Source organism: Vulpes lagopus, chromosome 5 (genome assembly GCF_018345385.1).
Source record: "Vulpes lagopus strain Blue_001 chromosome 5, ASM1834538v1, whole genome shotgun sequence".
NCBI lineage: Eukaryota > Metazoa > Chordata > Mammalia > Carnivora > Canidae > Vulpes > Vulpes lagopus.
Window position 1 is genome coordinate 58982155 of NC_054828.1, and position 72089 is coordinate 59054243.

At 40.3% G+C, this 72089-nt stretch overlaps 1 protein-coding gene and 1 non-coding gene across 6 annotated transcripts; one reads left to right on the plus strand and one right to left on the minus strand.

Annotated features, from left to right (window-relative positions):
* Positions 1 to 19706: 19706 nt before the first annotated feature.
* MDM1 (Mdm1 nuclear protein) lies at positions 19707 to 49642 on the plus strand. 5 transcript variants are annotated; one of them, XM_041757240.1, is made up of 15 exons: positions 19707 to 19860; positions 20812 to 20926; positions 24561 to 24928; positions 26053 to 26187; positions 30586 to 30753; positions 31615 to 31718; positions 31800 to 31899; positions 36679 to 36708; positions 37042 to 37217; positions 38227 to 38535; positions 39316 to 39428; positions 39723 to 39832; positions 45288 to 45543; positions 47268 to 47327; positions 48802 to 49641. In XM_041757240.1, exons 1-15 carry the CDS (start codon positions 19843 to 19845, stop codon positions 48912 to 48914), a joined length of 2175 nt encoding a protein of 724 aa, XP_041613174.1. In that variant the 5' UTR covers positions 19707 to 19842; the 3' UTR covers positions 48915 to 49641. The 5 variants fall into 5 exon arrangements, with proteins under 5 accessions (XP_041613174.1, XP_041613177.1, XP_041613176.1 ...); XM_041757243.1 differs by having other exon boundaries at positions 47268 to 47359; positions 48802 to 48940; XM_041757242.1 differs by lacking the exon at positions 47268 to 47327 and having other exon boundaries at positions 48802 to 49642.
* Positions 49643 to 59642: 10000 nt separating this feature from the next.
* Positions 59643 to 59749, minus strand: LOC121492340. Its single transcript, XR_005988218.1, has one exon. It is a non-coding gene; the product is annotated as a U6 spliceosomal RNA (small nuclear RNA).
* Between the last annotated feature and the right edge of the window lie 12340 nt (positions 59750 to 72089).

The following is a 72089-nucleotide window of genomic DNA, read 5'->3' on the forward strand; positions in this document are numbered from 1 at the left end:
GATGGGGGCTACTTTTCTGTCTTTGATACCAAACAGGATTGTAGAGGACGAAAAAGTTTTTCTCGGCTCTCTCAGAGTCCCTGGCTGAGTCTGGAAATTAAACTGACAAAGACAGATTAACAGGAAAGAAGCACACAAATGTAATGAATGTAAGTTTTATGTGGTACGGAAGCCTTCATAAGGAAAGGAAGACCTGAAGAAACAGATCTATATATCTTTCTCTTGGGTTTGATGAAAAGTGGGCAGTTGTAGAGATATATGATAAGTTAAAGAGTATGAGGTAAGTGTATTAAACTAGGGGAAACTAGCAAGGCCTGCTCATTAGGACTCTTCTGGGCACCCTACATTTTTGGAGATAAGAATGCTCCTTTCCTCTGGGTAGAGGGAGGGCACTCTCACATTAAGGATTTTATGACCCATTTCAGGGGAAAGGAGTTGGGAGCAGGCGAGCTCAGAGTGACTGACCTTCCTGCTGTTGCCCTTTTCTCAAACTCCTCCAGGTTAAAATATTTAATATGCCAAGGTGCCATATTTTGGGGTAGCATGTTCTGAACTCCATTAGGGTCTGTCTTCCTTCTCTTTATTGCTACTTGAATATAAAGGAGCTACAAAAATCTCTTCCAATTACTCTGCAATATCAGGTTTAATTTAAGCACACCCTAACAGGTTGATAGGTATTAACTTGTAAAGAAGCTGTGTGGTCTGATATGTTGGCTTCAATCAGGGAAGATGGTTTCTTTACTGCAGCGCTTCCTTCTACTTTTAATATGCTAATATGCATACTGGAGATGTCCTAAAGGAGTTCATAAGTATTTCATCAATTCTAAGCAGTACTTTCCTCCCATATTTTATCATCTCTGAAGCTAGTATACTTCTTGGACAGTGGCATCTTACAGGAGCTGTTGGGAGGCAGCAGTTGAGACCTGCTCAGCTGAGGTCACTGCTGGGCACATGTGAACTTGGTCACAGCTGTTCCTATTGTCATCACATTAATTGAGTTAGATATCTTCTTAGAATGTATATGATGTTTAATTGCTCTTCAAAATGTCTTCAGAAAGATCACACCATAATCTGGCACTGAAATGAGAAGTTACTGTATATGCCAAGAGGTATGGAAACACAGCAATGGGGTGTATGTGCGATGTTAGAGTGGCAAAACTTCAGTACTGCAGGGTTTACAATCCCATATTTTCTTGCAAAGCAATAACCAAGTGCCTGATAGAACTTAAGATAGGAAGATACGCTGTAGTTGGTGTATTTTGTTACGACATAGATGCAAAAGGATTACCTGCCACATGCCAAGAAAGTAATAAAATTGAAATCTGAACTGCCAAGTCCCAGGAGAGCCTTGTTTCCTGCTTTTCCTTTCTTACTGGTACCTAATTGATAAGCTTTATAGATTTCATGAAACATATTACTGTGAAGTATTTCCAATCTTATTTGACCACAGATTCTTGTTTCCCCAGGAACATCTCTTGGAACTAGTGTTTGGTGGAATGTAATCAAAATAATATGTAGCACTTATGATCAGCTATTTACTATTTAAATATTTCATCTCTATTAACCAAATGAATCCTCACTACCATCTCATGATGGAGGTACTATTATTGTCTCTAGGCCACCATTAGCTGTATAGTAGAGTCAAGATTCAAATCCAGGTGGCTACAGAGCATGCATTCTTGACCACTAGGGCACCAAGTGTGGGAAACTACATTCTAGCCCCAGACTAGGGGGTTGAAGGGGTGCTGCAAATCCGACCCATGGTTAAAAAATGAATAAATATCATAATTCCCACTGATTCTTAAAATATTTAGCAGGAATCCTTGCAAGGAAAAAATTTCCTGCTTTTTGTTTATATTATGAATGCATCATTACCTTTTGTATATGTCTAAATGATTTGTACTCCCTCCAGGTTATAAAGATTAGGAGAAAAAGTCACTTTCAGTGGAAGACCGGATCGCTGCAGGTTTAACCTGAATAAAATACCAGACACAACTGGAATAAGTATCAGCCCCAATGTAGGCCATATCTGAATGCTCTGAAAGGACCCATCACTTCACAGGTTGCTGCTCCAGTGAAAGAGAAGCCGGTGCTTTTCCCCACAGAGTTGTGTGTATGTGTAGTGGGGGAGAGGACTTAAAAAAATTAGACCACTTTGTGCCACTTTCTCATCTTTTGACCAGCTACTATTTGTGAGATAAATTTCAGTGAACCAGATGGACTTGCTGATAGATGAACAGTCTGCTAGCTCAGCCCCTAGGGAAGAGGCAGGTGATAGAATGATTCCGGCAATAAAGTGAACCTGAGCACAAAAGGTGGCGTTATTGCTTGGCATTGCAATGCTGTTCAGGTCCCATCAGCTCAAATTTCCCAGACAGGTGATTGTGAGGACGATTCCGCCTACTCCAGCTCCTTAAGAGGATTTGAACTCTGTAATAGGCTTTTTCCACATGTGGGTTGCTTCCTGAGATTAGTTAGGCCTTCCTGAGATATGTGTGGCCTTATAAAAGCTGCAAATGAATACAACAGCTAGTACCTTATGTTAATTTAAGGAAATTATACTCTTCAGGAGACAAAATACTGTTTAGTTGCTATTTATCTGTGCCAGTTGGGTAAGAAAGGGAGATGATTCATAGCCCGGTCCGGTGGGACCAGTGAAAGGCTTGATTACACCTTGGTTCCAGGCTGTCTTGTGGAGCAAGTGCCTTGGCATTCGTGGGTTCCAGAAAGACGGTAATGATTACTTGTAGTTTGAGATTTAACTTGGATTCTTATGAGCAAGAACACACAGGTGTTTAATCAGCTATGGACAGGATCTTTTCTGTTAATCACCCAGGGGGGATAAAAGATGTGGATTCCACTTTAATATGTGAATTATAGCTCCAAAGAAATCAGATAGAGATGGCTATCTTATGGCAGCTGGCTAAATGGCAACTATCTAAATACAAAGGAGACATTACAATTCCCAGGGCTAAGAGAAAGTTAACAAAGGGAAAGTTCTAGTGCATTGAAAGAAGTCATCCTTGTATTCAATAGCTGCTCCACACATATATTATGGTACAAACCAATTGGTAATGAAATTTTGACAGGGTTCATTACACTAAGTTTATAAATCAAGCTTCTGGGCTTAAGCAACAGAGACACTCTTTGTTCTGGGAGGCTGCAAACTAGAAGGTACTTGATAAGAAAGTGCTAGAAAGAGTCCAGCTGTTAGCTATTATCATGTTTCTTTTGAACATACTATTCAAGGCATGTATAGTTACAAAGAGAGTATATGAGGAGATTAAAAACCATGGTTACATTAACCGTACACCTATCTCTGGGGAACTGCCCTCACTTTTCTTTCAATGTATGCTTCCTGCAGCTTCTCTGCTTCATCTGGCAGGCTGCCTTTGGAATCTGTACTGCCTCAAGTCACTTTCAGCAGTGTCGGAGGATAGAAGTCATTAAGACAGAATAGATGCTAGGGGCACAACAGCTAATGATCCACTTGAATGCTAGTCAAGAATATGTGTGGCAGGTGAAACATCTCCTGGGTTGTGAGAGGGAAAGCATAAATATTTTGCTGGAGGTAGAATGATATATAGATAGCTACTGTTTCAAAGTGATATTAATTATATTTAGTAAAATTAAATCTGAAGTCTTCCACCCATATGGAAATCATCTGAGCTTAGAAAAATATATTTGAATACCAATGAGGTGGTATAGAGTATTATATTACAAGGTTTCTTAATTTTCATTTTATTTTTCTAAACACCACTGTAAACAAAGATAACTATTTCAAGAACTTTTCAGCCAGGTTTGCAAAATCCTGTGTGGTAACCAGCGTAGAGCCTCTAAAGGGCCAGCCTCTCATTGGGCAGCGTTTTCTGAGGTAACAAGCCACACTTCTTCCTTTTCTAACAAAAAGACAAGAGGTACAAATTCTTACTTATGCAACAGGAAAATGACTGATTTGTTTAAGTCTTCAAATCACCACGTTAGTCTTCACTGTGGTCAAGCTACAGTCTTTCCTTCACCCATGGGAGATACTGAGTGTGGATGGGACAGCCCAGCTCTGGGGGATTTGCTTTCTGTGTTGGACTGCAGCCTCCTGGGCCAGCCATGGAGGGATGGCTCCAGGCTCTTCTAAAGAGTGAACAGCTGGAGTTCAGGTAGGTGATGACAAGCTGCTATTTGTGGGGGGAATACTTGATCGATTTTCAGTCACAAGTTAATTCATACAGCACTTCTTTATTTGTGCATATCCAAAACTGTCCCATGTGCCAGGTATAGAAGAGAAGCACATGACTTTCAGAGAAGACCATGTAACATGTGTCTCCTCCTAGGACACAGCAGTTGCCAATTTACATGGATGCTTATTTAATGTTAGGGGCTGATGGTTGTAGTTGGGTGGCCTGATTTATAATGGGAATGGGGGAAATGAGGGTGGGGCTGGATGTTTTTTCCAGCCTCTTCTGTGATTCATTGAGAATCAAAGAAATAAAGAGATGACAAATTTTATCTTAAAAAAAATACTATCTCTATTTATTCTTTCCCTCTTACAACCCAGAAATATAGTTACTTTGTGTCAGTGAAGTAAGGGTGAGTCTTAGGATTTCTTTTTTTTTTGATTCTTCAATGGAGGTTCTACAATATTGTTTTCCTAGATTATATTTTGCATTCCTTCACTTATCTGCATGTGTGAAGATTACTCTGGGTCAGTAATCAATCATGGTCAAGGTACTTAACTTCTGTGCTTCAGTTTCCTTCAGCTGTAAAATAGACATAATAGTTCTACTTTATAGAATTATTGTGAAGATTAAATGATTAATATATGTAAAAAGCCATAGATGAGTACTTGGCATATAGCACAGTGTATGTTATTATTATTATTTTATTATTATCATCATCATCATTATTTTTATATTCTCATCAAGGCTTCCAGGGTCTTTACCACTTACAGCTCTCCTAGGCTTGGGGTAGGGAAGGGATGAAGCAGGAACAATGAAGTTTAGGAAAGATTGTAACCTTTTAAAATATAATCTAATACATCCAAAAATGACATATATTTGGCACTTTATGGAAGAATATGCTACAATATGTAAATAGCATCAAATGTTGATTTCAGGCATGGGAGTAATCAAATGAATGAGATTTCATGCACCTCAGGGAGAAGGCTGAGATAGAGTTGGGCTAAAGAACAGGAAGGACTAGAAAGGTGGAGAAAAGTGAGGGTGGCATTCCAGATGAGAACAATGTGCATGAAAGGAGGGAGGCCAGAAAGCGCATGAGATGGGCTTCAGGCAGTGGGGAGACAGAGCTGGTAAGCAGGTGAAATAAGATTGCATAGAATGGAGCTGTATTATGGAAGTTCTAAAAAGTACTATGTACTTAGAGGATTCTTCATCTGTTAGAAAAGGAACAGCAACTCAAAGTTTCTGATTGAAGGAGAGAATAGATGGGGACTTAGAGAATATTTCCATGGTTTTGGGGTCAGAGGCTGAGTCCATGGAGACTAATGAGGAGGTTGCTGCTCTGCTTGTGTTAGTATGAGGAGATGGGAAATAAGCTGGGGCATCGCAGAGTGATGAAAAAAAAAAAGAAAAAGACTGAAGTCACACTTCAAGAAAAAAATTAGTAGGAAAGTTAGGAAGACCTATTTGCCAACTGACTGGATTAACAAAATTGAAATAGTGGGTAAATCAAAGATTATTACAAATGTTAAATATGCGGGTCTGAGAACTAGAGATATCACAGAAAAACTTGAGAACCAATTAGAGATGGAGAGAGGCAAAGGAAGAATTGGGGTTCTATAAATTGAGTTTGCAGTGATCGTGTGATCTCCAATAACGATGGCTTTTATTATTTACATTTTATTATTACATTTATTATTTACAATGTGCCAGGGACTATGTTTTATACATAAAGCTCACATAATCCTCATGGAAACTGAGTTAGGTACTATTATTATTGCCATTTTATAAAGTATGAGAGGCTAAATATAACTCCAAGTTTATATAGTTAAACTTAACCCCAAGCCATCGATTCCAGCACTTATGCCAGACCACTGCTTTGCTTAGATACTCTTAGGAAGTCAAACTCTGATACAAAGCGAAGACTGACATGAACAGTTGGGAGTCATCCACGCAGGGATGTTCATTGTAGTTATGGGAATGATGAGCTTTCTGAGGGAAAATCATGCAAATAGGAGAGCAGATGGCCAAAAATGAATCCTGGGGGAGGCCCCCATGAGACGTCAACCACACGGAATGGTACAGAGCCCTAGCGGGGGTTCACAGATCAGAGAACAGGCTGTAGGCTTGGCCTCAAAAGGACTGGTTTAGGGTCAGGACTGGAGAGGGTAATCAGGGTTAAGAAGAGAAAGCTTCATCAGAGACCTGAGGGGGAAGTGACCAAGTTTAGTCAGGGAAATGAGGGAAATGAAAGAACAGGATGGTCAAATGGAGGGTTTGTATTTCTTTTCTTCTTTTTCCAAAATAAGAGGGACCTATGCCTCAGGAAGCTAGAGGAAAGAGGGAGAATGCAATGTGGAAAATGCAAGGAATGCATGTGCGGAAGGAAAGATCCTGTAGGAGTCATAGAAGAGGAGAACCAATAGCTTTTATTTCAGCTGTGAGGGGAGGACTATTGGATTGTCATGTCTCAGGGTTGGAAATGGGCTTTAAAATCTGGTCACTTGTCTGGCCCTTGAGATAGATGCATTATATTGAGGAGGACAAACTTGAATACGCATTTTCCCCCTAAATTTATTTATTTAGGAAAGAATATGACATGTGACATCTACACTTGTATGCCTTGTAGGCATCTCAAAATTATTAAATCCAGCACAACCCCTCATTTCACCCTTGCACTGGTACAATTTGCATTTAACAGTTTCCCCCTTCCATCCTTCTAATTGTTGAGGCTAAAAACTTGAGCTTCATCCTTAACTTTTCTGTTTCTCTCACATATGACATCCTATTAATTCATCAGCAAGTCTTGTGTAATCTGTCTTTGAGATTTATCAATAATCTGATAATTTCTCCCTGTCTCCACTCATACTACCCAACTCTAAGCCACTCCTAACGTTTGTCTGGACTAGTGTGTTGCCTCTGCTCCCAGCCTCACCTCCTTACGGTCTACCTTCCTCAAAGAAGCAAGGGTGGTTCTTTAACAATACAATTGTATCATGACACTCTGATGTCCAGAAACCTGCAATGGATTTTTGTCTATCTCGGAATAAAATCCAAAGTCCTTGCCATGGCCCACAAGGTCATCACTTACCATTCCTCTCTAAGCTTCCATTGCTCCAGGTATGCTGGCATTCTTGAAGGAACCACGGATGTTTTTGTGCCACAGCCTTTGCATATGCTTTTCCTTATGCTTTGATTTATTCATTCAACAAGTGTTTCTTGAGTGCCTACTGTCAGCCAGGCACTATTCTAGACAGTTGGGATACATTAGTGAACACGGCGGACAAAGAACCTTGCTTTTACTGTGCTTCTATTTCCAGCAGGTCTGTGTCTTTGCTCCCTCTGCTCAACTTTCATGTGATCAGAGAGGCCTTCCCTGACCATCTGGCCTAAAATAGCAATCCCTTCCCACCATCTAATTATCTCATATTCCTTTATTCTGGTTTATTTTTCTTAATGACATCTATCACCATATGACATATGTAATTATTTCTTTGTCTATTACCTGTTTCTTTGAGTAGGATGCAAGCTACTTAGCAGGGACTTACATCCTTGGTTTTAGTCTTTGCTATAGTTTTAGAATAGGGCCTAGCACATGAAAGGTGTTTTCAGATATTTGCTGAATGATTAATACATATGATTGGTGAGTACTTTTATTTTAGAAACTCATCTTTTCAATTCTGGGAAGATTTTTTGAAAAAAAAATTTAATTTCTTTCTCTACATTTTTTTTTCATGTTTTCCCTTTTACAAACTCCTATTACAATGTCAGATTTTGGACCTCCTCAGTGACTGTTGATTTTTATTGTATTTTATTTCTTTTTATGGATTTTTTCTCTTTTTGATCTAACTTCCAGGAGGTGGCTTCAACTTTATTTTCTAACTCTTACACGGCATTTTAAGATGCTGCTATAATATTTTTAGTTGCTAAGAATTCTCTCACGTTATTTCATTGTTCCTATTATATTGGTATAATCATTTTACTTACAAGCTGGACTGAATAGGGTCATTAGACATCAACTTCATTCTTTCCTCTCTCCCTCTGTTAGATCCCATTCCTGGGTACAGTCTTGGTACCCAAACTTTTTCAGTTAACTCATAGAGAGGGGGGAAAAATCCCATGGTTACTTTTAGTCATAAGAACAGCCTCCAGTTGGTGGTTTTAAAAGTCCTCATGTAGGATAAAACTCGATCTGGTTCCTTTTTCCTTTCTGGCTGTCCCCACTCCTCCTCTCAAACAAAAACAAAAACAAAAAACAAAAAACAAAAAACAAAACAAAACAAAAAAAAACTGGCCCAGTTGGAGAGAGACACATACTTGACTTCTCTACTTCTTCATTTTTACCTTGTCCATCTACTTTTCCCTGTTTTGTAGGTACTGCTTCTGACCTCTCCAGGGTCAGCCTCAGAAGGAGAAGGGATTAATGAAAAGGACTTTTTGTGGCTTGTGCAGCCTGTAATCTGATGATTTCCTCTGAGGTGGCAGGTGCACAATTGCTGGCTTTTCCCCTTGAGGGATGTTTACATGGAGGTGTGCCCACTGAGGACCTCTGACTGCAGCTTCCCTGGTATGGGTGGGGCTATACATCAATAGCCACCATGATCCCACCATTAGCACCTGGACTTGTAACAATCCACCTGTGGGTCACATTTCTCCTCCAGGCAATACTCTTGGGTAGGAGCGAACATGACCCCAGGTTGGCTCCCTCCCATCTGTTCAACTTGGCCCATAAGCAAATCCAGACATTTTTGCCCTACTGTGGGCAGAAGTGTAGTTTGTTTCTAATGTACTCACTTCTTGTTACTCTGCCATTAAACCAGCAATTCTAGTTGTCATCTTTCACCATTGTGAGTCCCCAGGCAGGAATTAGATAATAGCCTTTCTGTTTCGCAAAGTCCAAGGAACATTTGTCAAACTCTCCAAATATTCCCTGGAACTTCTTTCCACTCGGCTTGAGGTAATGGAAAGCATATTCTTTCCTCTCTCCCAAAAGGAGAGTTCAAGGTATCATTGTGTAGTCACAGCATGTAGAAAGGTTGGGAGAATTAAGGGGTATAGGCATTATTAATTTTTCTCCAGCCAGAGGATGAAATGAGACTTCCCAATGATGTAGCTCTGTAAGCTGCCAAACCCCTAATACCTCAGCAGAAATGTCCCAGCTCAGCCCCAATAAAGACTTGCATCCCTGACACATCACTTTAGTTCTGAAATCTGTATGTCTTAACCATAGTGTTCTAGAATAGTCGAAACATATGCCTCTGGTCTTCACAGACACAGAAAATAGTATTAAATATTTTGACAGATAGTCAGTATTTATAGATTTTGAAGAGCCATTAAGTAAGAGTTGTTAAAAGTATGACCATGGGTATTAGACAGGCCTGGGTTTGAGCTTTAGCTCTGCCACCTATTAGCATGTGACCTCAGGCAAGTCGTTAAACATCTCAGAATTTTAACTGACAAAAAATGCTAACAGTAACACTTGTTTCCTAGATACTAGAGTTGTCTGTGTGCTGCATTGCCTGATGGTAACTTATATCACTCCTATCTAAGGCTGGGAACTACCAGACATGGCTGGAACTTCCCAAAATCTCCTTTCCTTTGTGCTTCCAGGTTGGAGTTTGTGACCTGTACAAGACTTGGAAGGCAGAAGTGAAGGGAGACCATTGTTTCTGGGATAATAGTTACTTAGGCTCATCAGGGCTTCACCGGACATAGAGGCTCACAGACCTCTCCATGAGCTCTCACGGAACTCCATGCCCCATCAGCTGAGTCTCTCCATCCACACTCTGTGACTTCAGACTGAACACATCAGTGACTCTCCACTTCTCTGGCTGCCACCTTCTAGACCTTTCCTCCTCCAGCTCCTCTCATATCTATGTAAGCTGTCATTTCTATACGAAGCCCCTTATTTCTATACCATTTACAGTGGCTCTGTTTTCCTAATGAGCTCATTCTGATACAGAATATACAGTCCTAAGACATGTAATGAGCACTCAATAAATACTAGACATAACAAGAATAATAATTAGAAAAGGTATTGTTCACAATAAATTGGAGACTAATTAGTTATGTAAAACTGTGTGAGTTCCACTGTTAGGAAGAGCAAAGATGAGGAGTCACACAAAATGGTTCAAAAGGAGACTATTTTAAACACCTAATGCCAGGAGCTGCTCCCATTTCTACAATGTTTTCAAATTCATGAAGTGTTTGCACACATTTTCCTGCATTTGGCTGAGATGAAGCATGTATTGGAAATGGACCGTTGCTTTCCTAACAATAAAAGCCCATGATCAAGAGAACGTCACAATTCAAATAAGAATGCAGCTTATATTGTAAACAGAACACTTATTTGAAACATGATTTGTTCCACAGAGCATTCTCTCATCAGAAGGGAATGGAGTAGCCCTCTGGCTTGTGTGCCCTCCAGTGTGTCCAGTGTGATGGGGGGAGCCTTGGATCACAAGGCAGAAATAGCAAAGCCTAATGGCTGTCCATATACCGGAAAGTTTAGCTTTCCAATCAATTTACTGAACATACACTCTAGGACATGTATACTTGTTATCTTGCTATATGACAATCAGGTATAAATGGCAGCAGCCAGTTTATAAATGACTGTAACTGGAATTAAATTTGGGGAGTCAATATTTTTTTCTTTTCCTGGTTCACTAGTATTGACAATTTTTTAAAACGTGAGCTTTATATACCTATAGGTAAAAAGGCAAGTCCTAGGCCACCTCCTCAGGTCCAGTTTATTTTTCTTTTGCTCCTTAGATAGGGGGTTCCTGTGTTCTCCAGCTCCAATTCCCACCCTTTGCCTGTGAAATTCATAAGCAGAATGTCCTGCTGGCTCCTGCACCTGGCTTTCCTAACCGTTTGCATGGCACCAGCACCACCAGAGTCTCTGGATGTACAAGGCTGTGGATGGGCTGACGTAAGAGCAAAGCCAACTGCAGCATGGTAGGGTGGAGGAGACAGCCCAGGGGAGGGAAAGGGCACTGCGGGAGTCGGGTCCAGCATCTCGCCTCTGGGAGTTCTGAACCAGAACTAAGGGTCCCAGTGCTGGCTGGTACCCTCCTTCACTCTTGAAGGTTTGGGGACTCACACTCTCATAGCTACGCTGAGACCAGCTCCTGATGGGAACAGAGATAATTCTGCCTTTGGCTTCAAATACATGGGTTTTTGTTTACTTAGTAGGAACATACCTATGGTGACGCACTTGTCCCTGTCCCACTTGAGGGGAGGATAGTTGCTGCTGCTACTGCCTGTGACCTCTACTGTTACCTCCCCTGCAGGGAACCACCTTCCCCAAGGCCATGCTCTTCCTAAGGCCCAGCACAGGATAAGTCTGACAGGCCCTTGTAGTTCTGGACCCCCCATGGGGTTAACTGAAGGTTAAGTCAGGCCTGCCTCAAAGTCTGACTTCTTCTACCCAGTCCTGCTCCCTTCCCTCCCTTAGGGTGTTGATCCTAAGGACCCCTCACTAATAAACATTCAGCACACTCAACTTCATCTCGAGGTCTGCTTCCCACAGAGCCCAGCCTGCAACAAACTCTGTTTTCCACATCACCAATATTTGGTGACGTCTCTATTTTGCAGTTATCTCCTCTGCCATTCTCTCCGACCTCGTCAATTTATACCTGTTTCATTCGTTTATTGTCTTTTTAATGGCTTTTTAAGTGGCAATAGAGATAAATGCATATGTATAACTCACCACTGTATTGGTCAGAGTTAAATAGCAGAGAACATATTTTATTCAGTTATTTAAAGCAGAGAGGGGATTTTCAGGGTGTTCAGTGTTGAGACGGATGGGTTGTAATTAGCCCCACATTTTCCTTCCTCCTTTACAAAGACCAGGTCTTTATAACTCCTCCCACCAAGGGATTGAGTCTGTTTCCCTACCTCTTGAATCTGGGCTGGCCTTTTGGCCTGATTTGGCCAATGGAATGTGGCAGAAGTCATAGTGTGCAATTTCTAAACTTAATCCTCAAGAGACCTTGCACACTTTGCTCTCCTTCTTGGTACTTTCATCTCCCATGAGAATAATCCAGGCTGGCCTATTGAAAGGTAAGGAGCAGCGAGAGTTGTCCTAGCTGAGGTCATCTTGAGACCGGCCAGCTTCCAGCTTCCCCAAAAGCTAAGCACAAATACCTGAACAAGCTCAGTGAGGTCAGCCAAGCTCAACCTAGACTACTAACACTGGCCAGCTGACCCACAGATTCATGAGCAATAATGTGGTTATTATTTTAAGCCACTGCATTTGGAGGTGTTTGTTATACAGCATTATTGTGGTAATAGATGAGTGACACGAAGTGGCTTGGGAATCCTTGGGAAGGCAGAAGAAGTCAATTCTAGGACCACATCACAGAATAGACCTACTAACACCAGGAAGTTGTAGAACCAGGAGATTCCTTGCTAAGTTACTAAACCACTGCTGTAAGCTTTGGCTCCCAAACTCTGTTACTCCTGCAGTAATCAGGGAGATGCTGATGGAGCTGCCGCACTCTCAGAACCATGCTACTGCTGCTCCTGCCATGATTTACACCATCACAACAGGTGCCCGGGCTTTGCCTTTCTTCCATCTAACTCCGTTTATGCTAGTGCTTCTCATCAGCAAAAGGTAAGTTATGCCTGACTTTCAGCTGTGAAGGGTCTAGTGGCAAAGGGCCTTGCAGCTTTCTGATTTCTGCAGTACATGAGGAGGAGGTTGGAATGGATTCGCAGTGTCAGCCTCAGTATCTGCCACCGCTTTGATTAACTTAAGCAAGCATGATTCCTTTTTTTTTTTTTAATTTTTATTTATTTATGATAGTCACAGAGAGAGAGAGAGAGAGAGGCAGAGACACAGGCAGAGGGAGAAGCAGGCTCCATGCACTGGGAGCCTGACGTGGGATTCGATCCAGGGATCCACCCAGGGATCCCACAAGCATGATTCCTAAAATTTATTCTGCAAGTTGTGCTCAGTGATATTGAAACCATTTCTTTAAACTCATATGTGTGATATTTTACAATTGGGTCTATCACTCTGTATAGGATCGAACAGTATTCAATCACCAGAAGTTGAGAAACTGAAGAATGAACAACATGGTACTGAAATTTGATGAACTCATTGTGCCAGCAAAACCCAAATGAATAAGTTTGTTTGTTTGTTTGTTTATTTATTTATAAAGATTCTATTTACTCATGAGAGACACAGAGAGAGGCAGAGACACAGACAGAGGGAGAAGCAGACCCCTTGCAGGGAGCTCGATATGGGATTCCATCCCGGGACCGGGATCACACCCTGAGCCAAAGACAGACACTCAACTGCTGAGCCACCCGGGTGTCCCCAAATGAATAAGTTTTAAAGAGAACCAACAAGTTTAAGTTGCTAAGGAGAGGATAACTGATTTATGTTTTGAAAAATTCTTAGTCCCTTATTGATATTTGATATAGCATTAGTAATAGAATAGCAATTTCAGAAGGAATAATAACAGACTTTGGTCTTGACCTGAAGTTCTTAAGGTGCTTATACACTATGTGATAAAAGAATATTTCAAAATTTATTTTGGTGTAGTGTAGAGATTTGGAAGGTTCTTAGGAAGACCGTGTCCTCTGATCTGACCTTAAGATACATCTGGTTTCAAGTGGCCAGAGAATTAATGCTTCCAAATCTACAGAGTTAGCAATTCTAGAAACACTGTGTTCCTGTGGATACTTTCACAAAGATGGTGATTTAAGACAATAATCACTGAAGAAAAGGGAAGGCAATTTTTTGATAACAGAATCATCAACAGTGAAGGCGTTGAAATGAAAAGAATTTTGTGCCTTCATATTTTGTTCCCTGTGTCTTGTTCAGCGGAGGCACAGCATGTTATTATGGTATGTGAGGCTTGCACTGGCTTATGCCTTACTAAGAATTACTTTATTCAGTTATGGCCTTGTATGGCTAGGAGTCCCTCAAACTCACAAGAAAGAAAAAAAAAAAGTACATGTTGTCAAGAGAACCTGGAGTCCCTCCAAAAGGTGCCCCATTGATTCAAAAGCCAGACACTTCTTTGTCAACAAAGGCATCCCATGGTGAAAAGTCTGGAGGATAAATTGCACTTGGCTCATTGGTGAGTCTTAATCACACACCCTGTTTATCTGATTCTTACTGACACTAATGTGAAGTTTCAGCAATTTTGCTTCTGAGACAGAATCCATTGATTTAATTTTGTCATTTTTCTTTTCAGTTGTGCAATCAGAAATTCATTCATGTGAGGAAAAAGCAGTTAAAACCTATGGAAAAAGGCCAAAGAAAACGGCTGTCAGACTGATCGCTTTTTGGCAGAGGCTGAGATCAAGATTTACCAAGGAAAGCCCACGTAAATATGACCCAAGAGGAAGCGACAGAGCTCAAGAGCACTGCTAAGCCTGGAAACTGGAATTTCAGTTACCTTGCAAGGTATTTGAGAAAAAATTACATGTATGCAAACCAAGGCGAATGTATCATTGTGTTGATGGAACAGTAGGTTCTAAAACAGCTTTACTCTGATTTCTGGAGCAACAAGAGGAAAAAAAAAAAGACAACAGAGAGCAAATAACTTACCTTTCTGGGACCCAGTCTTGGGCAAATGTTAGTTCTGGCCTAGATTCAGCTACCTAGGGCCGAACAAAAGAGAAAGTGAAAGGTCCTGTAGATCAGGTGTTTCCCAGGATGGAACTTAAAAGCAGCTGTCTTATCCTGTCTGCTCTTTAGTCCCCAGTCTTGGATCAGACTTTCTGGCACTGGATTTAAAAGCATCTTCAGAATACCCAAGTGCTCACATTTAGCCCCTTCCTTGAATCTTTCTTTCCATCATTTCCTGAGCTCTTTGTATATGTGTCAGTTCCCTGATTCGATTATAATCAGATTGGAAGGCAGGGGCTAGGTCCTACCCTTCTTGGTATCTTCTTTCCTCAAAGATAAGACAAAAGAACACCTTTTGTCTGCAGGTGTTCTGCTTATATGTAATACATCTTGTTTGTAACATAAAGATATGGTTAGAAGCACATACAGATTCAACACACAAACACAAATTTGAATACAGATTCCCCAATGTTTCAATTGCTGCCGAGGAAATGATGGGAGATTGTTGGATTTGTGAAGCGGGTGATTTCCTGTTTTTAATAGAATGAGTAGTGTATTTATATTTTGAGTGCAAAGGTTTTTTTTTTTTTTTTTAAGACTTTATTTATTTATTCATGAGAGACACAGAGAGAGGCAGAGGGAGAAGCAGTCTCCTGGTGGGGAACCTGATTCAGGACTTGATCTCAGGACCCCGGGATCACAACCTGAGCCAAAGGCAGACGCTAAACCACTGAGCCCCCCAGGCATCCCCAAAGGTTGTTTTTAAAGGATTTTGATATGTTTTTGTCTCTAAAAGAAGCAATAGGCTTATTGCAATATATGCAAATCAAAATGAATCTAGGAAGTGCCAGTGCAGTTATTTCATGAAGAGAAGAGCCATAACTACCAATTCCTTAAAGTTTTCACGTATTTATAAGTTGAATGAAATGTTACCTTCATAGCTGCTGCTAATGGAGTTAGACTTGTGAGTGACGAAACAAATACCTGTGAATGATGCATTATATACATCATTCTTTGTCTTTTATCCCAACCGATGGTATACCATACACACTCGTCTATAACTTTTTTTTTAACTCTATGTTAGCTCATAAAAACATGCTTCTTCTTTTTTAAGAGTGGGATGAGTGGAAGTTAATAAGTTATAGTCTCTTACTTCCAATCTTACCTTCTAGGCTCTGCAGATCCTTTGGATCCTGCTAACTCCGTTAGGTCTGCTAAGAGAGGACACTAGAGACCAGAATACTTGCTTTTGCTTGCTGTTTGCTCTCAGCAGCAACTTAATGACCTTTTGCTCCATGGTAGTAGTTGATTGGTCTCCAACTTTTCCTTTTCTCTCTTTTCTTTTCTTTCTTTTCTTTCTTTTCTTTCTTTCTTTCTTTCTTTCTTTCTTTCTTTCTTTCTTTCTTTCTTTCTTTCTTTCTTTCTTTCTTCTCTCTCTCTCTCTCTCCCTCCCTTCTTTTTTTTTTCTGTCATTCTCAGAGGCAGCCTCACTTTGTTCCCTAAGAAGCCCCAATACCAGCTAGGCTGTGACCCTTCTCAGAGGTCTCGCCAATTCCCTGAGGCTTCTAGGGAAAACTGTGTTCCAGTAACATCAACATTTTGCTCTGCTCTTCTAACCTCAGAGGTATGAGTTGCTCTCTGGAATTACTATCTTGTTTTCTCCTTTTAGCTTGTTGAAGTTCTCCAATAACTCATTAACCAACAGTTTATATTAAGCTATCTTTTTTGAAATGCCTCTGGTAGTTTGTTTTCCCAGCCAGACCCTGATGGATGTAATATTTGACACCTGAAGCGGGTCTGACCCAGCTGGATCTGCTGGGCTGGAAGTCCCAAGAAGCAGAGCAGCCTGCACTGTCAATTGGACCTGCTGCATAGCCTGTCCTTGTTCTGGGCACTGGAGGAACCATAATATCTTTAACTAGGATGTACATTTAAATTATTTCCAAGTTTTGTTGCTTTAAACAATACAGTAAACAATCTTAAATATTTTTCACACGTGGGCAAGTATATTTATAAGATAAAGTTGTAAACGAATTATAAAAATAATTGCTGGGTCGAAAGGATTACCAAATTGTCTTTCATAGAGATGGTACCAATTTAATCTCATGCATATTAAAGAGAAATCTATTTGCATGAGAAATAGAGAAATCAACAAAAGGAAGAGGGAGCCAGGTATGACACCCTTGTCCTAGTAAGAGGGCCTTGGCTAGTGGAAGAGAGAAGCATATCTAGAATAGAATGTCATAGAATAACACAGAATGAAACCTATCATTGAGGGTGACTTTCTGGCCCAGGATCCATGGAATTCCCTTTGGAGAGAAGAAAGGCTAAAAAACAAATGGAAAAGCCCTCTAAGACACTGTGATACTCAATAGAGGGTAACACAAAAATGCGAGAGGTGCCTTGTCACAGATCATAAGCAGGGTTGGGCAGTCCAAGGAGGCTTCATGCTATGCCCAGTGGAGACTTCAGGACTCAGCAAATGCGGCTGTGGTGACCAGCAGCAAGAGTGACACAGACAGATGTGTGGCTATTGGAATGAGGCAGTGTTGCCCAGCATACCATACGTGGTGGCTGTAGGCACATGAGACACCTCCTAGGGATGCCCCAAAACACCCGGGTGGAACGCTGTAGGTTCTGGGGCTGTTTCTGCAGTAGCAGAGAGTGTAAAAGCTGATAAAACACAGGCTATAGACTCTCGTTTACTAAGGTTGTCCCCTTTTTTCATTTTTATGTCTTTGCCTCATTAACTTGAGTGGGCTTTCATTTAAAAATAGCAAAGTAGGGACGCCTGGGTGGCTGAGCGGTTGAGTATGTGCTTTGGGCTCAGGTGGTGATCCTGGAGTCCCAGGATCGAGTCCCACATTGGGTCCCTTGCAGGGAGCCTGCTTCTGCCTCTGCCTGTGTCTCTGCCTCTCTCTCTCTGTGTCTCATGAATAAATAAATAAAATCTTAAAAAAAAAAAGTAAAGTACTCCTCTTCCTTGAGTCCTTATAACACATCTCAGCAAACCCAGGTTATGACTCAGTTATTTTTACCATCTGCTGTTCTTGTCATTCATTCCGTGCTCAGCAGAGCTCCACTGCAGTCATCATGGCCCTTGTTTAGCAGACAGGCTACATTCTGCATGCTTGCTTTTACTGATTTCACCTCAGTATTGTGTCATAACAAAGTTGTGCATACAACTAGGGCTGTGTTTTTCCTACTCTGTGAGATCCGGGCTGTTTCCCTGCAGAGGACCTTCGTTTTATGTTCCACAGTGTCCTGTTTGTGCCATTCTTAATTTACACGACAGAGATGCTGTCATCACCAATTAACATTTATCAAGGGCCCCCTGGATGCATGGCCACATAGGGGCTAATTTAATATTCTCTTTGTTTTCGGATATCAGGTGCCTCCTTCAAATGAATTTTTAAATATCTCCATGACAGTGAAGAAGAACAGAGACATCAATTAGGATCCAGGGAGATGAGTCTTTGCAGAAAAGGCTTCCTGGATAGCTATGACTATTTGGAAGTTTAAAAAACGGTATACTTTTCTTCGGTCAACAAATGACAAAAGTAAAGGCACTTGTCCTCGCGGTTCTTGGAAGAAGCCTGGCATCTGCCCTTTGATCATCCCGTTTTCCTCTATGTCAGTCCTTCTTATCATCAAGGTGGAGTCTCAGTATTTCTTCCGGAGGCTTCTTCTGATCATTTCTGCCCTCAAGGACAACTCTGTCCTCCAACTCCTGATGATCCTAACCTTTTTTTTTTTTTTAAAGATTTTATTTATTTATTCATGAGACACACACACACACACACACACACACACACAGAGGCGGAGACACAAGCAGAGGGAGAAGCAGGCTCCGTGCAGGGAGCCCTACCTGGGCCACGATCCCGTGACCTCGGGGTCACGACCTGGGCCGCAGGCGGTGCTAAACCGCTGAGCCACCCGGGCTGCCCGGTGGTACCTTACAACTAAAACTTTAGTAGAATGACACATTATACTATCATTGAATACAGAGGATGCTTCTCTGCAAGTGTCTTGGGCACCTGCCTGGACAATTCTGTCCTTCCCATCCTCAGCGTCGGAGCAAGTGCTCTGTCGATGGTAGAGAAGTACCTGCTGGCGACGGCAACAGTCCGTTCAAATCATATGCATATTATTTTTTAAGATGAGTGAGAGGAGCGACAACGCGGACTCTTCGGGAACCGGGACCTGGGAGCCTCATTCATGGTCCCTGACGTGCGAGCTCGGCGCGCCTCTCTCCTCGGCAGGCGGCGGGCGGCGGGCGGCGGGCGGTGGGCGGCGGGCGCGGGGCCGGGGGAGGCAAGAACGTCACCGGAAGTGAGCATTTTCTCTTGCAAGAGTCACAATAAATAAATAAATAAATAAATAAATAAATAAATAAATAAATTTTGGGGGGCCTGCCTAAGCAATATTTGTTTGCCCGACCCTTTTTGATGTGACAATACGTGGTGTAACATGCCTGTCAGCTGTTGGAACGGGTTCTCAGGAGAAGAGACCTGAACATTCTTTCATATCAGAAAAACAAACAAAAAAACCCCATCAAAACCTACATTCCGATTTCGTCACAGATGCGGAATTAAGGACACACCTTCACGTTTTACGACGTCACGAAGCCGGCCCAGCGAGGCGTGCGACACACGCAGCCCACCTGCAGGGGTGACCCTTGGTCACACAGGACGCGCCCAGAGCTCTCCTCAGGACGAAGCTCCCGCGGGGCCCCGCCCACCGCCCTTCCGGGAGCCTCATTGGCCAGCCTTCCGCCCGCCATTTCTGTTAGTCCCCCAATTTGCGGCGGGAGGCGGGCGTCTCCTTTCCGGGCACTGATTGGTCGGATCTTAATGACGTCAGGAAGGCCTCCGAGTCCCGATTGGCTCTTAGCTCTGGGGGTGGGCGGGGAAAGGCGGAGCGACGGGGCTCAAGGCGGCAGGCGCGGAGTGCGCCGGCGCGTAGTCGGGGACGCCAGGCCGAGGCTTTTGCTAGGGAACCTACTGTTGTCGCCCCGCCCCCTCGGGGCTTTCTGTCCCGTTAACTGTCGGAGTGGCGGGGGCTCCAGCACCGGGCGACATGCCGGTGCGCTTCAAGGTGAGGCCGTGGTCCCCGGGCCCGAAGGCTGCTGGGGGGGGGGGGGAGGGGGAGCTCCCGGGCCCCGCGGAGCCCGCCGGCCGCGGTCCTGCACGACGCCTGGCTCCCGGTCCGCGCACACACACTCCCGAGTTGCAGCGCGGAAGCGTTAGGCCGTGTTGAGAGAGACCGATTTTGCAGGGATTTTGCAGGGCGCGAGGCGGTGCAGGTGCAAGGCGAGCACTTTGCAATGAGATCTAAGGTGGCTTCATCTGGGGACACCTGTGGCCCGTCTCACGGCTTACCCTTGGCCGCCCCCCCGCCCCGTCCCTACCCTTTAAGACCTCAAACTGCCTGCGTCTTTAAAAGGGATAGAGACGTGGGACCTTGACAATGCGAAGATAGGGTGTAGGAAACTCACACTGTTCACCGTCGTGCCTGAGTTCCAGGTAGGTGGTCGCCGTCGGGGGGTCAGGCACCCGTCGCCCCAACAGCTGGCCACAGCTCTCCCGCAGATCCCCGTCCTATTCTATTTTAGGGGCCTCTATCCAGCATGATGGGAGGGGACTCTTGTCTGTCTTTGGTTGACTTTTACGGAATTTCAAAAGGCACGAGGCCCTCGTTGGTGTGTCCTCACTGAGAATTTAATCAGCTAGGACAATTATTGTGATGAGGATTTAGATGGTCACCTGTTATCAGACAAGAGCTCAGGCTTTGGAATCAGCCACCCAGCAAAGAAAAAAAAAAAAAAAGAAAGAAAGGTGGCCACTCAGAGCCTCAGGTGGTTGTGAGGATTAAAGGATCAGAATAGGTGCAACCTGCTTAGCATGGGGCTGGATAAACAGCAGCTGGTGACGGGGAGCTCGAGACTTTGAACTCCTTGTCGTGGTTCCGAGGTCCTTTTTTACCGATGCCTTCTTTAAAACAACAGCCATGAATTGCATCATGCTCAAAGTGTCTTTTGTATTACAGGGGCTGAGTGAATACCAGAGAAACTTTCTGTGGAAGAAGTCCTATTTGTCAGAGTCGTATAATCCCTCAGTGGGGAGGAGGTACCCATGGGCTGGACTTAGGTCCGATCAATTAGGTAAGTCGAACACACTTAGCAGTCATCATGGCTTAAGTAAACCTTGGGGTTACGTTTGCAGAATGATTAAAAATTGTGAAGCAAGGGGCGCCTGGGTGGCTCAGTGGTTGAACATCTGCCTTTGGCCCAGGGCGTGATCCCGGAGTTCTGAGATCGAGCCTGCATGGGGCTCCCTGCATGGAGCCTGCTTCTCCCTCTGCCTCTCTCTGTGTGTCTCATGAATAAATAAATAAAATATTAAAAAAAAAAAAAACTTGTGAAGCATCAGTTGGCCTGGTTGGCTTACTTCTTTGTTTAACAAATATTCATTGAGGGCTTACTATGGGTCAGGACTATTCCCAGCTTCTAGGGAGAGAGCCTAGAACCAGACAAAGACCCAAACTATAGGGAAAAAACAGTAACCAGGTAACAATAAATAAAGCGGGGGATTTCAGGTTGCTACAGGCTAGCCTAGAGATAACTTGGGGGAGGGCAGGATTGGAGGTAATACACTTTAGCTCTAATGGTCCAGAAGGGCCTTTCTGAGAAAGTGATATTTGAGCCGACAGGTGAAGGCTGAGAGCAGACAAAGCTGGGGACGTGTACTCTCAAGGTCTTGAGGAAGGGAGACTTACATTAAGTAACTTGCCCAGAGTTCAGAGCTAGTAAGTGGCAAAACCATAATTTGAAATCAAGTCTGTCTTGTGGAAAGCCCCCGAATTCAAAAGCTGTACTTTTATCATCCCATATATTTCCTTCTGGTATCCAGGGAAGTCAGAGCCCTGGGCCAACCAAGGTTTCCCAGAGGATGGTAAAGGAGAAAGACTGGTTTTATTCTCCCTCACTAGACTTCAAGATTTCTCAGAGCAAGGGCTCAGTCTTCCTGCCTAGTAGATGACACAGGGCCTTGACGCACTCCAGTGCTTGTTGAGACTACTGTTTGAATGAATGAGTAAGCGTTTGACTCCACATTAGCTATGTGACGTTGGCAAACAGGGACTGTTTTACCGAGTGGGGTATAGGAAGCCCATTGCACAGGATTGCTGGGAGAGATTAAATGAGATATTGCCTGTTAAGGGGCGGTGCATATATGCAGACGAGTGCTTGGGGCCCCACATATGAGAGTGCGTGAAGTATGACATATATGCCCCCCAAATGTTAGGTATTTGAAGCCAAGAAAAAGACTTAATGGGAAATAAGCATGATTTTCCCAAGCTTGGGAAATTAGTAAAAGGAGGAGAGTGTTTCCAGGATTAGGTTGGAGAACAAAGGGAAGAGTGGGCTAAGTGGGTGGCTCTGGGTTCCTCTGAAGCATCCGGATCCTTTGTCCAGAGCCCGACTGCAGACACGGGATGTCCCTGCTTTTTGGGCAAGATGGTACTCAGAATCCACCAAATGACCCAAAAGTCTACAAATTTGAGGCTCTATTAGATTAATCCAAAGTAAATCCTAAAGTAGAGATATTCTACTGATGGCCCGTTAGAACACTGGGGAATTGGTTAACCAGATCATTGTCCCCGTAACATTTTAACTTAGATAAGCTACATTTGAGGGTGTGTTGAAACAAGAGTGGGAGCAAAACCACTTTGGAGTATGGTATATTATGAAGGCAGGAACGGTCCAGGGGAGGTGTATTACTGGAGAATGTGAGGTTAAGGGGACGGGCAGAGTGAGAACTCCAGGGTGTTCAGAAAGGGAGGTGGGAGGCTAGTGAGGAATAACGCCGGTTTTACCAAGGACGAGCTGGACGTTCTGTTAACATAGTGTATTTTTTCCCTTTAGTGTATTTTTGCTGGTGCTGGGAGAGAAGGCCGGAGCGCTTGAGAATCTTCCCCTTTCATTGTGCTCTTCCACCAGAAGCCTCTCTGTGTGTTAAAGTCTAGGGCAATGGCCCTCAAACTTTTTTGCTTTCATATCCCTTAAAAGGGTTTGGAAAGTCTTTGCATCTTTTCACATTTTCAAGTTATTATTTAATTTTTTTAATCATAAGTGTAACAAATAGTTTCAAAGGATATGCTTTCTGGCATATTGAATATTGTGCATCTGTTTCACGTATGCTTTGTTAAAACTTTGGAGCTGCCAGTGTAGCTCATTGAATTTACGGTAAATGTTCATCATATAATTGGTAAAGTCAGTCCTCCTTGGCAAACTAATCAGGCTAATTAGAATTCCTTTCTGTGAGAAAAAAAGTCTGTGTTTTTCAATTGCTGTAAACGTGTTAACATGTGTTAACATCTAGTTGTTTCATGTGACAACCCTCTGACTCCTGAATTTTAATTCTAAGATAGGTAGGAAGGGGAAGGTGTGGACCTGGATAAAATAAAGCACTGTTCCTTTGTTATTTGTAATCTCGGCCTTCTTTGCTTGGCTGTCAGATATTCTCTGTCAGTAGTTACACGTGAATTGTCCCTTTGTTTGTCCTTCCCACCTAGGATAATTTTTTTATCCCGTGGGGCTGGCTGAGAGGTGTGTCTTCCTTTTGCGAAGTGGGAGAGGGACCGAAGACTACAGAAGGCAGGTGCAGCTCTCAGGCAGACCAGTGTTGGGAAATCATATAGAGTTAGGATCTGCAAAATGATTCCCTTAAGCAGCCCATTTCTGCTTATCCCCCAGAATGTCTCCATATGCCTCCAGACACATATGCACCCAATATGAAGACCACTAGTCTAGGGAAGCGTTGTAAGGGTGGGGACCCTGGTTCAATGGCCAAAACTCAGTGACAGAGGCTAAAGAACTGGGGGTTCTATGTCATTGCCAGATTTTCGGTTTACCTTGCTTCTCCTCCTTTCTAGTCTTACTCCTTCTTCCCCACCCTACACGGGCTTCTATTTAAAGAATGGCCCCAAACTAGGACAGTATCTTGGTGTTTGTCATTCCACAGAGCTCCTCTTACTTGGGTAGAAGGTTCAGTTTTTTGGACATTTGCTTGCCAGACAGAAATATAGAGAAATAGTATCTTAGCTCCTGTTAAAAGGGTTCATTCTCTTTAATTCCCAGGAAATCAGTGCAAACGTAGAACCAAGATCCAGCATAATGACATCTCATCCCTTCTCTTCTTGGTCTACTGTGCATAAGAGAGGCTTTGTGAAAAGTTCCAAATTTTGACAGTACCAGTGCCCATTGTTCTGTTAAGTAGCACAGGAAAGTAATTAGAAACGGAGGCAACATGTCCTGCTTGTCTTGCCAGGCCCGTCACGTTGTGATTCTAGTGACTTGTGTTAGGATAACTCGAACATTGTGACCCCGATTAAAAAAAAATTTATGTCAAACTTTTAGTATTTTTAAAAAGCAAAATTAAAGATTTTTATGTTGATAAACTTATCTTTTTTTTTATCCTGCCACTCAAAGGACCTTGTATCTCAACTGAATTTTCAATTCCATTTCTTCTCTCATAAGTATTATTATTATTATTTTTAAATGTTTTATTTATTTATTCATGAGAGACACAGAGAGGCAGAGGCACAGGGAGGAGAAGCAAGCTCCATGCAAGGAGCCCGATGCGGGACTCGATTCCGGCACTCCGGGATCATGCCCTGAGTGGAAGGCAGCCGCTTAACCAACTGAGCCCCCAGGCATCCCTTACAAGTGTTATTAAAAGTTGTCTTTGTAACTTTATACTTTGGTAGCTGCAATTTTTATATGCTGTATTTTGTAGGAATCACAAGAGAGCCAAGTTTTATTTCAAAAAGAAGAGTCCCTTATCATGACCCACAGATTTCAAAATCTCTTGAGTGGAATGGAGCGATCTCAGACAATGATATACTTATATCCCCAAAACCTGAAGCCCCAGAAACAGAATTGCAAGAGGCAGAACAAAAAGATGTTACCCAAGAAAGGGTTCTTGCACTAGAAGCTTCCAGGGTTCCCAAAAGAACCAGATCTCACTCTACAGACTCCAGAGCTGAAGGGGCTTCAGATATTGTGGAAAATAACGCGGATATAATAGCAAACCATATACCAGTTAAAGAAAATGAGGACCTGGAGCCTTCCACTAAGCTACATTCAGAAAATGTAGATAACGGGGTAGGTATACTCACGGTATTTCTTTTTTTTTTCTTTTTTCTTTCTTTTTTTTTTTTTTTAACTCACGGTATTTCTTTTCAAAAGCATAGAATCCTTTGTAAATTTCATCATCATTTCAGTAATACTACATTTCATGCTTAAAAATTTTCCATTGTTATCTAATGTCTTAGAGAATAGTTAAGAGGCTGTTGACTTTAGTTATTGGGAGTTCTGTTTTTAGTAGTTGCCATTTTGTACTGGTTATACTAAGATATCTCTTCATTGGATGGACAGCTTGCCTCTGGATTTCATTCATCATATATCAGCACCACAGTCCTAAGGGAGAGATCAAATTGAGACAGGAGAAGGAGAGTAGTAGGCCATTACCTCTGGTGGGGGTGGTGAGCTGACTTCTATGTGGGCCCTTTTCAATTTCTTATTGTGTAAACAAACAGAATCGCAATTGATTAAACGCAAAAGGAAGGGCAGTTCTGGCTGAATCTCAAAGATCTTGGAGTTCTGCTCTCTTATGTCACACCTGGCCCGCGGAACGTCCCTGCGAGCACATAAGCATAGGCTGCGGGGACCTGTGCAGGCGGCTCGCTGCCTCCTGCATCTTTCTCCAGTCCACTGCATCTTCCCCATTTCTTGTCTGCCAGAACCGCGGAGAGGCATTCAGAAGTGTTGGTGAAGAATCTGTGGCTTGTTGCGAAAACCAGGGGGCACAGTAGAATCAAGGAAGGTGACGTGTAAGTGGTGGGCAGGGGAAGGGGTGTCTCAGAAGCAAGGTGTGGATAAGGCAATCCGTTTCTTCGTAACAGATTTAGTTATGAATAACTGGTAGGAAGAGATTGAATGAAAGGTGCTATCTTTTCCTGGAACGCACAGAAATTAAGAAATAAAATTCCTTGTCAGTATTAAAGGAATTTTCAATAGTTTGACAATTTAAAAGGGAGATTACTTCTCAATTGAAAAAAGTTTGTGGTACAACGATGTGCACGTAGTTAACAATACTGTATACTTAAAATTTTGTTAAAAGGGTGGATTTCATGTTACATATTTTGTTTTGTTTTTTACTATAGTGAAAGAAAAAGTTTGAATAGAAACTTCTAATGACTCTGGGTGGGATTTTTCTTCCCTAACAGTTGGATAGAGTTCTTCGAAAGAAAGCAGGATTGACTGTTGTTCCTTCACGTGATATCTTGAGGAATTCTGAATATCAAAGGCAGTTTGTTTGGAAGACCCCTAAAGAAACTGCTCCAGTTTTTGCCGCCAATCAGGTAGGTTAATGGATGTAATACATTTTTTGGTATTCTGATCTAGTGATGCAGATTTACATGGAACTAAGAGCTAAGAGAAATTAGGTACTTAAGTAGGCCTGGAGGTAGGTTCTAGGAAAGTGAAAATGAGATTTTTTGCTAAAATCATTCTATTCTGATTTATAGTAGTGATAAGTGATATTGTCCTAGGCCACTCATGATCATTGTTGCCAAATCCATGACATCCACTAAATATGAGACAGGGTAATGAAACTTGATTCCTGGTAAGTTTCTGCATGCTGTGAGATTTTTTTGTTTAATAAAAAAATTATTAGATTGGTCTTATTCTAAGATATCGTGTTTGTTGACTAATATGTTGCATGTTTTCTGTCTTGCAAGAAAGGCATAACTGCTTTGTGTATTTTAATAAATACAAAATAAAAGCAGTGCAAGATACATAATCTTGTTTTTGTATCAAATGAGCAGTAATTGGAATTGTCAGTTTAACTACATTTGTAAAATTTGAAAGCTATGATGAGAACTAAATGTGATACTAGATTTCATTATACCCTTACCCAGTTTTTGGTACTGGACTACCATTAACTAATAAATGTTCTGTTGTTTTACTACTATTATCATCTAAACAGTTCTTAGGCTCTTAACTCTTACTTCTTAATCATACTTCTAGGCCCAGGTAAGGAAATACTTAATTTAGAATAGCTACAGAGGCCCGTGACAGCTTAGACTTTTCTTTCTCTTGATTTTGGCATTTTTCTTTATAAACCGCCCCCGCTCCCATACACCCTTATGTTCATTTGCTCTTCTATCTCAACATTCACTTACAAACATTATATACCCCTGAGCACTGAGAGGGCGGATTCCACAAGACAATAATATCAGTCATCTTACACTAAGATGATAATACCTGTGATCCTGTAAATCGTGGCAGCATTGGGCTTGCTTGTTATTCAATTTTCTAAAAAACTGAAATTTGTATAACATTTTAGAAACATAAAATAGCATGAGGTGATGTGTGTATCCTTTGTGAATCTAATAAATAGGAGCAGTACTTCTTTTGCTGGCTCACAAGTGTTCTTGAATAGTAAGTGTACCTACAAAATTACTTACTATTTGAAAATTGTAATTGTTCAGTTTTTGTAGAGCATTTCCCCTTTATCAGCTAAAGCTGATTCAAATCAAAGCTCCACTGATGGCTTTTACATATTTCAGGAGAAACATTGTGCTTCAGAAATGCTCTTTTATGGGCCCACGAGGATATTATGAGATAAATCACTAGCAGTACCTTCACTTAGTAGCTTTACTGCTTTCATCAGTGAGGGTTTCTAATATTTTTTGGGGGAAGCAAATGCTCTTTGTTGATTCAAAGCATATCCATTTTAGGGTCTGTAGTTTGAAGAACCATGTGACGGAAACTTTCAATGCTTGTTGATAGGGAACCTCTAAAGGAGCTATTTGGTCCTATTTTACCAAACACCTGTTTTCTGAAAGGATGTCTTATATTAATATGTACAGCGGTCTGAACAATTTTTGGCAGAAAAGTTTTGAGGTTATACTCAGGAAAAAGATATTCTGTTTGGATTTGGTCTGAATGAAGATGCACTATTCAGCATTGCTAAGCAATAATATATCTCATTTGCCCTCCATGTCTTTTCCTTTTGCTTTCTTTGTAATCAGTGGTGCAATAGAAACCATATTATAAAATATTAAGGATAAATGAAAATGTTTAAAACTAAAAAGATAATAATTACCTATTTTTTTCCCTTGCATTAAGCTAAGGATAAGCAAGTAAAGGACTGAAACTGAACAAATGAACATATCAGACATTCAAAATGTTAATCTTTCTCTTTTTGGAGGAAGAAAAAAAGTTGATGTCAAGGAAAAAAACCTGTAGAACTAACAGAATTGCTTTATAAAGTGAATGTCTTGTCCATATCATTAAAATATGCCTATTTTACTTATCCCTTTGCCATACTGCTGAGAGGGAGGGGTAGGAAACTGAGGAGAAAAGATATGGTTCATTTTTTTTTTGTTTAAATGTTATTTTTTATTATAGTAACTATTATTCAAAACAATGAGTGTAGAAAGTTGATTTTTGGATTTTTCCCCCTGCTTTATTGAGGTATAATTGACAAATAAAAATGATACAGTGTACATGTAATGTTCTAATATGTATGTACTTTGTGAAACACCATAATCAAGTTAATTAACACATTTTTCGCAGTTGCCTTTGTGTGTATGTGTGTGGTAGGATTTACCCTCTTAGCACATTTCAAGTATATAATATGGTAGTAGTAACTATGGTCACTATGTTGTACCTTAGATTTCCAGAACTCATTGTGCAAACTGGAGCTTTGTACCCTTTGACAAGTGTGTCTCCAATTCTCCTGCCCCCCTAGTCCCTGGTAACCACTATTCTCTGCGTCTGTGAGTTGCACTTGTTTAGATTTCACATAAGTGAGATCTACTGTATTTGTCTTTCTGTGTCTAGCTTATTTTACTTAGCATATGTTCTCCAGGTTCATTTTTTTTTTTTTCAAATGACAGGATTTCCTTCTTTTTTTAAGGCTGAATGATATTCCTCTAATTGTATGTATCATACTCTTTATCCATTCATCTGTTTGTGGGCACTTAGGTTGGTTCCATATCTTGACTGTTATGAATAATGCTGCAGTGAATGTGGGAATGCAGATATCTCTGAGATACTGATTTCATTTCCTTTGGGAACGTGCCCAGAAGTGGAATTGTTGGATCATATGGTAGTTCTATTTTTGATTTTTTGAGGAACCTTCATATTGTTTTCCATAATGACTGTACTAATTTACATTCCTACCAACAATGTACAAGGGTTCTCTTTTCTTCACGTCCTTGCTAACGCTTGTCATCTTTTGTATTTTTGATAATAGCTATTTGAACAGGTGTGAGCTGATAACTCATTGTGGTTTTGTACATTTCCCTGATGATGAGTGATATTGAGCACCATTTCATATACTTGTTGGCTATCTGTATGTCTTTTTTGGAAAAATGTCCATTCAATTCCTCTGCCTATTTTTTAATCGGATTGTTTGCTTTTCTACTGCGTTGTAGTTCTTTATTATTTTGGTTATTAGCCCCTTATCAGATATATGATTTGCAAATATTTTCTCCCATTCCATAGTTTGCCTTTTCATTTTGTTGGTGCTTTCTTTTTATTTTTTTATTTTCTTATTTTTAATTTTTAATTTATTTATTTATGATAGTCACACACACATACAGAGAGAGAGAGAGAGAGGCAGAGACACAGGCAGAGGGAGAAGCAGGTTCCATGCACCGGGAGCCCGACGTGGGACTCCATCCCAGGTCTCCATGATCGCTCCCTGGGCCAAAGGCAGGCACCAAACCGCTGCGCCACCCAGGGATCCCCATTGTTGGTGCTTTCTTTTGCTATACAAAAGCTTTTTAGTTTGATATAGTCCTACTTGTTTATTTTTGCTTTTGTTGCCTTTGCTTTTGGTGTCAAATCCAAAAAATCATTGCCAACACCAATGTCAAGGAGCTTACTGCTTATGTTTTCTTCTAGTTATAGTTTTAGGTCTTATATTTTGCATCTCTGACCCATTTTGGTCTGATTGATAAGGTCTAGTTTCATTTATCTGCATGTGACTGTCAAATTTTTTCAACGCCATTTATTGAAGCGGTTATACTTTCCCAATTTTTGTCTCTTTTGTTATAAATTAATTGACTATATATGCACAAGGTTATTTTTGGGCTTTCTATTCTGTTCCATTGTTATTTGTGTCTGTGTTTATGTCCCTTTGCCTATTTTTAAAAATTTTCAAGTTTTTTTTAAAAAAGATTTTATTCATTTCAGAGAGTGAGAGAAAGCCTGCACAGGAGGGAGGGCAGAGGGAGAGGGAGACAGAGAATCCTTGAGCAGACTGCCTGCTAAGTGCAGACTGTGATGTGGGGCTCAATCTTAGGACCCTAAGATCAGGGCCTGAGCTGAAATCAGGAGTCAGACACTTAACTGGGTGAGCCACCCAGGCTCCCCTCCTTTGCCCATTTTTGAAATCAGATTGTTTTCTGGTTACTGAATTGAGTTCCTTATATATTTTGAATATTAACCTATCAGATATAGTATTTGTAGATATTTTCTCCCATTCCATAGGTTGCCTCTTCACTCTGTTGATTGTTTTCCTTCCTATATGGCAGCTTTTTAGTTTGATGCAGTCCATTTTGTCTGTTTTTGCTTTTGTTGTCCTTTTGATGTATATGAAATGACATTATAAACAGTCATATAATTTTACTTTTTTGGTATCCTATAATTCAATTTTATATGTGAAATTCTTAAAGCAATCGAAAAACTAAGTTTTGTATATTTAGCCAACAAAAGAACTAAACTACAGTAATTTTTGTTTTAAGGTTTTCCACAATAAAAGCAAATTTGTTCCACAATTCAAAGGTAACTCAGTCATCCATGAAACTGAATACAGAAGAAATTTCAAAGGTTTATCTCCAGTGAAAGAACCAAAATTAAGAAATGATTTGAAAGATAACGGAAATTTTGAAGCAGTATCTCCTGAAAAGAAGGTATTCATCAACTCTTAACTTTAAACAAAATAAAATTATTTTAGACTCTACACATTTTCTTTTACTAAATACTACCCGAAATTTTTGGTTTTAGCTAGTTTATTCATTTGTTTGTTCACTAAGTGTCTCATGTTCATTAAGCACTTACTGGGAGCCAGGCACTGGGTAGGTACTGAGAACAATACAATGATAACCACGCTAAGCCCCATGCAGCTCTTGTGCTGGTGGGGAGACAAAGATGTAATTAAATAAATATAATACTGTGGCAAGTGCTTGGCAATACAGCAGGTAAGTCTACCATGTGTAATAGCAAATAATTGGCCTTACAGTAATTAATGTGAGCTATAAGGGTGACAGTAGAGATAGAAACACATACTTTAAATAATGGAAATCAAACACAAATATGCATATATACATGTATTTTTAAGTTTTTAATTAATTAATTAAATTCTAAGTAGGTTTCCACGCCCAACATGGAGCCTACTTAATTACTACAACACAATTAAATGTAAATTTGAATATCAAAGGCAAATGTAAAAGAATCGTTCAATAGGTAGTAACGGAGTTTATTTATTTAGATGTTTGTTAATTAAAAGTTTTTTTTTTTTTCCTAGGCAAGGATATAAAATTTCTTTGTTGTAAAATGAACCAAATCCTGAGCTATACTTCAAAAAACCAAAGTATACTAGTTTTAAAACTTGCTTGTCAATTCCTTGTGACTTCTAGGTTATCTTTAGTAGTTAAAACTACTTCCATAAACAGAATTGTAATACAGTGTCCAGTTATACTTTATAACATTTATGTTTTCACTTTAATGTATAACATTTTAAGCATAAAATGTTTAAATTATTTCCATTGTAGTGTGATAAAACAGACGATCCTTTAAGATTAGAAGCAGAGATGGAATCAAAAGAGTCAAGCCAGCCTAAAAAGAAGCTTACTCCTTGGAGACATCAAAGGCTTGGGTATGTATTTTAGAAGAAAAATATCATGGTTTTTAGATGATTAACATGCTGAAATATTTACTCTTATTTCATTTTTGTTAGGAAGGTGAATTCTGAATATAGGGCAAAATTTTTGAGCCCAGCCCAGTATTTATATAAAGCCGGGGCTTGGACCCATGTGAAGGAAAACATACCAGACCAGGTGAGTATACATAAGCTCAGTAAGCCCACATTTTCTTTGAGCCTGTATCCCAGTTTGATTTCACAGTGAGTTTCATTTAGTAATAGAGACAATAGTTTAAAGATATGTGATACAGTAGTAACACTGAAAGTATCTGGAACTTAAAGTTATGTGTTAGGATATAGTTTATGAGCATGTTTATTTTTTTATATCAAATAGTTCCTTTTTCAACTAGAGATTTTTATTATTAAAGTCTTTTAAGTTAAAAAGGTTTTTATAACCAAGGTTTCATTGTGTTAATCCAATTCAGTTTATAGAATTATAGCATTGTAGTCTTCTTAATAATATCCAGACCTCCACTCTCTCAGTTGAAGATTAATTTTCAAGATTAGTTTGTCTGACAGTGGAATCCACTGGCAGTGTGTAACTATTATGGTCTGTAAGCGTAAGGGAGGAGTGGCGTGGCCTGTATTGATAGAGGTTTGAGTTCTAGTATTGGGATACCCTGACATGTGGGAGAAATTCTGAGGATCCGAAAGAAAGGTTTGAGGGAAAGGGTAATCTTTGGGAAGCTTCTTACAGTCAGAAACAGTGGAGGGTTTTTTTGGGTTGTTGTGTAACTGTCATCTTTTAAACCACATCTTGATGGTTTCCCTGCCTTTTTCTGTGTGAATAAGCAAAAGTAAAACAATTTAGACTTTAGTAAAACATCCCATCCCCCTTCATTGTGAAGAGAGAGAGAATTTGGATGGGGAATGGATCTTTTTTTTTTTTTTTTTTTTTGGAATGGATCTTTTATTTAGCTCTGTACTTGAAGCCATAGCCAAAAGTTACATGTAATGAGCCTCTGGAGGAAGGCGTTAGTCCTTTGAGCTGCTGGCTCTTTGCCCTGGCAGCTCCCAGACCAATGTCCTGGTGAGATTCCTGTATTCCACATGTTGTTTCAGGAGGTTACCTGATTCCTTCCACTTGAGCATATAGCTCAGCAGCAGTACAGCAGAGTAAAGGGCCAATCTTGAAGCCGTCCCAAATATTGGTGGAGTCAAAATTCACCAAATAGTCACCCTGGTGAAATAAAGTTAAAAAGAAGAGCATCGGGAGCAAGCCTGATGAAGCAAAGGAGTAGTGTCAGTGAAACTCCTGACTGGTTTACAGCTATGCCAGACCTTGGTGAGGAGCTCTGAGCAGTCTTAAAGGGAATGAGGAAAAGCTGGGGGCAGAGGCAGCAGGGTACAGAGCATGGCCATAGAGAGCTAGTGAGGCCAATTATTCGGTGTTAGCCACTGACCCGTTAGATTTAGGGGCTTCCCTGGGTTGGGCTCACAAGAGGCTTCTTGTTTTGGAAAGAGACTTCATTAAATTAAGACAAGTTGATATTTAGACCTCAGTTCTAAAAATTTAGTGGACTAGAGGATTATGCCTGGAGTCATGATAAAATGATAGTCCTTATCCTGCCCTGATGGAAGAAAACATTTGTGTTGATGTTAATTTAAGATCTATCTTGACTTTTTTAGACTCAAAAAAAAAAATTCATTGCTAATGGTGGTTGTTAATGTTTAGTGCTATTGTTTGCCTTAACCTCTGCGGGCAAAATAATTCAAATAGTGAATTGGAGCTAGAAAAGAATAAGAAGTTTTAGCTAAATTTTATACTGATGCTGATAGCTGTTTCAGTTAACCAGGTCATAAATATTTAGGGTGGGCTGTATTTTACTTAAATCTTAGATTTTATTTTTAACTTGAAGACATTTACTTTTGTGGCTGCTTATGAAGTATCTACATATAGGGTACTCCCTTATTTCCCACTCCTAACATTTCATGAAGGAATATTATTCACGCTCTTCAAATGCACTTGGACATCAGTGATTTATAATTAGAATGTTAACTTTTTGAGTCCTGTTATAGTTTTCTAGTCCCTATATCATATTCATTTCCTCCTATGTTGTTTGAAATATTAAACTTTTTGAATCTATTTATTTATACTCTAGTGCCTGGGTATCTTATCCTAAGACCCAAGTACGTATTCATATAATATTAGGGTGGTTGATTTTATTTGTCCAGTGACTTATATTTGTTGTCTCCATTATATAACCACTGGCACTATTGCTTTTTAAAACGCTCACTTATAAGGTGGTTTTTATTTTTATTTTTTTATTTTATTTTTTTTTTAAGGTGGTTTGTAATACTAACTAGCATGTTGTGATTGTTTGGTCTCATCCTTAGAATAACTGCTGAACCTGTGTTAAATTTCTTTTTTCTTGATTGTTAGATAATTTTCTAATAATCCAAATGTTAGTTGAGATACTTTTTTTTCTAATGTATCTTCCACAAATAGGACTTTAAGATAAAGTCCCACATTTGAGAGACATACTGTAATTTGACAGATATTGTAAGGATGGCTATGCATAAAGATGACTCATTTTGAGGGGGATAACTTTTGGGGAAAAAATTTATTTTTTAATCTGTTTTTTAATCTGAATTTTCTGTATATAAATGTTAAACAACTTAGTTGAATTCTTATTTTGGACAAAGAAATTCAGAAATGAAAACATTCTACTGAAAGCATTTATATCCTATAATCTGATGGCATTACGTGGAAAGGAGGTGTGTGTTGTTTTAATTGCGTTTGAGTTCATATCCTTTTTAGTGGCTCTGCTTATTGGTTCTTGAGACTGAATTCATACCATTAGGTTTTTTTTTTTTTCTTTTTCTAGTAGAACAGCTTGCTTTAGGAAATACCAACTTTCTATTTTTTTCATCCTAGTTTAGGATCTAGAAGTCTAAAATCATATATTTGTAAACCACTATAACATTAACACTAGGATTATTAATAAAGATTGATGATAAGTTTAAAACATTGAGTTTTGAATGTCAGTAACAAATAGAATTGAATAAAGCTTTATAGAATTTCCATAGTATCTGTTTTTTTTTTAAAAAAAATATTGTTAACAAGTAAAACTGGATTACTGTTCACATGGAGGGGATATTTATCCTTCCTCTCATTCATCAGACAATAGGTCTTCCCACCTGGATGAAATACAGCCTTCTCTGCTGTTCCTTCCCAGTTCACCTTACACAGTCAGGCTGCATTTGAACCATTCCTTCAATTATTATGGCATAGACTATACAGTATTATGATAATTTATCAAGGAGGAGAAAGTTGGCCTCCTCTATCAGACTGTGAGCACACTGAGTGCTGCAGGGACTTCTTGCTTATCTTTGGCTACTAGCCATCCAGCTCAGGCCTAGCACTGAGTCCACACTCAGGACAGGTTGTGTGCTGCATTTTCCTTCACATTGTGTGGTTTATAGATTAATGGGGGAGAATGACAAGAGCAATTAATTCTAGTGGAATGAAATAAGTACTAATGAGGATATGCATGAAGGCCTTTGAGACTGGAGGAGGAAGCTGTGCTAAAGCTTGAAGATTTTATCATGTAGGTGATAATGCAGCTGTGAAACATTTGAAACGTGAGAAGGCTTAATAGAAATAAGATCTGGATTATATCAAGGCACTTTTATAACAAGACCTCTGTGCGTTCAAAACACCCTGGTGAGAGGGTACCTGGCTGGCTCTGCTGGTAGGGCATGCAACTCTTGATCTTGGAGTCCTGAGTTCAAGCCCCACATTGGGCGTGGAGCCTACTTAACAGCAGAGCACCCTGGTTAATGGACTCAAACTGTATATCTCAGTTCCATCTGTTAAATACAAAAACCATTACTGGTAATTTAAAGTTTAGGAGTTAACAGAAATGATAAATGAACATGGCTCAGTTTTTCTTGGCAGTGAAGAAAATATTTTGCATTATCCTTAAGGAATGTTTCAGGTTTGGTTTGTTAGGCCAGTAGGACTCTGCTCGGATTATATGGTTTCTTAGCCACCATGACAGGTACTGTCCTTTGCTTTCAGTAGTTCCCTGCAGATGTAACACTTTCATCCCTTTGCATTCAGGAGTGTCTCCTTAAGGAACTGAGGATGTGTTTCCCCAGTTGCTTTTGCAATGCCAAGTTTATTTGCTTTTTGCCTATAAGTGAAAGAAAATGTTAGCAGACAGCCTCTGCATATCATTTTAATGTTATTAGTCCATCTTTATGATAGGAAAAATTGAGTTTTTAAAGAATAAATACAGATGATTTGAAACAATTTTAAGCTGCAACTTAATTTTTTTGCGTTGTGTAATTGAATTTAGTGAAGCCAGCAGGTGGCAGTGTGACGTATAAAATTAAAGGGTTTCAGAGAGTATAAAAGGCTTAGTTCCAAATGAAAAAATGTTCTTTGCATATTAAGGAATTCAAATTACCTTATAGTTCATCAGAACGGTTTTTTGAATTGTCACTTTGCTGAATATATTACAATTGTTATTTTGTGGGATATTCTTTTATTTAATTTTTTTTTTAAAGTTGAGATTTTGCTGATGCCTAGGGAATGTCGAACAATTGAGAGAAGGCAGTCTCATGATTCTCTCACTGGGAGCTTCGATAGTAGTAGCAGCTAGGACAGAAAGGGTAGGGGTTTGTGGCATGTCACTACTCTTCCAGACGTGGGGAAGTGGGAATAATAATTAGGTTACCTGTTGTTGATAACATTTCAGCCATGTGGGAATGTGGCTGGGTTTCCAGGTATTAATAGGACATCTTGCTTAGTGAATTAAATATTACTAAAAATTATTTTTAAAATATTGATTGACAAGTTTGTTATATATTTAGAAGGAAGAATAATAAGGTATTTCATTGATTCCCATTAATGTTCCGTTATGACATTAACCTGTCATTAAGTTATGTTTCTATATTCCTCTCCTAGGCTTCTCTAAATGCCATGTGGTATGCGGAGGTTGGTCGCTTTTGAGTTTTTAAAAACTGTAATAATGCATAGAGTACTTGTGTAATTTCAGTCGAAATAAGAAGTAGGTGTCAATATTTTTCTTAACTGCTGCAAGTTCTTCCTGCCTGCTGGCCTGAAATAAAATAACTGCATTGCGCTTTAGCTTGACTGTTTTAATTTCTGCTCAAAATGTGCGTTGTCTGATGAATGTCTGTGGCTCCTTTTGCCTTCCCTTCTCCTTGGTCTCTGGCTGTATTTGTGCGTTATTGTTGATAAGCAGCGTGGTGATATTTGCAATCGAGCATTCAGAGTAACACACAGTGTCTCAACTCTCTTGTGTAGGTTAAAGAACTCCGAGAGAAGGCGGAGTTTTACAGGAAACGAGTTCAAGGAACACATTTTTCTCGGGACCATCTGAATCAGCTTCTGTCTGATAACAATCGCTGCTGGGACGTCTCCTCCACAACAAGCTCAGAAGGAACTATTAGTAGTAACATTAGAGCTCTAGATCTTGCTGGGTGAGCTATGTTCTTTGTGGACGGCAAAAAAGTCTGTTGTAGCTTAAGTAGGTCATGGAATCACAGGAAAATGACATGACCACTCAAAATTTGTCTTCTAGTCGGATGAGATTATTCATTATTTTAGTTTATTCTGAGACATAAAGCTTTGTGTAAATAATAATTAAATCTGGAAGACTAGACTTTATAATGTTACTTTTTTAAAATAATGTCTCTTAAGGGTAGAGAATAGGGATGATTATGCAGTAGATGGAAAGAACTTTAAAAGTAAGAAGAAAAGGCAGCAACAACAATGACAACTTAGAGAATATAAGCTAGTAGTACATCCTGTCACCATTCGTTAATGGATTTATGTGGCTAATATGACACTTAGGCCCTGATTCTATGGGAGAGTTCTCTGCTCTTTTGGGTTTTAAAGTGAACATTATTTAACTGTTTGTAAGAGAAATAGCACTTTGATTTGTAGCAAATTATATTTTGGTTGTTCTAGTATTTATTAATATCATCATAAAGCCTAATTGACCTATAAGTTCTAATTATGACATCTGATTTTAAAAATTCACCACAAAATCCATTCCTTAGGAATGTCTGAAAAAGATTACCTAAAGTGTAAAATTTGAATCAGTTTGCTTGATCCTCAAGTACACTTGAGTTTGTGCATAAACCCTAATTGACAAACAAATTAGACTATGTGGAGTCCTAATGTATGTGTGTAAATGCCAGTCCGGGGACACCCATGCGTGTTGTCAGCAGTGGTATGGGCATGCCTTGTGAGAGTAGGAGTGAGAGAAGATGCATATATTTTATTTTGGAGTATTTTCATAGAAAATCCAAATTGTAGCATTATTTTATTATACTGTCCTGTGAACTCTTAATTTGATTTCTTTCTTCAGTACCTGGGCAAGGTAATACTTGTGGGAAACATAGTAGTGAACATTGGAAGGGAATGATAGACTCATTAAAATTAGTATAAGCTCAAACTCAAGTTTGAAACTTTTTTATTATGTAGAGATCCTACAAGCCATAAGACTTTGCAGAAGTGTCCTCCTACAACACTGGAAGAAAAAAGGCCTGTTTTGGAAGAGCAGCCCCAGAAAAATACCACAGAGAAATTGGGCATGTCAGATGCTCCCACCCTACCTGTTAGAAGGCGCCTGGCGTGGGATGCGGAGAACACCAATGAGGGGATGCAGAAACAGCTGCGAGAGGAGGAGGGGGAGGAGGAGGAGAAAATGGAAAAGGACAAGCAGGTTCATTCGGGAGAGCTGGACAAGTTGGAAGTACATGAAAAATCTAAGGCAGACAAGATAAAAGAAGGGTGAGAGTTTTAAGTTAATCGGTATATGGAAGCATTATGCACATGGTTCATATTTTTTGTTTTGTCACTAAGTTCAGTGGCTTACACTCTTGGTTTTATGACTCAGAACAGATGTTACTTTAATGTCACAATGCAGGCATTTCTATCTGATGTTTAATTTGGTTCACGCAGGTATTTGAGTCACCAGTAATTGGTAGTTGAACACTTGAACACTGAGCTACTTGGGCGGCAGTAGTTATAGAATCATTTTAATTTATGTTCCATCAGTTCTCACCTGCCAGTTTTGTAAATGTGTCTGGGACCATGGCTTTCTTTATGATTTAAGGAAAATAGCTGATACTCTTCAATATCAAATGTTTTACCAAAAAGAAAGATAATGTTTGATGATATTAAAATAAGTGATTTCTGCAAATAGCTAATTCTTGTTGATATGTTGATATGTATGTTAATTGCTCTGGGAGGTGGTTCTCTATCACTGATAATGGTGCTTTTGGCTCATAATCTAAATCCCTTATCATTCAGTCATGGGTTTTGCACCTAATAGGAACCTTAGGCCCTGATTTAATGGAGGAATTCTATGTTCTGTGTTGCTGACTTGCAGTGATCTTCCCCTCTTTTCTAGTATTCAGTCACTTTCAATTGCATGTGGATTTGTTATTTTTTTCAGAAACAAAATGGCCTTATCTTATAAATTATGTATTTTATTATTGCACAATAATGACAAAATATTTTAAATTCTATTTTCTGGAGAAAATGCTTCATAGTAGACTGTATTTACAGGTCAGATTCTTCTTCTGTATCTTCTGGAAAAGAAGGCAGGCTTCCTACTCCAAAGCTGAGAGAACTTGGTGGAATCCAAAGGACTCATCATGATCTCACCACTCCAGCTGTTGGTAAGGGGCAAACACTGTAGTTCTTATTTTACGTACTTTTTCTACATGAGAATTTGGTTTGAGACTTGTTGTCTTCTGTATTTTTCTTTCTTTCTTTTTTTTTTTTTTAAAGATTTTATTTATTGATTCATGATAGACACAGAGAGAGAGAGACAGAGGCAGAGGGAGAAGCAGGCTCCCTGGAGGGAGCTTGACGTGGGACTTGATCCTGGGTCTCCAGGATCTGGCACTGGGCTGAAGGCAGCGCCAAACCGCTAGGCCATCAGGGCTGCCCAATCTTCTGTATTTTTCTAGGTGGTGCTGTTTTAGTGTCTCCCTCTAAAGTGAGGCCTTCCGTCCCCGAACCGAGGAAAAGAATGTCTTCTCAGGATGTCGTAGAATCTGCAAAGAATGATTTTAGGAAGGTAAGTACTTATATTTTGGGAGAAAAGCATCTTTTTAGGACATGATTGTTTTAGTTGCATGGAATGAAATGATAGATTCAGATTTTAGAAAATTCTGTGTATCATGTGGAGATGATGTTATTAACCTGTTTTTAGTAAGGCAAAGGCATTAAATTGTTTATTTCTGGCAGTGACATTCTATTTCTGCTGATAACACTTTTTTTTAAAGATTTTATTTATTTATTTAAAAGAGCACAAGCAGAGGGAGAGGGACAAGCAGGCTCCCTGCTGAGCAGGGATCCCGAGACATGAGGCTTGATCCCAGGTCTCTGAGATTATGAACTGAGCTGAAAGCAGACACTTAACTGAGTCACCCAGGTTCCTCTCTGCTGATACACTTTTAAGTCTTATCAATACTAACTCAACAGGAGGAGAGAGAAGAAAAGTAATAGTTTTTATTGAGCATCTACTGTGTTGCAGTTGTATTCCAGCTGTGTTCCAGGCACTGTTTTAGGACTGGAGATATAGCCATGAAAGAAGCAGGTAAAAATTCTGGCCCTTTTTGAGCTTCTGTTCTAGTGAAGAAGAGAGACAATAAACAGGATAAGTAGATACAATACATAGTGTTCTAGATAGTGATAAGTACTAAGAAAAATAAAGCAAGGGAAGTGAATAGGAAGTTCTTGCTGAGAGGGTTGCATTTGAGCAGAATCTGAAGTGGGCGAGAGATTAACCCACATGCTTATGTAGGAAGGCATTCTGGGCAAAAGGAATAGAAAGTGCAAAGTCCCTGAGGCGATCAGGTATCTGATTCCTTGAGGACCAGGCAGAAAGTGAGTGTGGCTGGAGCAGAGAGCGAGAGAAGGGAGAGCAAGAAAAGGCAATGAGTTTGGAGGCATAGTGGGGAACTAAACTGCATAGGGCCTTATTGGGTGTAACAAAGACTTTGAATTTTATTTTGAATGAAATGGGAAGCCTTTGGAGGGGCAAGGAGTGATGTGATTTGACTCAGGTTTTCCCATGGTTACTCTGCCTGCTGTGTTGGGGAAAGACAGTAGGGTTGCAAGAGCAGGGGCATGAAACTAGATAGGAGTCCATTACAATATCCAGGCAAGAAGTGGTGGTGGTTTGGTTCATAGTGGTAGCAGTGGAGGTGATGCGATGAAGTCTGATTCCGGATATGCATTGAAGGCGTAGCTGCCGAGAGTTGCTAATGGTTAAGATACAGAATGGAAGAAAGACAAGAATCAAGGACAACTCAAGATTTTTGGCCTGTACAGTAAGGATGGAGTTGCCATTGAACTGAGATGGGGAGGAGAGTATAAGGAAAAGGTTTGTAGGGGGAAACAGAGAGTTCTATTTTGAACACATTGCATTTGAGAAGCTTATTAGATGTACAAGTAGACATGTTGAATAGGAGTTGCCTTTCTGAGTTTGGAGTATGGGAGGAGAGGTTGGGCTGCAGATACAGATTTGCATCTCTTTACCATATAGATGGCACAGGTATGTGAGGTCTTGAGACTAGGGGAGATCATCAGGGGAGTGGGGAGAGAGAGAGAAGAGTATGGATAGGCAGGTGTCAAACCCCGTTTTTTGATACAGGGTAGTTGAGGTGTGACCAACAAAGAGGCTAAGGAGGAATAGCCAGCGAGGTGGTGGGAAATAGGAGACTGGTACCTTGGAGGTGTCAGTGCTACTGATGGATCAGAAAGGTATGAGAACTGATGATTGGATTTGGCAACAGGGATGTCATCAGTGACCTTGACAAAGGGCAGTTTTGGTGGTGGGGAGGGACAAAAGCCTAAGTGCAAGTGAGTTCAAGAGAAATGAGAGGAATCGGAGGTAGTCATCACAGACAACTTTTTTTTTAGACCTGAGATTTGTTTTCTAGCTCTTTTTTTTTTTTTTTAAAGATTTTATTTATTTATTCATGAGAGACAGAGAGAGAGAGAGAGGCAGAGACACAGGCAGAGGGAGAAGCAGGCTCCATGCAGGGAGCCCTACGTGGGACTCTGGGACTCGATCCCTGGTCTCTAGGATCAAGCCCTGGGCTAAAGGCGGTGCTAAACCGCTGAGCCCCCCCCCCCCCCCCCCCCCCCCCCCCCCCCCCCGCCCCGGGCTGCCCATAGACAATTCTTTTAAGAGTCTTTTCCATGAAGGGGAGTGGAGTAACAGATGGTAGTCGGGAGTAAGGTTAAGATGAAGGAAAGGAGATAACAGCACATTTATATGTTGACAAGAACAGCTTTTTAAAGATTTTTTTTAAATATTATGATTTATTTGAGAGAGAGAGGGAGCAGAAGTAGTGGGGAGGGGCAGAAAGTCAGAAGCAGACTTCCCTCTGAGCAGGGAGCCTGATGCGAGGCTCAATCCCAGGACCCTGAGATCATGACCTGAGCTGAAGGCAGACACTTAACCCACTGATCCACCCAGGAGCCCCAACAAGAACAGTTTTAAAGGCAGAGAAAGATGATGCAGCCCCTTTGCACCTGTGCACTGAGTGCCAAGCACCCCTCGAGATGTTGCGTAGGATGCGGGAGAGGTACGAGTGGAATTGTTGATTTTAGGCACTCTGACAATTCCTCCCTTGTTACAGAGAACGCAGAATATGTGAGCACTGCAGATAAAATAGGGAGATGTGATGATGGGGGCTTTGGGAAAGTGTCTGGATTGTTTCTTGGTAACACATGAAGAAAGACCCTTGCTGAGAAGAAGGCTGGGGAAGAAAAGGTTGGAGGTTTGAGTAAAGAGAAGAAGGCAGGGAGTAGTCTTTTTCCGAGAGTGGGAGAGGGAGCGGGCCAGGGAAATGTGAGATAATGCAGGGCAGCCTGAAAGGCCCATTTAAGGCTAGTGGTCACAGATTTGATGTAAGACCAGTCAGGATGAGTTGTGTGTTTTCCTCCAGACATGTTTGGCTGCAGAGGTTCAGGGTAAGTAGAGAGTTGGATTTAATGGGGGTCCGTGTTTTGTTAAGGGAGTAAGAGGAAATGAGAAAGGGGGTCAGGGAGTTAAGATATAAGCAGGAAGTGATTATGAGGATTGGCCGTGGAAGTTGAGTTTGTTAGGGCAGAAAAATAGGACTTGGGAAGGGAAGGCACAGTGCAGAGGTGACAGGATCATCGGAAGGTCTTGGCAGACTTAAGGACTTGTTGAAATTAGGGTAGCTGTGGCGATTAGTTTTATTTTTTTATTTTTATTTTTATTTTTTTTAAATTTTTTTTTTTTAAATTTTTTTTATTTATTTATGATAGTCACAGAGAGAGAGAGAGGCAGAGACACAGGCGGAGGGAGAAGCAGGCTCCATGCACCGGGAGCCCGACGTGGGATTCGATCCCGGGTCTCCAGGATCGCGCCCTGGGCCAAAGGCAGGCGCCAAACCGCTGCGCCACCCAGGGATCCCCGGCGATTAGTTTTAAAGGCAGGAGGTGGTGGTCAGAAATTAGAATTATGGAGAGGTAGTAGTTAGCAGTAATGGTAATCCCTGCCCTCATGGAGCTTACTATTTCATTTTGAGAAATAGATAATTTTTTAAAAAGATAATTTCAGGTAGTAGCAAGTGCTGTAAATTAAAAAAAAATCACAAAGGACCTCGAAGGTGTGGGTGAGGTTGCTTTACGTTGGGCCATGAGTAGGGGCACCTCTGAAGAGATGACATTTTAGCTAAGACCTCACTCATGAGGGATGTGCCCAGGCAGAGATTAGGGGAGACTGTTTTCCAGTTTGAAAGAACAATAAGTACAAATGTGCAGCAGTGGGAGTTTTAAAGAGTGAGAAGACCAGTGTGACTGAGGCCTGGAGAGGGAAGAGGGGAGAGTAGGAAATGAGCTTTGGAAGGGAGGTTGGGTAAGGAGTGAGGATGTTGTTCTGAGGCACTTGGAAGCCCTGGGAGGGTTTAAAGCCACACAGCAAACGTGATCTGGTCTTCATGATAAAACCACTGGCTGTTCAGTGGAGAATGGGCTATGTGGGGTGGGGCTGGGGCAGTGAGGCCAGTGAGAAGGCCTTGGGGTCACACGCAGATCACCAAGGCCATTAAGTTAAACCTGGGAATGCTACGTGTTACAAAATATTCTAGAGATTTCATTCAGGCCTTTTTTTTTTTTTTTTTTTTTTTTAGCAATAGTGAAGCCAATATGGCAGATCTCAAATTCTGTGTGTGTGTGTGTGTGTGTGTGTGTGTGTGTGTATATAAAAAGAAAAAAAGAACATTCTCCTAAGTGATACCTATAATTAAAAAGGGAAGCAAGAGGAAGATGTGTGGTTTTATTTTGGATCTTGATTTAAAAAAGAAATGTTTTGCTGGGTAAGATCCCAAGCCTTCTCCGCTTTGAATCAAGTAAGTTCTCCAATTGCAAAAAATGATACCTAAGTTCAGAAAGCAGTGTTTTGAATATGGCACTGATAAACCCAAAATCAATGAGAAGGGCTACATTGATAAGCAATAATTAGGAAAATTTGGAACTGTGTTTGATTTCAGTGGTTTGTATTCTCACTAATAAGTAAATTATATGACTTTTAGGAAAGTGATACATTGTCACTGTGGAAAATAGAAATACTGACCAACTTAACAAAATATATGATGTCCCCTCTACTCTTCGGGGGCAGCCACTATTGAATGTTTGAGTTCTTTGGGTTTACAGTGTGTTTATGTGTTGTGCTGCAGATAAGGTTTCACAATCTATTTTTTTTCTCACTTGGCAATGCATTGTGAACATATTCACATATCATTAAATATCACTTACAACTAAATTTTAATAGTGACGTGATATGCAACCTATAGTTACACCGGCTGTTTATTATTGAAACCAGTTTTTAAAAACTAGATGCCCACTGTTATTTCTTAATTTTTCTATTTTGAAAAAATACTGTAAAGAAATCCTCCTTCAGCTACTTTTTTATTCCTAATAATACCTTTTTGTGTGTAAATATTCTCCCAAGTATTACTGTATGATGAAAGAACACAAAGTTTTAAGCTTTTGCTGTTTCACCAGCTCCCTGGGAAGATTGTGCTCCCAACAGCCCTCTAGCAGAGTGCCAATTTTTTCCACATCCTCGTCAATGCTGGGTATTATAGCATGGCTTTTAAAAAAAAAATTAATCTTTTAATCTGGAAAGTGAAAAATTAGTTCCTTGGTGCTTTTATTTTGAAATTATTTGATTACTAATAGGGTAGGATATTTCTGCTCTTTGTCCTTTTTTCCTCAAATTTGTGATTTAAAAATTTTTTTAATGTTTGTATATTTTTATACAGCTAAATATGTCTACCAATAGTGGTTGTAGGATTATAAAATCTTCCTCACATGGAGGTTATATAGATTTTCCCCATACTTTCTCCTAATGCTTTTACAATTATTATTATTATTATTATTATTATTATTATTATTATTATTTACGATTATATTTTGAGTGTTTAAAGGTTTGGTTTTATATATATATGGACATATATATATATGTATCTTTTTTTCCTGTCACTTAGAAAGAAAGTCGCGCCATATCCCTCCTGACTTCTCCAGCTGCTGGTATAAAAACAATTGATCCCCTGCCTTTGAGGGAAGATTCTGAAGCCAATCATATCCCCAAACGTGCTGAGGTAACTCTTCCAGTTTCAAAAATTCCAGAATATTCAACAAATACTCCTGGGCAGTCTCCTTCTCCACCCTGTGCTCCATCCTACTGGCATCCCTCTCGTCGAATTCAGGGCTCTCTGAGAGATCCAGAATTTCAGCATAATGGTAATTATTTTGGTTTTAATTTTTTGTCTTTTAAAATGAAAGTTCTACTGATGGATGCAAAGGCTTAAGCATGTGCTATATGTTAATAAGTTAGGTTACCTAGTTTTTCAGTTAATATAGCAGATGTCTTTAAATGGAAAAAGTCTCCTCTCCTCTCTGGAGCCCTCAGCTGTGCCATAACCCCAGTTCACAACCCCCTAGGTGCCAGTCATGCCCCGTTCCCAGGTGCGATGTCTAAAAATGTCTTCAGATCTTGCTAAATGCTGCCTACATGGAGAATTCAAGGTCATAAGTTATTTTCCTGTCATTTTGTTAAGCTTTGGTCTACTCTTTTCTAGCTTCTACTTTTACTGTTGGAAGTCGTATGCTCTTCTCATTTTTGATCATTGTGTGTGGCTTCTTCCCTTTGGGGATCTCCTCTTCACACTCAGCACTCTGAGCTTTTACAGCGGGTCTCTCCATTTTGCTAGTACTCAGTGAACTTTTTCAGGTGGGGAGCTTGCTTCCTCAGCTCCCTCAAATTGTTGAGTCAGTAATTCCTTCCTCTCCATTTTTTGTTTCCTCCTTGTCTGTCACTCCTTGTTATTCTGATGTTGGACATGATCTTATTTTCTCATCTTACCTTTCCTATTTTCCATCTCTGTCTTTTAAGGGTTACTTATTTTTATTTCCTCCTGAGTTTTAAAAAAAAATTGTGCTATATTTTTTAATTTAAGAATTTTTTTTTTAACACTGATTACTCCAAAAAAAAAAAAAAAAAACCACTGATTACTCCTTTTATACAGCATCATGTTCTTCTTTTATGGATGTCATGTTCTATCTCTTTGAAGAGAGAAATGATATATGTAATTTCCCCTGTTTGTAATATGGTGCCTTGCCCTCTGTTGAACTTGAGTCCTTTAGTCACAGTAGTACTGATAACTTTTTGGAGATGAAACCTCTATTCCACTTTTGGGAGGAAGGGTGGTTAGCCAGCTGTGTAGATTTAAAGGATTTGGCAGACTGTTGTATTAAAGCAGTTTCCTGGCTCAGCCTTACTTTCACTCCAATTTTCAGGGGTACTTGATACTCCTAAACCTGAGCCAGGAGATGAGAACAAATTGGTTGCTTCTTGGTTTCCTACCTCTGCTGGTTTAGGATTCAGCGTAGGTATGACAATATGCACTCAGTGCTTTTCTGTTTGCTTTCCAGTTACCAAAATTTTGTTGTTGTCTCATTGTCTCATTTTCTCTGTTCTGTGGGTTTATGTCATGTTTGTAAATGTGTGTAGTCCATCTACCATCTCTAAACAGAAGTCCACAGCATTTCTTGAGGTACCTGTGGGGCACAGTCAGTTAAGTGTCTGACCCGGCCTCAGCTCAGGTCGGAATCTCAAGGTCATGAGATTGAGCCCCACAGAGCCTACTTAAGACTTTCTCCCTCTTTCTCTGCCTCTCCACCCTTCTCCCCAATAAATAAATAAATCTTTAAAAACAGAAGCCTACTGCATTTCTTTAAAGTTAGAATAGATCAATATTGTCACTGTAAAGAATTCTAGAAGTTTTGTTGTTTATTTACATATTTGCTTAGCACATTGTAAATTAGTGAATGGCCTGTTGATAATTTCTATTAAAAATATAAAGTCACTAAAATTTTTGATAGTCTACTTTCACTAAGGTTTTCCTATAAATAAGATATACTGTTAAGTGGCTTTGAAGGTAATTTTTCTACCTTTTTTTTTTAAGTGGGAAAAGCAAAGATGAACAAGTTCCAGTTGCCTCAGCATGAAGTCTTTAATGATGAAGGTATTTCAGTAGTGAAGTAACATATGATCAAAGTATGAAGTTTTGTTATATGGTAGTTTATAGTAGTGTTATGATCTTAACATTGGGTTAGCACTTTATAGTTTACAAAGCACCTCCACAGATACTAGTTCATTAGATCTGTGAAACCCTGAGAGGAGTGTGAAGTTATCTCCATTTACAAATGAGTAAACTGGGACCTAAAATCAGTAAACTGGGACCTAAAATCTTCAATTTTTTTTTTTTAGGGCAAACAGATGATAAGAGATTATGCCTAGCAATTATACTTGAGGTCAATACTCTGTCTTTCCAACCTGGCTAGCTGGGGGCTCAGGAGTTTGGTCTAGCATATCTATTATTTTTTTCAAGTGTTTATTATCAATTTTCAATTCTCAAAAAAATATGATTAGGGAAAATGGACTTTTTTTTTCTTGTGTAGCAGTCATTCTGACAAATTCATTTGCTTTTAATAGTGGCAGGAGGAATTTTGAATTCCTGGTGTGAACAATCAAAATTATTAATTTAACTCATCCTAAAATATATGATCTGAATTTATAGATTTTTGGATTTGAAAGTAAATTTGAATTAATACTTTATGTATTATAAGTTCATGTGTATTAAAGATTTTCTTTCCTCTTAGCAAACTTAGGACTTTTTTCAGAATTCAATGAGCTAGAAATCAAGTTATTGTTTTTGAAATGCAGACATTTGGACACTAAATCCAATTGTATTTTCTTCTTAATAGAAAAACATTGTTGGGATCCCTGGGTGGCGCAGCGGTTTGGCGCCTGCCTTTGGCCCAGGGCGCGATCCTGGAGACCCGGGATCGAATCCCACATCAGGCTCCCGGCGCATGGAGCCTGCTTCTCCCTCTGCCTGTGTCTCTGCCTCTCTCTCTTTCTCTCTGTATGACTATCATAAATAAATAAAATTAAAAAAAAAAAATAGAAAAACATTGTTTACAAATAAACATAATAGATTTGCTTGCTCAGAATGAGGAATTTCTGTAATAATTAAGGGTAGCATGTTAAAGTCAAACATTATTTCTACCTTAAGTAAGATTATTTTGGAAATGTAAGTTTTATGTTAAGGTAGAGCATTTTGTTTTTAAAATGCTTAAGCTTTTTGCTTAGAACAGCTGTACTTTTTAAAGTAGGACGAGACAGTATGATGATGAATTGTTTCCAAGTAATGCTGAAATCATAGGCCATGTGTTTATTAGGTAACGATATTGTGGGATTTCAGGCAGGAAACAGAATGCTCATTTAACATTAAAATGTTTGATTTCTAAATATGGTAATTTTTATGAACTCACCTGAAAATGTCAATATCTTCTATTTTTATAATTTTATTATTTTTTTCTGACCAGTGAATATTGACATTACAAAACTTGATGCTTTTAATTTTCTGTTAATGTTATAAAACAGTATTTTTATTAGCAATATTTTCTGCACTGATTATATTTTTTTCATTGCAGATGAGGACAGATTATCTGAGATTTCTGCTCGTTCTGCAGCTTCTAGTCTCCGGGCTTTTCAAACTCTGGCACGAGCTCAGAAAAGGAAGGAGAATTTCTGGGGCAAAACATAATTAAACATATATGTAGTTGGGTTGCATAACAATCTAGGGAACCATTGGCATAATTTTTCTTTATTGCTTTACTATGTTGAAACTTTTTTAAGTGTTTGGATTTTTTCCCCAACATTTCCTACTTAAAAAGAATTGGTCGACTTTTCAATAGCCAATTCAGTTTAGTTGGAAAATTTTAACACAGGCTCATAGAAATTCAACTTACAGAATTCTTTTGACACCCACCCCAAAGTACAAAGACGTAGATTTCTTCACATGTTGTAAGTCTTGTATCAAGCATAGCTGGTAGAATTATGAATTTTACCTATCCACAGAATATTCTGAAAAATGAACAAAAGTAAAGTGAAAATTAAGATCCAGGTGTGAAGTATGTATTCCTTGAAGATTGGTTATGTGTATCCTTATAATTTGTATATGTCATAAGATGAATTTGTCATTCGTGTGACATTTGCTGTAGTCTTTATTTTAGGACCTTCTGTATGTGGTTGCAGTGTTAAGACAATTGTACTTTAAATTGAACATATGAGCTGTATATATTTTTCTTATTTATGTAACAAAGTCTGCTGAGAGAATATGTATATTTTTGACCTTTGTGTGTATTCTATTTGTATAAGGACTTTGGCTTACATTTGAATAATGTCTCAATTTTGAAAAAATATTTGTATAATGGAGAGTTAAAACTTTGTAGACATTTTGAATAAAAATTGATCAAGTATTTCAATTCTGTTTGTTTGAAGTCTTTGGCTTGTCCTCCAGAAAGTCACTACATGGAATAATTATCTTTTAGAAACATTTTGCTCATAGTGGGATAACTAAATGTTCTACTTCTTTTGCAATGAAATTTAAGTCCATAATAATTTTGTATGAATATAAGAAAAATACAGTATTTCCAAGGTAGACTCATTTTCAAAAATTTAACACATACTTTTTGATTGTTCTTCACTTGTAGAACATGTTTTGTTTTCTTACTCTTCACTTTGTAGATCATAAACCTAATTTTCTAAAAAATGTAAATTTCATAAATATTACATGTGATGTTTACGAGAATACACAGAGGGTACTGAAGATAAAATATACAAAATATTCATGACTGTTGGTTAGAAAATAAAAGTCTTTTAAAGTGCTCAATTTGATCAAAAGTGCTTTTGCAAAGTGCTTTTGTTGATTCACAGTAAGTTTAAGGTCTTATGAGGTCTTAAATAAGTGGGCATACAAATATTTGCTTACTTATATCTCACTTTAAAATAGTTGATAAAGTTATTAAGGCTCTAAAGGTGGAAATAAAAGTTAGAAATTAGTGTGTAATTAGAATTTAGAACATAAAATCATTTGGCTTCCATACACCTATGTGTACTGAGGCATATTCTCTGTAAACTAAATTTGGAATTTATCTCTAGAAGCTTAGAGGTATCATTTTCTTCCTCCAAAGTTGGTTAGTTGGTTAGGATAGAGTTTGCAATGACTGGCCACTGATGTATAGTAAAGAAAGGAATTCTAGCTAGCTTCCAGGAATTGTGTGTAATAGTCTATGTTACCTAAGCTGCAGACTGTAAAATACGGGTACACCTGTTGGAATAAGTCACACCACACGAACTTGCTCTTGCTCTGTCGGGTGTTAGATGGATTTGGGTATGGGTTATGGTTCTTACAAAGCTGAGGTTATCCCCAGTCTCTGGGTGACAATTTAGCTTTGTAGTATCCTACTGACTGCCTCTTAAAAGCCCTACTCAGTGGCCCTGGCAAGAAAATAGTGTTGAGAGATTAGTACTTGTACTGAAAGCAGCTCAAAGGGCATGCATTTGAGTAGAAGGTACACATCTGTGAAACCACTCTACAACCAAGATATGTTATTACAGTTCCATCATCCTAAGTTTCAGTTTTCTTTGCAGTTCAATCCTCCCCTCCACCCCCGATCCCAAGGCCAACACTAATATGCAGTCAGTATAGTTTGCAAGAATTTTGTATAAATGGAACCATCTTTTATACTGCTTTCACTCAGCGTGTTTTTGGAAGTCCTCTGTTTTGATGTATATGTTCCTTTTTAATCTATTCACCCACTGGTAGACTTGGATTGTTGGCAGTTTGGGGCTGTAATGAATAAAGTTGCTATTAATGTTTGCAAGTTTTTGTGTGGATATATGCTTTCATTTCTCTGGAAAATAGATAATTCAGTATTCATCTTTATAGCTTCTACTTTGAGTATACATGCAAATCAATGTTTTAAACTGGTGGTTTGATCTTTTTGTCAAAGTCAATATCTCACAAGCTAGACCAGGGAGCAAAAAACAGAATCACAGTGGAGAGTTCTTCCAAACTGCACACATCTCTGCTTCTGTTCTTTCTCCCGTCTTCACCACAGATGCTAAGATTCTCATGTGTCCCTGATTGAGAACCCAGATAAAAATGCATACATATGCATATATGGTAGGCTTTGCATGTTCGTTTCTGCTATCGATCTCATTGGGAGTTTGAACTCCATGGTAAGTACTCTTGAATGCTGATTTTGAGGGTTAAGGATAAAGAACATGATAAATATGCTTAGTACATGGTAGGAAATGTTACCATGAGATTTAAGTATAAATATCTTCATTTTACAGATAGGAAAATGCTCTTAAACTAAATGACTGGACCCAAATCTCATAGCTGGTGAATTAAATCTATATCTTTTTACTCAAAATCTACCTGTGCTGCCCACACTAGAAAGTTTATACTAAAATTTTGAGTCCGTACTGTAATCACTTGTCTCTCTCTGATTTGTTAGGGAGTTTCTTTTTTAACTTTTCTGTCTTAGAAGATAAGTGTCTATAGTTGGGAAAAGGGTCTGTGGGCATTGAATTGTACAAATGGATTGTGAGTCAATGAAAAGTGAGTCAGTATTACAAAGAAGCTTGCACTTAAATAGAGCATCTTTCAGGATGCTGAAAGATGGGGATTATTTACCTTTGCTGTAGTTGTCAACACCCCCAAGATAGTTATCCTGACTTCTAGAAGTTTGCCACACGAGCAAATAAAGTGCAAAGTGATCCTAGAATCATTGACATTTGGTTTTGGAATATGTTTCTCGTACTTTTACGTGAGGCAGTATTAGTCATGTTAGCGTGTGCAGGGCCAGTTTTGTCAAACTGCCGTCAACCCTCACTTTCCCAAGATGAGTCAGCTGTGCAAAGGCTACTCCAGACAGAAGAACCGTCTCTCTCATTGGACTAGTTAGGGTTGTGCTCGGCAGCCTGGTCATGTGAGAAGCCAGTCTGCCCCTCCAGCATAACTGTGGATTAAAAAAAGGCTGGGGGTATCTTCAGCTGTTCCAGTAGACTTCATGGTAATGTTAATGCTGAACTTGCACTCTGATTTGACCGTGCAGGTCTTTCTCCTTGGGTGAGTAGAGACATAGGAAGACTCAACCATTTTTCTTCCTCTCAGGTTGAGAGCCAAGCTTCCTATAACCCTATTTCATATTTCATTCTTACCTCCCCTCCCCGAGTCTGCAAGGCCCAGGGAGGATAACAGCCTCGCGCAAGCAGAGGACGCCCCCGCCCCATAGCACTACCCCTGCTATATGCTGCATAAGAGAGAGTAGTCATCCCAAAGATGGCCTCCACTTTTCTTCTCTTCATTGCTCCATCCACTCGTCTCATCCACTACTATGCTCCAGCCCCATATCAGAGTGTGTCCTTGGAAGAGGAAGAGATGAAATATGGGAGGGCACTCACTGAGTTGCCTTCGGAAGAGCATGAAGCCAACAGGTAGAGTGATGTGTGTGTGGGGCAGGTTATGACCAATTTGAATCACATAATCATAATGGGCAATCTAGATAATGTTGGGAGATTGTTCAGTTTTACTCTATTATTCTACACCCACTAGTATGTTGGAGCTGGCTTCTGGCCAATTGTTAAAAGTTCAGAAATGTTGTGAGCAGGTTGTCAAACCCTCAGTGGTTTGAAATTGGCCATGGTGGGAGTATTTGTACTATGGAAATCAGCCAGTGTTACAAATCAGGGCTTTCTCCCCACTTACCCACCAGAGACGGTCTCAAGCCCAGCACTGTGACCACTACACTGTGGTCATTGATTCTCTTCCTATATCTTTTGCCTGATAGAAAACAATCCACTTCAGAAAGGAGAAGAGGCAACCCAAGGGAAGCTGCTTTAAACCATTCCCATCTAAGGAAGTTTATAAAGCCAAATACCACGATTTCACTCATATGTGGAATTCAAGAAACAAAATAAATGAACAAACAGAAAAAAAAAAAAGAGATAAACCAACACTTCCCCTCCCCCAGTGACTCTTAAATACAGAGAACAAGCCGGTGGTTGTAGTTGCCAGAGGGGAGGTGGCAGAAGGATGGGTGAAGGAGACGGGGATTAAGAGTATGCTTATTGGGATGAGTACTGAGAAATGTATAGAATTGTTAGATCATTATATTGTATACCTGAAACTAATATGACACTGTATGCTAATTATACTTGAATTTAAAAAATAAAAATACTTTGACTTAGTTTCGTTTCTTGGCTGAAGTCCACCTAGAAAATACAAATAAGCTACAAATCGCAGATGATAGATCGTAGAGGGAGACTATCCATGATCCATCCTTGGTACTACCTAGAAAGAGGGCCTGGGAGTCTGTGTGTATAACCTTCCAAGTGATTCTGATATTCAGGTATTTTAAGAGCTGGTGGCTTAGGAGTTATGGTAACCTATGATCAAATTCCAACTCTCCCTTGAGCAAGCTGGTTAAACTTCTTCGACTCTGTGTTCCTCATCTGTAAGAATTAAGATTACATGGCTTAAGGTCTCTAAAGGTGTTTCATATCCTCTATTCAGAAGTTCAAGATGTTCTGTTGTCTTGATGGCAAATTTTCATTAAAATAATGAGGGTAGGGAGTGGTAAGCATGTTTTAGAGAGGCTAGGTTCAAATCTAGAATGCAGGAGGCAGTGTATCCTGAAATTGTGGCTTCTGGCATCAAAGCCCTATCTGTGATGACCTACATTCAGCTCACACAGAGCCAGTTTGGGGCAGGGGTGCTGAAATGATTTATCTATTTCCGTTATGTGGTAAAGCAAAAAAGACTGACTACAGTCTTGTGACTCAGCAACTCTAGAGGGTGGAATCAATTACCTGAGATGTGCAAACCGTATTAGTGTAACCATGAATTGGAGATATTATCAGATATGAGTCAGGCAATGCAGAGGTAAAGGACCCACCATAATTACCGATGAAAGGAAAGATAGGCAAGGCTGGTCTCTAAATGAATATACCAGGCCAATATCAAAGATTTCCTATGTTTGCTACAAGTTATTTTTTATTTAGAGATTGATGATATGAAACTCAAGGTTTTGTAGTTTCAAGAAGAAAATATGAACTACCTAGATGCCACACATAATGGGAAAATGTAGGAGCTTTCCGCTTTTAAATTCAATTACCATCAGAGTTTGGGCATGTCACTCAGGAAGATTTTGCCCACAATGAGTACCTAAGCATTTGATGTTCCTGGTAAAAAATTAGTGAAGTCAAAACAATTAATATTCTAGACAAATCAAAGAGAATGAAAAATAGATTTGTATAACACTAGCTCTTTGGCTCCATAAAGAACCAATAACATTATAAAGTATGACTTGTAATTTTGGAAGATGAAACATCTAAAGTGCTTTCCAAATGAGCATAACCTGGCGTTACCAACACCCAAGCCTGATCATTTAAGTTGATTACTACATAAAGCGTAGCTGCCAAGACTGTAAAAACATCATGGATCAATGATCTAAGAACTTGTCACTTTCTTTTGTCATTCACAATCAAAATGTGGGGACCAAGATAAGACATTTCATTCAGATTTGTTTTTATAATTTGAAGAAATATAAAAATACAGAGTACGAGAGACTGATATTCAATATATAGAGTTCTTTAGTCACTATTTAAATAATAACATAATAAAAAATAAAATGTAGAAGCTGAATACTTTTGATTGGAGAAGCTTCTAGAAAAATATCTGATAACACTCCCTATTTTACAAATTCAAATTCAGTGAATATGTTCATTCATTCATTCAAATGGATGCAAAAATTACACAGATTAAATCACATTAATCTTAGTGTCTCTTTAGGTAATAATCCACTTAAACATGTCATAATTGCAATTTACAAAATCATCTACTAGACATTTGGCTATTTGGTTTTTGTTAATTCCATATAAGGAGAAAGATAACTTTCTACTCATGCTTTATGGATTTTTGAATTTTCAAATTTATGGACAACTAACTTCCACTTTCTTCTCTCTTAAGGGCAGCATAGGCAGCCAGCAAATCTTCCTTTTTCCTGTGACAGATTAAACTCTATCCTAGTTGCTAATAGCAAAAAAAAAAAAAAAAAGAAAAGAAAAGAAAAGAAAAGAAAAGAAAAGAAATCCATCTAAGTTATAGTAAACTATGGTATGTGCTGTTCGTGTGTGTGCAAGATATGTGTTTGAGTGTGCATTAATGATAACACCAACAAACTGCCATGTGTCACTGCCCATATTCACAGAGCAAAATAAAAATATAACAAATCTTGTATGGTTTTCCCTCTGCCAAACCAATCTGCTTTAAAGAATATTTGCCCTGTTTTTGCCTTCTGATTTTCCATGGGTCTAACCCATTGATTCTAGAGAATGCATCTTTTCCTTGGCTTCTGCAAGACATCTCATATCCAGACATGGCAACGATACATGGTTCAATGTGTTGGAGCATGTTAACATATTTTTCTCTGGGTGAATGAATCAATCTCCACAAGTCTTCCTACAATAGATTGTCTTTCTTTTCTTTTTTTTAAAAAAGATTATTTATTTATTTGAGAGACAGCACAAGCAGGGTGAGGGGCAGAAGGAGAAGCAGACTCCCCACAGAGCAGGAAGCCCAATGTGGGGCTCAATCCCTGGACCCTGGGATCATGACCTGAGCCGAAGGCAGACGCTTAACAGACTGAGCCACCCAGGCATCCCTAGGTTTTCTTTAACAATCTTGAGACAACAAGGAAGCTGGAAAAAAAAAAAACCCCACCTGTCAATGTTCATTTTAAACAGAGCTTTCACTCTTGGGTCAGACAAAAGATGTTTGAATCTTGGTTCTACCTCTTGCTAGTTGTGTGATTTTGGGTCAGTTACCTAATTTCTCTGAGGTCTAGTTGATTAGTATGTTAAACACTTACCATAAACAGTGGTAATAATAATAATAGGGAGAATAATAAGTGGTCTCAAATGGTTCTTTGTGAAAATAAAACAATTTCATACATGTGGAGTAGCTTAATGCTGGCACAGAGTTGGAGTTCAATAATTATAACTATGATTGTTATTTTCTATCTTATTTCCTAAAATTGCTCTATTTTAAAGAAGATGGGAGACACTGGAGGAAGGAAAATAATTTTAGCTTAGTATTTTAAAAAATATTCACTTGTGAGGCAGGAAGTTGGGGCAGTGGCCTAAGGGCCAGGAGGGCCAAGCCTAACAGGTGTGCTCCCCTGCACTGGCAGCTTTGGCCTAGACCTCCAGCATGCTCCCCACTGATGGCATTTTACTGCCCACCTGAATGGGACTTGAAAGAAAAGTTAGAAAAAAAGAGAAAAGAGGATGCTTTTCATATTGAACACTCAATGACAGCCGTGCATCCACCCTGGAGATTGATCACAGAAGCATCCAGTAAAGGGCTGTGGAGCTTAGCACAGCTGGGAGCACTCTGGGAGCCTGCAGCTCCGCACTGAAGGTTGAAGAACCTCCCATCAGCCACCACATGAAGGATGCTGGGGGGAGAAGGGAAGTGAACATCAGCGGCATCAATGCCCTGGCTTGTTGTGGAAGTGACAGGAAAGGCCCCAGAAGAGCAGGTGCTGTGGCTGGGAATCAACAGCGCTGCATTGAAGGCGTGGTTGGCGGGGACAGGGCGCCCACTGTGTCCACAGCAGCAGCAGCAGCAGCACTGTGTCCTTTGGTCCTGTCGTTCTGATTCCTCGCAGTCAAGTCCTCAAAGTCTAAGTACTGCCCCATGATGGCCTGCCTTGTAAAAATGTGCAAGTATTTCTCTAGGGTGTTCTCTGAGTGCACCAGGGCGGCCCTGACAAAGCACCGAAGCCTGGGTGGCTGGAAGAGCAGAAATTTCCTCTCGGACGTGGAGGCTGGAGGGCTGGGATTAAGGTAGTGGCACAGCTGGTTTCTTCTGAGGCTTCTGTCCTTGACTTGGGACTTTCTTCCCCGTGTCTTCGCGTGATCTTCCCTACGTGTCCCAACCACTTCTTGTAAGGCCACCAGTCATACTGAATTAGGGCCCAACCAGATGGTCTCATCTTACCTTAATTACCTCGTTGAAGACCCTTGCTCCAAATATGATCACTTTCTGACCTACTGAGTGGTTAAAACTTCATATGAATTTGGGGGCAGGAGGCAGACACCATTCAGCCTATAACAGGTACATATGAAAAATATGAAATTGTTGGGTTACAGAGTATGTGTATTTTAAATTTTAATAAATTGGCTGGATTGTCATCCTAAAAATGTGAATTTTCATTATAGACTATGATAAATGAAACTGTGTTTCTCGTACACCCGAGCTTGTGGCCTGAACAACCGCTGAAACACATGCCACACCTTTGTCACCCAGAGAATAATCCTTGGCAGGCAGTGCTGGAGGGGGTTTGGGAGGTGAGAGGGAGTGAATGCTTTATAATGTAAGAAGCTATTACTTCTGTATAGTAAATATAGATCCATCCTACCCCCATCCCACAATTTGGCTTTTTTTTTTTTTGCTAGACTGTTTTTCTCTCCCAGTGGAACACTAGAGCACATGTTGAAGGTGGTCACTGAATAGTGAAATACAAAGTCGAGCTTTAGGATTTTGTTTTCGTAAGATAAAAATTGGTTGAGTTTGGAGTCATGGGATCCCTGGGTGGCTTGGAGGTTTAGTGCCTGCCTTTGACCCAGGGTTTGATCCTGGAGTCCCGGGATCGAGTCCCATGTCGGGCTACCTGCAGGGAGCCTGCTTCTCCCTCTACCTGTGTCTCTGCCTCTCTCTCTCTGTCTCTCATGAATAAATAAATAAAATCTTAAAAAAAAATTCGTTGAGTTTGGAGTCAAGCAAAGCCGGTGTTTCTGGCCAGCAGGAGACCCAAAGTGGCCAGACTAGGGCTGGAAATGGGAAAGAGATGGATTAGAAGTCGGTGGGCTATGGGGGAGAGGTCCTTCTCTGTTGGACCCTGGGCCCAGGATGGAGCCCTGGGCTGATTGGATGAGTGAGGAGTACAGGCATTTAAGTTCAGGTGAGGCAATGGTGTGCTGAAGCTGCTTGCACCTGCTTGTGGGAACCAATCCTGGCATCTAGTCCCAACTCCACCTTCAGTGTTCTCACACTGGGTGCTTGAAACTGGCCACAGTGAGACTCGTTACAACACAGAAATTGGTGACTGAGACAAATCAAGATGTTTCCCTTGGAGGTCAGCTTTATAGACATTTTCTGGCACATCACTGCTTTGGGAACTATTTGAGGATAAAGGTGACCTCTGCCTCACTTCCTGGGTAAAGTCTAGGGAGGTAGCAAATCTTTGGAAATCCATCCATGGCTAACCTACATCTGGCAAAAGGTACAAATGATTGTTGCTGAGTGACCTGTGGCTCATCTTAGCAGAAAGGTTGTAAGACAGTATCCCACAATTTTCCATGGCCACAGATGGGCATGGAAAACACTCAAATTTGTCCTGTACTTTTGTTTTGTTTTGGTTTTGTTTTACAGAGAAAGAGAGAGACAGAGAGCATCAGAGTGGGGGGAGGGCTAGAGGGAGGGGTGAAGTAGACTCTTTGATGAGCAGGGAGCCTAATGTGGGGCTCAATCTTGGACCCTCTGATCATGACCTGAGTCAAAGTCAGACACTCCAGCATCTGAGCTGCCCAGGTACTTCAACACAGAGAATCTTAAGCAGGCTCCATACTCAGCAGGGAGCCTAACTTGGGGCTTGATCTCACAACCCTGAGATCACGACCTGAGCCAAAATCAAGAGTTGGACATTTAACTGACTGTGCCATCGAGGCACTTCTGTCCTGTACTTTTGAGAAGAGCTCAGAAATAATTGAAATGGAGCTGTAACTGTGGCTTTGATGATCAACAATCAGGCAGGAAGATGCACATCTCAGCATATGAGAGGTAGACAGGTGACAGTGGAGAACTAGTTTCTTTCCTGCCCCCATTGGTGGACGAGAAGGTGGAGATGCCCCCCGATGTGATAGAGAAGCGAGAGGGATTCTTGATTGCAATTATCTGAACTCCATTCTACCACCCACCTGAATGAGACTTGATAGAAAATTAAGTCTCATTATAGATAAAAATAAATGAAATTGTTTTTTTGCCTACCTGACCTTGTAGCCTGGACTGTATACTCACTACGCAAACTCTTAAGAAAGTTGTCATTCCATCTGGGGTATTTCTGCATGAACTAGTTGAGAACCACTTCTCCAAGCTTTTTCATTATAAAAGTTGTAAACTTTTTTTTTTTTTTTTTTTTAAGATTTACTTATTTATTTGAGAGTGAGACAGAGAGAGCATGAGCAGAGGGAGGAGGTGCAGAAGGAGAGGGAGAAACCGATTCTCTACTGAGCAGGGAGCCTGACCTGGGGCTCTGTCCCAGGACCTCGGGATCATGACTTGAGCCGAAGGCAGACACTTAACCAACTGAGCCACCCAGGCGCCCCTAAAAATTTTATTTATTTATTTTTATTTTTTTAAAATATGGAATGCTTCACGAATTTGCGTGTCATCCTTGCGCAGGGGCCATGCTAATCTTCTCTGTATCATTCCAATTTTAGTGTATGTGCTACTGAAGCGAGCACCCCCTAAAAGTTTTAAACATTTGATAAGTAAAAGCAAGACAGCATTAACCAACTTGTGATAAGTTTTGGAACAAGCATCTCATTGAGAGGCTCAGTGGCTAATCATAGAAGTCGTGTGGTTAGACTTTCTGGGTTCAGATCTTGGCTTTGACATGTTGATGTCGTCTCTCAGACAAGTTGCTGAATTTCTCTAAGCCTGTGTTTAGTTCCTCCTACAAGGATGAGATGAGTAGGTCCACTCAGGATTCTTACCTAGTGCTTTGCACACAGCGAACACTTAGTAAACTCTAGTTATGATTAGAAGGGAAATAACAGTGATTGATGAATTTTATGTGGCTTGTGCTTTGGCTACATGATTTAATTCATGTTTCTAAATCTAAGATGAGTAGTGGCTCATCTTATGAACATTGTTTCCCTTCTGCCAGTATGAAAATGAGGCTAAGTTAAATTGGAATCTAAACGCAGATCTTCTAACTCAACAAAACACATACAATCCTGTCCACTGGCATGGAGAAAGGACAAGGGGCACCTACAGCCTCCTCTCAAATCAGTGACAATTTGATAGGCAGACAGCAGAGTTAAATGGACGGCAGGAGATTCTGACTTTAAAATCATGAGAGGCTACACAAAACCTTTCTGACTTTTGAAATAGCAGTCAAAAACTAAAAGATTTTCATTAGAGAAGAAAACAAAAGTTTATTCTAAACAGGCAAAGATAGCAGTTCAGCCATTTTAGTTTAAGAAAGGTGTTATGGTGGACCTAGGTGTTTATTTTTATTTAAAACAAATATCTTAATAACTTATTCTACATTGCATACCATTTTGCTTTTACTAATTAATTCGAGCTTGATAAAATAATTATACTAGGTATTTAAGATTGTTATATTTTAGCCATGGTGAGGAAAGCCCAGCTGGTTGTCAAGGCTGAGGCACCACTGTTCATCCGGTGGCAGCTACATAAATGCCAAAAGGAAACACCCAGTCTAAGGAACTTGCCCTTAAAAGTACAATCCATAACATCATGTGGGAGATTGGGTTGCAATGGGGAAAGTGCCACTTGCTTCTCTGAGTCAGCTAGGTTTAAATAAAAACAACAACAACAAAACAACAACAACAAAAACAAAAAGAAAAACCCTCTAAATGATGGGATTGAACCCTAAGAAATTACCACGTCTGCAGGTTGCAAATCATCAAATATTAACAATTCACATGGTTCAAACTATCAATTAAATTACATCTTTGATTCCATGGGGCGTCTGCATGGCTCAGTCAGTTGAGCATATGACTTTTGATTTTGGCTCTGGCCATTATCTCAGGGTCATGAAATCAAGCCCCATGTCAGACTCCCCCGTTCAGCTCAGAGTCTGCTTGAGAGTCTCTCTCTCCCTCTCCCTCTGCCCGCTACCCTCCCCATTTGTGCATGTGCTTTCTCTTTCTCTCTCAAATAAATAAATATAATCTTTCAAAATAAATACATTAATTAAATCTTTGGTTCCTGATTAACTTTTCCTTTTTTCCTAAGCAGGATTGGATAATAATCACACAATAGGAGGAGGCTTTGTTATCTTAAGCACTTATACTCATTGAGCTCTTATGATGCTCCTGTTTTAGTCTAAATGTTTTATATGTATTAATTTATTTAGTACCACAATAACCACAATAATTCTGTGGAATAAGAATTATCATTACTTCCATTTGAAAGATCTATCAAGTTGCATATGGCAGCTTTAAGCATTGTATAAACAAATGCTGTACTGAATGATCTCATTCCCATGAGCACCAGCCTCTTAGAGCTTGCAGTGTCACAGAAGGTAACACATAAATGCCCCTGCATGGATGTGGCAGTGCAATGACTTCTCTGAGTAGTGGCTCAGCTCTTAGTCACCAAGGATGGCATACTGAATCTTCTCACAGGGCATACGTATTTCTGTTACCATGAAAATTGTGAGCAACAGCTCAAGCTAAATTGCTCATATCTGTCAGAGTGGTTATTATTAAAAGACAAGAGATGACATGTGTGGGTGAGGATGTGGAGAGAAGGGAACCCTTGCACACTGTTTCTGGGAATGTAAATTGGTGCAACCACTATGGAAAGAAGTATGGAGTTTGCTCCCCAAAATTAAAATAGAACTACCATATAACCCAGCAATCCCACTTCTGGGCATATATTTCAAGATGAAAACACTCTCACAAAGAGGTTCTGCAAACCCATGTTCACTGCAGCTTTGTTGACAAAAGCCAAGACCTGGAAATGACCTAAGTGTTCATCAACAGATGAATGGATAAGAAAATATAGCATATGTATACAGTGGAATACAAGTGGGCCACAAAAAACAATGCAATCTAGTCATCTGCAACGACATGGATGGACCCGAGGGCATTAAGATAAATGAAGTGAGTCAGATGGAGAAAAACAAACAACCGTGTATAATCTCAGTTTTGTATGGAATCTAAAAAGGCCAAACACATAGGAAGTAGAATGGTGGCCAGGGGCTGGCAGTGGGGGAGACAGGGAGATGTTAGGCAAAGGGTACAAACTTCCAGCTGTAAAATGAATAAGTTCTGGGAATTTAGTGACTATAGTTGCCAATACTTTTATACTTTTATATATTTGAAAATTGCTAAGAGAGTAGATCTTAACTGTTATCACTCCAAAAATTGGTAATTATATGAGGAGATAGAGGTGCTGACTCACCTTATTGTTGAAGTATTTCGCAACATATACGTGTATCAAGTCATCACATGGTACACCTTAAATTTACATATGTTATAGTCAATAGTATCTTAGTGAAACTGGAGGGGAAAAGCCAAACTTCTCTTTGCACCCCGTATTGGAAAGGTTTGCTGAAGCCAAATGATTTAACTGCTTTTAAGGATTTGCTGACTTCCATCAAAGATGTCCAAAGTTGAGGACATCTTTGAGATGTTGAGATTTTCAGAGTTGAGATTTTCTCCCATATGGGGTAAGTTGCTAGAAGTGGCTTCTTTCCTGCTGTAAAGGGGTAGCAGCCCTCTGTACCCAGAACATAAAGAGTGGGTTCATTTGGAAGACTTGCCACACACACACACTCATACCTTTACACCCTTGGCCCCAGTAGGAGCTGTACAAATGAGGGCCTTACTCTCTTAGATTTAAAGGAGTTGAAATGAAAAATAAAATGATGGAAGTAGTGAAAATATTTGGTGTCCCTCCTTCGAAACTGCACTAACTCTGCATGACACGTTGCCTAATGAGATACAGAAATGAAGTAACTTGGCCGTGTTCACATCCTGTATAAATGCTATACTTGGGGCTTAATGCAAACCCAACTGATTTTGGAGATCTAGGTCTTCAGCACCATGGTATATTGATTTTCAGAAAATGTAACTAATAAACTGCTGGACTGAATCTACAAGCCGCATCCTTTGACCATGGAGTCCTGCTTTGTTCACCTTTCTTGTCTCCTCAAAATAGCCTCGAGTCTCTCTTTCAGGTGAGGGACTTCAGTGGCTGTTTCATCCTCCTCAGTTTCCATAATTTGCTATAATGGTTCATAGAACCCAGGGAAACACTTTGCTTATTATTATGGTTTATTACAAAGAATATAAATGAACATTCAGATAAAAGAGTACAATTTGGAAGAGTCCAGAGCACAGAAGTTTCTGTCCCCATGGAGTTTAGGGTATGTCGTTCTCCCAGCACATGGACACATTCACCGACCTGGAGGTTCTCTAAACCCCTGTGTTTAGAGTTTTTATGGAGGCTCTATTTCAGAGGCATGATCAAACAAGTGTTGGGTCGTTAGTGATTTTCCCAATCTCCAACCTCTCTCCCCTCCCTGAAGGTCTGGGGGATGGGGTTGAAAGTTTCAATCCTCTAGTCCTCCCTTGGTCTGGTTTCTGGGTCCCCAGCACCCATCCTGGAGCTACCAGGGGACTCAGCAGGAGTCAATGCATTAGCATTCAAAAAGACACTCCTCACTCTGGAGAGTCCAAGGGGTTTAGAAGCTGTCCTGTCAAGAATCAGGGACAAAAACAAAATAATATAAGAAAAGATGATCCTATCACCCTTATGACTCAGGAAATCACAAGGGTGTTATGAAATCTGTGCCAGGGACGAGGGACCAAATATATGTTTCTTATTATATCACAATATTACACCTGGTAATCTTCCTTAACAGGTGGGGATGATCTATTTTCTCTCTTTTTCTCATTAAGTGCATTTTTATTCTTCACTGAAATATATTTGACGTGTAATGTGTATATTTAAGAAGTACAACATATTGATCTGATACATCTCTATATTGTAATACAGTTGCCATGCTATCAATAATTAGCATCTCTCTCACCACATAATCATTTCTTCTTAGTAGTTGAAATAGTTAAGATCTAGTCCATTAGCAAGTTATGATTATAATCCAGGACTGCTGTCTATATTTTCACTTTACTGGGCATTAGATCTCTAGGACTTATTTACTACTCACTACTCCTTGCATTTGCATAGTATTCCATCATGCGGCTATCCTCTATCTAATTAGTCCCCACTAATGGGCATTTAGGGCATCTAATTAGTCCCCACTAATGGGCATTTAGGGCATTAAGATAATCGTGACAAATATTAAAATTTTTGAAATCTTGTAATTACAAACAACGTTGCAATGGATAAACATGTATAAATGACTTTTTTTCCTCCCACGTAGCTCTATGTGCAGGATAAATTCCCAGAAGAGGGACTGGTAGGCTTAAGGGTAAATGCATTTTTGATGCTTATTGTCAAATTGCCCTTTATAGGACTCTCCCACCAGCCTTATATAAAAGCCTCTTTCTCCACCGCCCTGCTGATAGAGTGCTTTATCACACTTGGATTTTTGCCAATCTGATAGGCGAGAAATGGTTTCCTAATGCAGTTCTGATTTACAGTTGTTTTTTTTTTTATGACTAAGGTTGAGATCTTTTCATATGTTTAAGGGCACTTATGTTTCCTTTCTGTGAAACATACAGCGTGGGGAGATTATGTTGCTTGAGATATAAGTGACAAATATCTTTCCCAGTTTGTCCCTTATCTTTTGACTTCACTCTCGATGTATCGTTATTGTCATCATTACTATTGCTATTATTTTGCCATTTAGAGGGCTTTTGTTACAGGGTTTGAGGGCATCATTATTCTCTCTGATAACCCCTGGATTTGGAGCCACACTTAGTCTTTCTTACTCTGATACTACAAACGGATTCCCCTTTTTTTCTCATCATAGTTTTATAGTTTCTTCTGTTTTTCCACCCACGTTTAAAATTCTATTTGGTGATATTCTGATGAATGTTATTTTATGCACCTAGCTTTGTGTTTTTTGAATATTACTACCCAACTGTCCCAGCACATTTTAATAAATGGTCCATTTTTACTCGAGATGCTACCTTTGTCATATACCAAATCCTTGTAGGCATTTGGTCTTAATTCTGACTTATTGTTCTTTTCCATTGGTCCATTTGTCTATTTGCCTAGTAGTACCACACTGCCTTTTTTTTTTTTTTTAAAGATTTTATTTACTTATTCATGATAGACACACAGAGAGGCAGAGAGACACAGGCAGAGGGAGAAGCAGGCTCCTCATGGTGAACCCAATGCGGGACTCGATCTCCGGGCTCCGGGATCACGCCCTGGGCCCAAGGCAGACGCTCAACTGCTGAGCCCCCCAGGTGCTCCAATACTACACTGCTTTTATTATTAAGGCTTTATAGCACATTTTAATGATTTATAATATTTCCTTTAAGGAAATATTCCCTTTAGGGAAGAGAGGGCGTCCTTCTCTTAGTGCCCTAAAGGGGAAGGAAGTTTTTCCTGCCGATTATACCGTGTGTATAAGTCTAGCCTTCTTACACATCCATAGAGACTAGTACCAGCGTGCCTCCATCACTTATCTCCCTGCAAGGGCAGCAGCAGGAGGCAGGTGCCTGGAGTGGATGACGAAGGATGCTGTTTCCTCCCCCACTGTTTGTGGGGATGGGGGTAGAGGGGCATGAAGAGTGTGTGGGGTTGGGGGTGAGTGGGGAGTTGATTTGCTGCTCTACTTGGATGTTTGAAACAATTCCAGAAAAGGAACCTCCCTGGAGGAGCACCAAGAAGCTAACCCCAGATGCCCCAGGCCTACTGGCAAGGGATTTGTATGGAGCACCTCTGTCCCAGCAATGACCACAGGAGTCACTACCGAACGGTATCCAAGTTGAAAGTCTTATGCTGGATGCCTGTCTCTCTCGGAGCTTCAAACTTTTTGCTCACAGACTTTTCAAAAGATCCTATTACTTTACAACCTGGGAAAGAAAAGAGAGTGCCTCCCTGAGCTTTGGCTAACAGGCCCCCTAAAACACTCTCTCGTCCACCACATCCTCAGAAAGCAGAATCACCTCTTGGGAGACTCTCCAGCATCATCCTCAGTCAGGATGCATGGACATCCAGCATTTCCCACTTCCAAACAACCCTATCCGGCGGTGTTTACTTAAGAGAAGGTGTCCGTGTACATAAAATAAATCTGTGCAGTTCCCTAAGGTGTGTGCGCTGTGAGGATCGCCTTTTTCTTTCTGCCACCACGATGATAGCTTATGAGGAGTCTGCTGCCGTGCTTTACTTTGCATGCACCACAGCATTGGCTCCTCCAGCGGCCTCTGGGAGGTTAGAGCCACGGGCTTGGTAATTTGCAGGCCGTGCAGAAGCAGGAGCGCTGGAGCTGTTTGTGCGTGCGTGTGTGAGTGTGAACCGAGCCAGATGTGGGAGTGGACAGGAAACCCTCTGTGCTCGATACTGCAAACCTCTGAGTCATTTTCTTTCTCAGTAGGCGCCCATGTTATTAATTCCTAGATTATCTGTGGTTTGTTTTTGACATACCTTGGCCCCCTTGCCATAGCAGGAATGCCTCCCTGTGTCTTCCACCACCTTCTCTTTCTCCCACTTTGGGTGGTAAGTCTAGCATCTCCCATGCTCCTCTAGTTCCCTCTGGGGTTTGGAGAAAACTCCAGGCACTGTTCCAGGCGTGGCAGGCGTCCTGGCCCAACTTGCTTTCTATGTTGCTCCAAGGTCCCTGAGCCCCCTATTAGCCAACATTGTCCGGTGCCAATAGCAGCGATTCTCCTCCTGGGTGTTAAAAGTACTTCTTTTATTTTTCTCTTGACAAAAGGAATGGATACCCTTGGATAAAACCCAAACACTGCAGAAATATGTCCGGTGAAGGCCCCTTGTAATCCCACCCTCCAGAGAAAACCATTTTAGCAGTTCTATACTCCCCATTTTTTATAAAGGGGGTCACTGGCGACGTTGTCCTGATTTTACAGAAGTGGAGTTTTACAAAATGCTATACACAAACCATTTTGCAGTTTGCTTTCTTCAGCCTCTCCATATGCTAAGATCCTTGTAATAATGAGGCCAAATACTTTTGCTCCCTCTCATTTCCATTCTCCTATTTTTGGCTCCACGGTCTGCCAAAAAAAAAAAAAAAAAGTACACTGAAACAAGATGAGACAGTCTTGGGTTTGCAGCTATAATTCTGCCCTTAGCCAGTGGGGGTAAGTCTTATGGGTAAGTGGGTGAGTCTTTTGGCCTCTTTGGCCTCAGTTTTCTTCTTTGTAAAGTCAGAGGGCAGGCCACACGATCCCAAGGTACCCCCCAGCTCCAGCAGACAGGCCTACTGGGATGGGATCTGTATGGAGCTCCTCTGTCCCAGCAATGAGCACAGGAGGAGACGGCTCCCACCCTCGTGGAGCATCTGTTTCAACAGCAGGTGGATGAAGGTTCTCTCCTCTCATGAGCAGGACCAAGTTTTGTCTCCCTTCTCTCTGTGTCCCCCAATCATTCCCCAGCTCATAGCAACCAAATCCTTGCCTCACCTGGCCTGGTGTCAGGGCTCTAACTACCCTCCATTCACAGCGTCTAAGGGACTCAGTCTTCATGTTCCTTGAACACTGTGTGGAATGTGATGCTATTACTTGTTTCCTTCTTTAACCAGTGCAGCGCTGATTTCCTTCCAGAATGACTGTTTCTTCTTCTGGATGTGTGGACAGTTGATCCTCATCTTTTGCAGATTCAGTATTTGCAAATTACCTGACTCTAAACTTATTTGTAGCCTCGAAAAATTCTTACAAATCGTATTGTAAGAATCTTTGACTTCTATCAGTCAGTAATAATTTCAGGTATTGTGCTTTGAAGACTTCATCCTTGTAGTCCTTTCCTCAGGGACACCATTGCAACAAACTAGAGTCATTACAACTGAAAAACCTGAAGGTATTCTCAACTACAGTTTCCTTGATTCTTTTCCATCTTTTAACAGTTTGAGAGGTTGCCTCCCCCAGGGCTAGATCCATTAGGTACAAAAAGCCAAATCAATTCCAAAATATCACATATTTGTAACAAACACTTTCTCGTAAGGGAGGCATTTAGGATATGTCACATCTCAAATATTTTGCACAACTATAAAAGGGATTCATTTCACTGGGAAAAAAAAATTGTCAGTGGGTTGGTTGTAGCAAGTCATTTCCCAACGGTGAGACTACTTCACCTATAGTGGAACCCTGGGGGTGGGCCCGTCTCCACAGTGAAGGGGAAGGGAGCTGGGTCATGGCAATTTGGGCCACACTCTGAGTCAGAAAGGACCACAGAGGGATGGAGTTCAAATGCCACAGCTGATGCAAGAGCTGTTCTGCAGCATCCAGGTTGTGATGTGACCCGTTTAAAACTCTTTGATAGCTTCCCATGTTTCTAGGGCAAAGTCCAAACTCCTTGACGTGGTGACATGGCCTGGGAAGTCTTCCACAGCCTGACCTCTGCTGATCTCTTCAGTTTTTGTTTCATTTCTTCAGTCCTTTGTCAACCTGTTTGTCCTGTATTTATTGAGCGCTTACTGTGTTCCAGGCACTGATTCAAGAATTCAATAGTAAATAAAACAGAGAAACTTCCCTTAGAGGTTATATCCCAGAGGTAGAAGACAGGTCATCATCAAATAAATAAAATGTGTTATGTCGGGTGGTGATGAATGCTGTGGAGGAAAGATAGCGTGGAAGATGTAGTGATTTTAAATATTTCCACACCTCCTTTGATACACCTCCCTCCAGGAGTTTGAGTCCAACTGCCTTTTCCCCCTGTGTAGGTTGGACTTCATGGCTCATTTCAAATGAATAGAGTAAGTCAGAAGTGATGGTATGTGACCTTGGAGACTAGGTCTTGAAATGCACTGTGACCCCCCCTCCCCTGTCTTAGATCTCACACTCTGGGGGATGTTAGAGACCGTATCATGAGCAGTCCTCTGGAGAACCCTGTGTAAGGACACGAGGCCTCTGACAGCTGCCATGTGAGTGAGCCTTCTTAGAACTGGATCCTCTGGGCCCCGTCAAGCCTTCCTATGAATGCAGTCCTGGCCATGTTGACTACAACACCATGAGTGACCCAGAGCCAAACACTTAGAAATTATACTAGATAATAAATCTTTGTTGTTTTAAGCTGCTACATTTTGGGGGCAATTTGTTACATAGCAATTGGTGACCAATACAAAAAGAAAATAGTGAATAGATATATTAGGGAGGGTTGGCAATTGCCAAGGTGGCCTCACTGAGAGGGTTGTCGTAACAAACACCTGAAGGCCACAGCTCCGCTGCCGAGTAACTGGCACATAAGCCCTCTGAGGCTGTTTGCTCATCTGCAACATGCTCCTCTTGGAGGAGTATGGTGAGGATCATCAATGGGCTACGTAAACCACCCACCAGGGCAAGTTCTAAGTAAGCAATGCTAAATTCTAGTGATGGGAGTTTGTTCTCTTACAAAACAGTCCATTCCACCCATTATGGAACAGTTCCCTTTAGGAGAAAACTCTTGGTTTGAAACTGGTTTGAGGTCTGGGCATCCAAGGGAGGGCCTGTGTTTTTGGCTGACCCTCTGCTGGCCTAGAAGGCTGTCACTCCAAAGTGATGCTATTGTAGAGCATTCTGATTCCTTTTATAACCGTCTCTCAGAGCAGCATTGTGAACAGGCACTGATAACTTTTTAGCTTCATTTGGAACGCTAAAGGGCAAATTTCTATTTTCAAATAGAAACCAGAAAAAAAAGGAGATGGCAAGATTTCTAAACACAGAGGACGTGTGTCTTACTCTGACCTGAATCTCTGTTACACTTAATATCAATGCTTCCTGATTGCTTTTCCTTTGCATTTGTCTCACTAATTCAATTATAATGTGAGGAACTTTCCCTATGTTTCTTCCCTCCTGAATAACGAGGACTAGTAGAGGACTGGGCACACAGTAGTCACTCAGCTTTTGTGAGAGACTGACTCTTGGGGACAAGTGGCTTTTGGTTAAGTCCTTAGGAAAGCTCCTTTGTGGATCGATTAGGACTTCAGGATGGAACTTCCGCCAGAATGCCAGTATTTTTTATTTATTTTGATGAAGGAAACTCTTGCCATTTTGACTATGGTTTTGCCAATTCACGAAACAAATGACCTAGCAACACAGTGTGACAAAGGTAGATATCTAGGAAAGTGGATTATCTCAAAAGATCAAGGTAGAGTTTTGGTTGTATCTGTGGGTACAAAAAAAAAAAAAATGAAAGAAGGAAGCATTTGTGGCTCTTGAGGTAAAGTGATGCTAGCTTCCAGTTCTTTCCCCCAATCCTCTTCATTTTGTAAGTCATTGTCGAGAATATTAAACCACCAGGGTAATATAGGGGAATCCCATTGGCAAACATGATTTGAGAAAATGTCCTCAGAGAGGTTTCTAGGAAAAGTTTTCTGGACATCCTTGAGGGAGTTCATTAATGGCTACCCAGTAGTAAATATGCTATAGGTCCCTGAAGTCAACTCGGTGTCAAATAACACATACATTCAGGGATTCTGTGCAAAAATATCAAAACACTCTACTTTTTCTCAACTACAGTGAATGCAATCAACCACAAACGTTTCTAAAGAGGTCACAGAAATTTTAATGTTAGGAAAAAGTCAGAGGGTCAGGAGTAGGTAAGGCCTAACCCAACATATATGAAAGAGGCACAGAAAGTTACAAAAAGACATCCAAATTTTTCCACTACGAGTCTGCCATTTCCCCCAAGTTTCCCATTAGTCATTCCTGAAGCTAAGATGTAGAATCCTGCAAAAATGCCTATCTGCATTTAGAATGTCTTATTTATATCTAGATATGTGTTAGTTGGTCATTATAGTCTCAGTTACCTGGTGCCACTTTGGGTAGTAGCAACAGCGGGTAGGTAAATTTTTTATAAGACTGAGGGCAGGATGGAGCTCCCGGAGTATGGGGGTGATTCCAGTGAGGTTGTGCCTCTATGGAGGAGACATTGGAGACTCTGAATTGCATGGAAGTCAACGTAAGTATGACCAGTGCTAGCAGAGCAAGAGGAGGAAAGCAGAGCTAGTAAAGATGGGTGTGGTTGTCACTGTGGTTTTTCAGCTAGAGTGCCCTCAGGGTAGCCCTGCCACTGGTGCGGAGAGAGCAGATCAGTGGTGAACTTGGGTATTCATTGCCGTTGGGTCACTCTGGGCGCACACATGCCTGCTGGTGGTAGGAAGAACTGGACAACTCTTGTGAGACACAGAGACATAATCCTTCCCAATCTGACCTTCCTCGAGGGGGTCTCCCAGCCCTGAACATAGGTCAAAGGACAGGCCATCAAGAGGCTGGCTTGGTCATATGAGTACAAGCTGTATCCTTTAGGAAATGAAGAAGTGTGCAGTTTGCTCCTCCTCTCCCCTTGGGGCTAAATGGTACTCTTCTTCCTGGCCATCCTCTCTCAATCTCAATCTCTGCTCCAAATGTAAAGAGGGAAGTTTCCTGTAAAAGACCTTCATGTTCAGTCACATAATTTATTAGAAACTCTGTAGAGTAGCCACAGTCTCATATTCCTGTTTTTCTTTCTTTTTTTCATTTTAGTCCAGGCTATACACAAGTGAGCAGAGAAAACCCTGGAAATTCTTGCCTCAATTAGGGAAAAATGTGAACTGGGCCACAACAGAAAAGGTTTAATTGATTTTGAGGAATAATGAATGACATTAAGAAAAGTTTCATTAAGATATAAATACATATAGAAAATGAATGTATCATAAATGCACAGCTCAATATGTTTTCACCAGATAAACACACCTATATAATCAGGCAGATAAAGAAATGAATTACAAGCACCCCAGAAATCTTCTTTTTTCCTATTTCAGCATCTGATCACCCCCGGAAGTGGTTACTCTTCTGACCTCTAACTTGATAGACCAGTTTTGTCTGTTTCTGAACTTTATATGAAAGGAATTATATAGGTTTTATTTTTCTGTATTTGGCTTCTTTTGCTCAGCGTTTGTTTATGTTAATCCCTGTATTTATGTGTAGCAATATCATG

Bases quoted from the DNA above. Each gene is read 5' to 3' on its own strand.
- MDM1 (XM_041757240.1), top strand. The intron at 31,719-31,799 runs GTATGTATTTTA...CATTTTTGTTAG, and splicing joins TGGAGACATCAAAGGCTTGG to GAAGGTGAATTCTGAATATA. The intron at 39,833-45,287 runs GTAAGTACTTAT...CCTGTCACTTAG, and splicing joins CAAAGAATGATTTTAGGAAG to AAAGAAAGTCGCGCCATATC.